The sequence below is a fragment of the Sceloporus occidentalis genome, unplaced genomic scaffold (genome assembly GCF_023333645.1).
Source record: "Sceloporus occidentalis isolate IW3139 unplaced genomic scaffold, rSceOcc1.0.p SCAF_37, whole genome shotgun sequence".
NCBI lineage: Eukaryota > Metazoa > Chordata > Lepidosauria > Squamata > Phrynosomatidae > Sceloporus > Sceloporus occidentalis.
In genome coordinates this window covers 2,816,841-2,888,929 of record NW_028317017.1, presented here as the reverse complement: position 1 = coordinate 2,888,929, position 72,089 = coordinate 2,816,841, and the positions used below count along the sequence as shown (strand labels likewise).

Genomic DNA, 72,089 nt, shown 5'->3' with positions numbered 1-72,089 from the left:
CCATGCAGTTCCGTATTCATGTCAACCTATAGTAATGGTATGAATACTGCAAACAATATTTACTCCCACATACTCTTTTATCCAAAAACACAAACAAACATTTTTTGCACCTTACTTCGAAACATCTAATGGATGATTGTTAAAGCTTTACCTGCGGCTACCATACAGTGCGTTATAGGCAATGTAAGCTCCATCTATTTGCCTTTATTTGCTTTTTTATGCATTTTGTGTCAGCCTTAATATGTATTACGTTCTTCCTTCATTGCTTTCTGAAAGATGTAAAGCTTGTGAGAAAATTGAACCTACTCAGCTACCATAGCAGGAGCTAATAGCATCGAATCCCATCCCCCATCACCCTTCTGCATTTATTGACATATAATGAATTTAGTAGAAGGCAGTCGCAGCTGGTTTCACTAGCTCATGCATGGTTGGGGCATAATTTTTGTCTCCCCTTTACACTTGTCATACATAAAAGCATTTCACAATGTGCATTTTCTGTCTCGGCAGCAGTGTGGATGCTGATTATAGAAGAGGGCTTATAACACAATGCTGGGTGTCTTAAGAAGCAATAAGAAACATAAAGAGTCAAAATCCACTTCTACATAATCAGGTTTTTTTTCTACGAAAGGATTTCTTTGGACGCTTCACAATGATTAGCAATGGGAAATGCCATGTTTGGCTGCTCTTCTATTTAAATCTTTTCCAAGAATGTCATGGTAAGTGGGCATATTTTCATTTGTTATGAGTACATCTGCCGAATGATACTGCATGGCATCATTATTTGTTAATTACAATATCTGTTTCATATATAACCTAGATTACAGTATATAAGGAGGATATAAGTAATACAGCAGCATATGACAGTTATCTGTTTATTGGGTCTTACAATATTATTATAGTACATGATACATTTTTCCATTGTGCATTTTCCACTTGCTTTTGGTTTCCGCAAACTGGAAACACACACATCCAGGATTTTGTAGCATGATTGATTTTTGCTGTGTTTTCCAAAACAAAGTGCTGATAGAGAACTTTATTGCTTTGTTGTTGGACTAAACGCTTTTAGGATTATGGCTGTTTTATACTATATGAAAAGACTGAATATCTCCAACCGTCTTTCTTAGTTTGTGCACCCACGCAAAATATAATATAATTGTTTTTTCTTTTTTTAGCACAAGTATTGCTTTCTTTTGAGAAAAACCTTACTTAGTATGTTTTTTTTTTTTTTTTTTTTTAAATGAAAACACTACTTCATAATTTGAAATGTAAATACATTGTACACACCAGTATTTAACTTGTACTGATTTGGAAACCACCTTATATGCCTAGAATGTTTATCTATTTTGGCACTGATAGGGCAGATATTACAAGATGAGGAACACTTTGTTCAATCTCCAGTTTTTGTGTTTTTTATTTGGTGTGTTGGAATTCTAACTTCCATAGTGGTCACAAATCTTTAAAGCACCCCATAAAAAGAAAACAACCCAACTCATGGTGGAACACTGAGGGTGTGTTTTCGTTGTTCAGCCCGAATACCGAACATACGAATATGGCTGCGGCAAAATGTGTACAAAGACGAAGACACACAACACTAAGAATCTTCGTGTTTGTATTCGTTTACTAATCTCCCTGGTCCCTTCCCCATCTAGCCTACCTTATGTACGCAGCATGGCAGGGGTTAGCAGGAGTGGAAATCCATAGGTTTGCCGTCAGGAGTTAAAGACCTTTAGCTCTTGGAACACGGAGACAGGCCAAGTTCCCCGTCAGGAGTTAAAGGGCCGTGGTCTCCTCCTGCCATGTTGCTGCACCAGGATGTTCAAAGTGTGTACGAGCGACTCTATTGGTCACCAGCAGGGGGCTCATCTGCCATCAACCACAGAAGTGCAGGTGCACTTCATTGGTTGATGGCAGAGGAGGCCCCTGCCAGCGACCAATAGAGTTGCTCGTACGGACCTTTTAAAATCCTGTCGCCAAATTTGCTTCCCCACGAAGACGGACACGAAGGTATACAGCAATGCCCCACATGTGTAAGTTTAAGTAGGGTGGATTATAGATGATGAGAAAGAGACCTTTTACATTTCTTTTAGCTATAGATCTGACTTTAGGAGGGGTTACTTTGAAGGTAATTTATGTCCCCAGGGGAACCCTTGTAATGCCCCTGAAGACCTCACTAATAGGGTTACCCTGTACAACAGTTCCACTGTAGGGTTCTTCTGTATAACAATAAGGGGAATCCTATGGTGAACGCTCTTAGTGCTGCATGTGTGTTATTGTATAGAGTTAGCATTAGTGTGTGAATGTTACTGTATGGCTTTGGAAATATAATTACTACTATTATTGAATGTCCAAATCTCCAACCGTTTATCTGCTTGATGTACTACTGAGTGTGATTATTTTTTTTATAAGTGGACTTTTAAGACCTAAATCTTACTAACTCGATAAAAACCTTCAGTTGATTGGGTGCTTAGTGTAGTTCTAATTACTAATTTGTTGCATATCATGAAACTTGAGGCTAAAATGTATAGCAAAGCCTAACATTGGTAAGTTAAAACCTTGCTGCAATATTTTTGGGTTTATTCTCTAAACTGGGAGTTTGCAAATCAGTTGAATGTGTATTATGGGGGACGTCCAGCTGCGTGAATGGGCTTGTACATTGTAAAAAAGTGAGCTCTGTATTATTCTTCTGAGTAGACAACAGATAAATGGATAAATCAGATGTTTATCAATTCCGTAAAATTGATTCTTGTGTGGAAAAATCAGAAAGATGACCTTATTATCAGACAATTGCAATTTATTGTATTATGTATTAATATTGATCTGTGAAATAGAAAAAATGTTTTCTGGCTGTAAAGACTCTTCAGTTTAAGTAAAAATAATGTAATAAGGTAATTTTATTTATTGTACCGTAATATTAAAATTACCTTATTACATTATTTTTACTTAATATTGATCTGTAAATCCAGTTTCTTTCTATTGATGTTTGTCAAATGATATAAGCTGCTAAAGTGAAAAGTACTTAGCTTAACAACGGCTGTTAAAGTGAAAAGCACTTAACCGATTTACTTTTTTATATCTAAAGGAGGTTGTAAAATCACACCTTTTTTGCAGCAAGATTGTAATCCTACACACTTTCTTTTCAACAGTAAATACCGTATTGGCCCGAATATAGGCCGCACTTCCCCCCCCCACACTTTAAGTCTTTAAAGTGGGGGTGCGGCCTATATTCGGGGTCTAGCGCCCGATGCCCGGGACATGCAGTTCCGGGCGCTGGGCAGGCAGCAGGGTTAGGATACAGATCCCCCGCAGCGGTGCAGGGGACCCGTATCCTACTCTCTGATACGCTCAGACAGCCTCCCCTGCCAGCACTTCCCACGGGGGGGTGCCAGCACGGGAGATTGTCTAAGCGCATCGCGCAGGCGTTCACCGGCTGCGGCGACGCGCGCGTAAACAACCTCCGCTGCCGGCACGTCTGCACGATGTGCTTTAACAATCTCCCTTGCCGGGAATTCCCACGAGGGGAGTCCCGGCAAGGGAGAGTGTTTAAAGCACATCGTGCATACGTGCCGGCAGCGGAGGTCGTTTATGCGCATCGCCGCAGCCGGTGAACGTCCGCACGATGGGTTTTACCTCTGCCCCCAAGACTTACCAGAGCGGACTCCCGGGTGTCTTGCGGGGCCGGCGGGGGACATCTACGCAATACACGTATACAACTTCCGGTGCTGGCACATCTGCTGAGTGCCGGCACCGGAAGTTGTATTGCGTAGATGGGCCCCGCGAGACACCCCGGAGTCTGCTCTGGTAAGTCGGGGGGGGGGGACGGGGACAGTGGCAGCATATCTCGGGGGGGGGGGGCGGGCAGTGGCAGCATATCTGGGGGGGACAGAGTGGCAGCATATCTATTAAAAAAACTTTTTCTTTAAAAAAGCACCAAACTTTTAGGGTGCGGCCTATAGTTACATAGTTACATAGGCTGAAAAAAGACATGCGTCCATCAAGTTCAGCCTTTCCTATATCTGTTAATTTGTTGCTGTTGATCCTAACCAGGGAAAAAAAATTCCTTCTTGACCCCAAAATCAGATTTCTCCTTGGATCAATAAACTGTTTCCCCATAATTAAAGATTATATCCCCGAATATTATGTTTTTCCAGGTATCCATCCAGTTGCTGTTTAAACGTCTGTACAGACTCCGATAAAACTACCTCTGCAGGCAGAGAATTCCACATCCTTATTGTCCTCATGGGCGTAGGAACCGGGGGGGACAGATCCCCCCCCCCCCCAGTAACTCATGCGGGGGGGCGATAATTAAGAAATCCCACCCCAATAGAAACGCTGCAAATGCGGCCCGCGAGACCTCGAGGTGCGGCCCGCGTAAGATCGGTTGCCAGGGCAACCGATCTTACGCGGTCCGCACCTCGAGCCCTGCTACTTACCTGTGGGAGGGTCTTCTGTACTGCACAGAGGAACCAGAACCCAGCAGAGTTCACGTGACATTACATCACATCCTGCTTCCTCTGTGCAGTACCAGAGAACGCAGAGGGAGGCCGCGCCCTCTGCTGAAGCCTGTGAGCGGCATCGAGGAGCTGCAGTGCAGGTAAGGGGGTGGGGAGGGTGTTTGAATGAGTATGTGTGATTGAGAGAATGAATCTGTGAATGAATGAGTAAGTGCTGGAACCTAGGCATGATGGGACTGTGATTGCTGTTAGCAATCACACTCCTATCATGCCAAGTCAGCCAGTACATGCTGAAACATAGCTAGCTGCCCCCCTTGTGTATTGATGCTGCCAGCAGTATGGGGTGTGCACATCAATTACAGCCACCCTGTACCAGCCTGTACTGGCTGACTTGGCATGATAGGAGTGTGATTGCTGTTAGCAATTTTCTCAGTGGTCCTATGTATATCCATTGCCATAGGTTCCTCCTTAATATATACTGAGGAAAAATAGTCATTTAACGTTTCTGCTTTTTCCTGGTCCTCCTTAACCAACACTCCCCTCTCTGTTTTTAATGAATTGATGTACTTAAAGAATTTTTGGGGGTTAGTTTTGCTCTCTTTGGCAATCACCATCTCATTTTCTAGTTTAGCCCACCTTTTTGCATGCTTTATTGGCTTCCTTATATCTTATATAGGATGCCTCTGATTCGTCTGATTTAAATGCTGTATAAGCCATTTTCTTATTTTTAATTTTCTGCTTAACATCCCCACTAAGCCACATCGGTTTCAATTTGTTTCTTTTATATTTGTTTCCTAGTGGTACATACTGAGAAGTGTACCCTGCTAATATTTGTTTGAAAATACTAAATTTTTCCTCAGTATTTTTATCCCTGAAGAGTTTTTGCCAGTCAATAAGTTGTAAAGCTGCCCTTATCTTATTGAAATTGGCCTTCTTAAAATTATACGTTTTAGTATTCCCCATGGGCAATTTCTTTTTGAGTTTATTTCAAAAGAGACCATATTGTGATCACTATTACCCAAGTGCTCCCCCACGTGATTGTTAGACACAAGATCAACATTGTTTGTTATCACCAGATCCAAACAAGTATCCTTTCTAGTTGGTGCTTGTATCAGTTGTGACATGAATGTGTCATTTAACAGGTTCAAAAACCTCAATCCCCTTGCAGAACTACTAGTCCCTCTATCCCAATTTATGTCCGGGTAATTAAAATCTCCAATAATTAACGTGCTACCCAGATGTGCAGCTTTCTCAATTTGCTCTAACAGCTGCTCTTCCTCATCATTATTAACATTAGGTGGTTTATAACATATCCCAACCAGTAGTTATTTTCCTTTTTTTTGCCCCAAGTTGATATCTACCCATAAAGCTTCCACAAATCCCTTGTCGCCTTCAAGATGCTTAATATTTGACTTTAGCTCGTTGTTAACATACAAGCATACGCCTCCTCCCTTCCTGCTTTTTCTGTCCTTCCTATATAACGTATAACCCTTTAAGTTAACTGCCCAGTAATGGGTCTCATCCCACCATGTTTCTGTTATGCCTATTATATCATACTGCTTAGTGAATGTTATTGCCTCTAGTTCTCCCATTTTGTTATTTAGGCTCCTTGCATTAGCAAGCATACATTTAATATTACCCTGAGTCTCTTGAATTTTTATTAATACATACCTCCTCTGTTCTGATCTTGCCCCTCCCCCATCTCCACCCCCCTTGTTCTGATATGAAGCCCCTCTCCTTTCTGCTCCTTTTTCTGCCCATCTCCATTTTCAAGATCTGTGTCCCCCCCCCCCCCCACCACTAGTTTAAAAACCCCTCCAGCCTTCTAGCCATCCTCTCCCCTAGCACAGCAGACCCTCTTCCGTTTGGGTGCAATCCATCACCGCTATAAAGATTGTACCCAAGCGCAAAATCAGCCAAGTGCTCTAGAAAGCCAAAACCCTCCTTCCTACACCATAACTTTAGCCACGCATTTACCTCCCTGATCTCCGGCTGCCTTTCTACTGTTGCGCGTGGCACAGGTAATATTTCTGAAAATACTACCTCGGAGGTCCTTTTCTTCAGTTTATCTCCTAATTCCCTGAAATCATTCTTTAGGACCTTCCATTTTCCACTGACTTTGTCATTGGTACCAATATGGACCATGACAGCCGGGTCTTCCCCAGCCCCTCCCAATAATCCATCCACTCTGTCAGCAACATGCTGGACCCGAGCACCCGGGAGACAGCCTATCAGAGCGGAAGATTACCCTATCTACTCTCTTAATAATAGAGTCCCCTACCACCACAACCTGTCTAGCCTTTCTTACGCTCTCAACCCCACTCATACTAGAGGGGCTGTTCCCTCGGCTGTTAGAAGGAACAGCTTCCTCCAGTATAGCTACTCCTGAGCTGATGCACCCAACATCTTCACTCAAGCGGGCAAATCTGTTAGGCTGCACAAGGTCAGGACTAGCTAAACCTTTCCTCTTTCCTCCACCCTATATTCGGGTGCAGCCTATATCCGAGCCAATACGGTACATTAAGTAACCGTGAGACGTTATTACTATATTTCGGCCAAAGCACCCAATACAAGATCATTTGTCACATCAAGGCACAGTATAGTGAATCTTAAGTGATATATGTGTGTGTAATGTATAGATCTTTTGAGTAGAAGATTAGGGTGCAGTTATAATAAATCTTGTGTCCCTACCTCTGAATTGGTAGAAATTGCTTGTTAAATTCACTCTTCTCCTTGGAGGAGACTTATGCTGCCCAAGTTAGATGCAAGTCAAGCTATGTAGTTGTAATTTTGTCCGAACTGACCTTGGAAAGAACTGATTTGCCAAGGGAGCCTGTCAGGAATTTAATTTAAGATGACCTAATTGAATCATAATTAATTTCTAGGGATAAACATCAGGATTATTATGACTCAGGTGGACTATTACTCTGTTCAATCATATTTTATTTTTTTCTTTATATATTAAAGTTTTATGAAGGCAATCTGTACTGCTGAAGCAACTTGGTTGATGTGCAGATATTGTACTGTTGTGTGTAGTTCTAAATACATTGCTACCCGTAAGTGAGACAGGTCCTTTAGCATTTCTCAGCTGTGCTCAAGTAGGCATAGTATTAAATAATGTCCTGTTGCCAGCCACTCTTTAAGTGAACACCATAACAATATAGAGGGGGGACAATCGATGAACATATGATCTACAAAGCTACCACCAAGCAGATATGTAGGCTGATATGGCGTAATTAACATTTGCAGCTAGTGCCTAATTTTTAGTTCATTTATTTGGATTTTTTTTCTAGGTCCATGCCAAAATGTGTCCATCTCACATATATTTATATTTTTTATTATATTATATAATCTGATTAAGTTAAACTAAAATATGTTAGCCCCTTTGACGCATGAGGAGAAGTGGATAATGATTTTTAAGAGTAGTATTATTATGTCCAGTGTAGTCATTATAATGATTGGGGTCAACACTAAGAAAATGTCAGCTCTGTTTGAGGAAACATATATTTACATATAAATTGCTGTAACAGGCTTATGTCCTTCAGCTTCTGTTTGATAAAATCCTAAAACAAGTTGTATACTAATTGATATTCTATTATAATACAATGTTAAAGTTTTAAAAAGATAAAGGCTTTTTTTTCTGCTATAGCTACAACTACTTGACAACAGTTACTACTGCTTCTTGCTTTTAACAAGGGCACTGTAAGGGCTACTTATATATTGTTTGTGTTCTTGTATATAATGAAGTATTGATTTGTAGAAAGAAACGCTTGACACAGCACATGTGGTATGACGAACTGAAATCTAGATATAAAGAAATTCAGGGGGCAAAGCACAATCAGAAAGAGGGGTGCTGTAACCTTGAGGGGTTGTCCTCTAAATAAACAATCCAATAATACATGCATAAAAAAGAAATGGCAGCGCACCAGTAATGTTATAAAGATTTGTAATTGTTTGTTTACAATTTCTAAAAAAAGTAGAAAGCTGAAGTGTTCTTCCACCCATATTTGTGCTATCCAGTTTCATATTTTTGTTTAAATTGTATTAGAATTGAAGAATGCAAAGGGATAAAACTGTTAATAACATGATTATAGTTTGATCCTATTTTGGAGTCATTTTGTTAGGATTCTTTCCCCTTATTGAAGCACAATTAGAAATTGTGAATCAAAAGCAGGGTTGAACTTGATAGACCTGTGTCTCTTTCAACCTTAATTACTATGTATGTTCTTGTATATCTACCGCTATCTTAAGGCACCTAAACGGATCCTTATAATGGTAAAAGTTTGGGAGTAATCAACAAGGGAAAGAATGTATCAACCTTTGCTTATGTGAGGGCAATCCTGGACAATGATGAATATGTGGCATCAAATCTGAGTGTGTATCTCAAATTAATGAGGACAGTCCTATTCACACTGGCCCTAAATATTTTTACGCCTGAGATGCCAAATAATCTCACACAACTTGGAAATTACATGTTGAAATAGCATTTAATACAGTACAGTAAACTAAGCAGAAATACATTTCCCCAATTATACATTAGTGCAAGGTGTGTAATTTTATATAGCTGAGTAAATAGGCGTTTTGATTTTACTTATCACAAACAGAAATTGATATTTGTTAACTGATGGAGGTTTTTTGTTTTTAAGGAACATCTGGACCATCGTTTATTGCAAAAAATGAAGATCGATTATTTAAATATTTATTTCAAGATCAAGACTACCAAAAGTGGGTTCGCCCTGTTGAACAGTTAAATGATACAGTAAAAGTGAAGTTTGGCCTCGCAATTACGCAACTTGTGGATGTAGTACGTACATTTTTTTTAATTTATTTTTTTTGTTTGTCAATAATGTATATATAATACTTAAGGAATCAATTTAACATAACCTGATATCCCTCCTACCCTCCTATCATACCTCTCATCAGCAAAGTAGCTTATTGAGCACACTGTTTTTATATTTGGAGGAATGGACTTTATTTAATTTGTTTTATTTTTTTTTCTTACAGGACGAGAAAAATCAACTAATGACTACAAATGTCTGGTTAAAGCAGGTAAGCAAAATATTCCCGAGTTTGTCTGAGCTATTTCTCTTAGAAATGATACACTTCAAACAGTAAACTGTAGATAACTCATACTGGTCCAATACGTGATTAATCAAAGGGTTTAACGTGAATCCCTTTAACAATGCGATTACTTTACACAAAAAAGTAAACTTGTGAAATTGTCTTCCAAAATAGTACTAAAACTGAGCCATTCTGTTTACCACTTGGCAGTATGATAAGGAATCAATGTGTTTAATAGGTGTAGAAGCATCCGAAAAGTGTTTTGGATTGTATAATTACAATACAATGTATAAATATTATGTTCTACAACATTCTATACTTAGCATTCTTTGTGTTCCAGGAATGGGTTGATGTCAAGTTAAGATGGGCCCCTAAAGAATTTGCTGGTATAACCTCAATTCGTGTCCCATCTGACTCTATATGGATTCCTGATATTGTTCTTTATGACAAGTAAGCTTATATATTCTTCACAATTCTTTGCTCCTAAAGAAATAAAGTTCAAATGCACTTTAAAGCACCTAAAAAAAATGTAAACGTTATACCAACAACTTTTATTTAGTTGGTGACAGTAGAAACACAGTGCCATCGTTTTAAGGTGATGAATGCTGTGAATGTAATCATGTTTTAGGTTTTCAAGTTCTCAAAACAAAGACAGGACTATTGTTCTCTCGAGCATGATAAAGTTAGTCTAAAAAATTGGGAACGTACATTCACATCAAATGTATGTACCCATATTGACCATTTAAACCATTGCATGTATTATTCATACTATAACTTATAACCCTGTGTGCCCTATTTGCTCAAAACAAAATAATTAGTTTCTGATGTGTCTCATCCGGGACTTGTACAGAGTACCTCATCAGAATTACTCATCAGGGCCTTTTCACAAAACAGAGCACACAGAGTTGAAAGCCTGGTTACAATGCTAATGGAATTGACTTAACTCCATTGCAGCAGATTCTGCATTTTTGTGACTTCTTATCCTTCCATTGTAACTAGCTGGTTAGTTTTTTTGGTAAAATGGGAAAATATAAATTTATGCAAACAGTTAGTTACATTACATATAATCTTTTTGCATTTACAGTGCTGATGGCCGCTTTGAAGGCTCTGTTACGAAGGCTGTGGTGAGATACGACGGAACTATTAACTGGACTCCACCAGCAAATTACAAAAGTTCATGTACCATTGATGTAACTTTTTTTCCTTTTGATCTTCAGAATTGTTCCATGAAGTTTGGTTCTTGGACTTACGATGGATCCCAAGTTGATATTATTATTGAAGACTTTGATGTCGACAAGCGTGATTTCTTTGATAATGGAGAATGGGAAATAGTAACTGCTACTGGAAACAAAGGAAACCGAACAGATGGATGTTGCTGGTATCCATCTATTACATACTCATTCATCATAAAGCGGTTGCCTCTTTTTTATACACTTTTTCTGATTATACCTTGCATAGGACTTTCGTTCTTAACAGTACTTGTTTTTTACCTCCCTTCTAACGAAGGTGAAAAAATTTCTTTATGTACCTCTGTCCTTGTATCTTTAACAGTTTTTCTCCTTGTGATTGAAGAAATAATACCATCCTCATCCAAGGTCATTCCTTTGATTGGAGAATATTTGGTTTTTACCATGATTTTTGTTACTCTATCGATTGTTATAACCGTTTTTGCCATAAACATTCACAACCGTTCTTCTTCAACGCACAATGCTATGGCACCTTGGGTGCGCAAAATTTTTCTTCACAAACTTCCAAAATTGTTATGTATGAGAAGCCATGTTGATCGATATTTTACTAGAAACGAAGCAACTGGAATAACTAATGGACCGGAATCATCCAGAAATACCTTAGAGGCAGCTTTAGATTCAATACGCTATATAACAAGGCATGTAGTAAAGGAACATGAGGTTCGAGAGGTATGTGTATACTTTATGGTTTGTTAGTTAAAACCGTATGCTATATTAAAGTGACATCACACCAATATGATGCACGTATACAACTATACTTTTGTCAATGATAAAATATGACTAATCATTGATTAAGTAGATTGTACCATGTCAGATGTGAATGGATTACATAACCTTGCTATTATACATGTGCATTCAGATTTGGTATTCAGTATGAATTTTAACTTTAATGCAATCTGCCAATTTTGTTAATTTGTACAATTGTTCGAAAATGATAAGGTACCCCAATGAACCAAACAAAAACAAAGCAGAAGGCTCCAAATTTTCATTTTCCATTTTGTTGCTTTTTCACTCAGTCTTACACTCAATGTCTACCTACCTTCTCTTTCGATCTCTTGAGTGTCTGTCTCCTTTGCCGCAGCTCTGCTTCTCCTTTTGCCTCTTCTTGTTCTTCTGTCTTCTTTCTTCTTAATGGTACCAGCTATGTTAACCAGGTCGGGAATGCTTCCGCCAAAGAACAGAGCCTCCATGCACACCATCATCTCCACGTGGAGGCTTTGCCCTTTTAGGAAAACGCTTCCAGAAGTCTGGTTAACTGAGCTGATACTAGGCAGAAGTGGATGATGAAAGACAGAAGAACAAAAAGAGTCAAGAGAAGAAGCAAAGCTGCGCACAAGGAGGCAGCAACAGGATAGCTGTCAGTGGAGAAGGTAAGTAGTCATTGACAGAAAGTATGAGTGACAACAAATTTTATTTCCGAATAGGGGGGCGGGCCCTTTAGAATTCGTAGATATCAGTTTGGCTGTCCAGATCCATTGCTTGTCATTTAACCTTATGCAATGGTGAGATTTTAGATTCTATTAATCCTTGAGGTTGGGGAGTGAATTGTTTTGTTTGTCTAGCACAAAAGGCGATAAAACTTATTGGCATGCCTTGTTCCTGAGTAGTATAATTAGTCTTGTTTGGCATTGCATGGATTCTAGACCTGGGAGATTATAAATACTTGATTGAAGTATTGAGATTTTGGGCAAATTGTCTGCAGAAGTGCAAAATCCGCAGTATTCCTTGGTGTGTTAGGTGATTGTGTGGACCCTGACTAGTAAAAAAAAATAAAATAAAAAAAATAAAATTAAATCTGATCTATTTTGTATGACTTTATGTAGACATACAATGTTATCATTGACATCTGTTTGAGGTTTTGCTCTGTTAGCTTAAGTATTATGTTGTTTTGTAAAAGCACTTATACTTTCACAATACATGGTTACTCAAACACCTCCTCCACACTGAAACTGTAATTTTAGTTTTGATTGGTATAGGATTCATAATGATGCCCCCCCCCCTTAGAGACAAAATGTAATAAAGCTATTTTCTTATTATTTCACAGGTTGTAGAAGACTGGAAATTTGTGGCTCGAGTACTAGATCGGATGTTTTTATGGACATTTCTTCTGGTTTCAATAGTTGGTTCAGTTTTCCTTTTCATTCCTGTCATATACAAGTGGGCTAACATCATTGTGCCTATACATGTTGGAAATATGTATGGAGACAGAACTACATAAGAAGGAATATTATATATATTATACAACCGAACATGAATGTAAAATGCATATAAATTATATCTGGTGCTTTATCTAATATTTTAAATCTGATGATTTTACAGAAATATGATTTTTAATTAAACAGCTTAAATTATTATGCCCCAATGGTATGAAAATTAGTTGGTTTTTTTTTTGTGTTTTGGGGGTTTTTTGTTGCTCAGTTCATTCTCTGAAGCTCTAAGTGTCCGTTTAGTCTTAAATTTAGGTTTGGCTGAATTTTGCTTCATTGCATTATTGAGGTGGAAAGCATGTAGCTTAAAATTATATGTATGAATACCATAAAATGAAAGTACCCATGTCTTCTCCATGTGTGTTTTGATCCATGTTTCTGTCTTCCGGTGATTCTGGTGATTGCCGCAGACTATGTGTAGGATTGATGGTGTGCGTAGTGTGACATAAATTCATTATCGCTATTTAGGCCTGAATTAAGGGTGTCAAACCTTCTCATGAGTTTGTATTCCCATATCTTCCGTTCTCTCAGTGACCCTTAGATCTTTGATACTGTGTCCATTTTGACAGAAGTGGTCTCCCACAGATGTGTCGTCTCCCTTTCTATGCACATTATGTCTGCGAATGTATATGCCTTCTTAGGCTCTGGTCTGTTTCATTTCCATATTATCAAGAATTGGGGAGACAAACACACATTGTGAGGTATAAAACACTGAATAATGGAATTGCGGTTTTATTGTATTGAGTACAAGTTGTAGTAGCTTTTGTGGAAACATACGAGCTAGTCTTCAACGGCTCTCCAGATGAATTTCTTCTATATAGTGGAGGTAGATCAGGGGTTTGGGATCACAGGTAGCCAGGAATAGGTTGACATAGTGGTGCTATCCGTGTTGCCATAGCTGTGGCCATAATTTGTAAGTAAAAATCCCGTCCAAATTTGAAATAGGTGTGTGTGTATGAACTCCATGAGTTTCAAGATTCCTACACTTCGTATGTTGTCTTGGTACAGGTGTTTCTGGCATGCTTCTAGTCCATAATTGTGGTGGATGTTTGTAGAGAGGGATTCTACATCTATAGTGGCTAGTATGGTATCTTTGGGGAGGGGCTACTTTATTTAGGATTTTAGTGGTGTCCTGGATATAACAAGAGGTTTCAGGATGTTTTTCCCAGTTTGTGATTGTTCCAACTCCTGATATTATAGACCTTCCAGGGCTACCATCCCTGTGGATCTTGGGGAGCATATAGAAGAAGCCTATTTTCGATTCCTCCTGGGATTGGTTAACTGTGGTGTTAAACCAAATATAAAAATATATCCCAAAGGTTCGTCTACTTTAACAGATATTTAATAAGAGACACAGTAACATACAATAGATGAGTGACAGCTCAATAAACAATGCAACACTTTCCAAGACTAACCTGCAACCATAAGGCTTAACATAACCCAGCACAATGCAGATTTCCCTATCCATGCAGGATGGTGGGTAGAGAGACTGAATTGATTTTGCATTAAACAGGCATTTTGAATTGCTTGTGAGATCACTGGAGGTGTGCCCTTATTGACAAGACACGTGATACAGGAAGACTTTTTATGCCACCACATTAAGCATGAAGTGTTGCTAGAAGAAATTTTTGTATGATTTTAGTAAGGCTGAAACAACTTATCGATAATTGATAATTCAAATCGTTGACAACGATTTTCATTATCGATTAGTTGAATCGATTTTTATTGATTTATAAAAAAAAAAAAATTCAGAGCAAATGCTCTGAAAAACTCCTCTCCTTATAATAATCCAACCTCAGAGATCGGATTATAACACTAGAATCCAGATCCCCCGCAACGCTGCAGGGGACCTATATTCCCCTCACTGTCGGCCGGTGGGTGTCCGTGTGATGCGCACAGACAACTTCCGTCTCTCCCCTCCACTTCCATACACCCCTCCGACTCCTCCCCCCTCCTATACACCACTCTGCCTCTCTCCCGACTCCCTGGTATTTTGTGAACCTCCGTTGCCGACTGGCACTTTCACTGCAGCTTCATAGAAGCCTCAGCGTAAGTGAAGGGCAGTAACGGAGGCTGTCTGTGCACATCGTGCAGACCGCCACCGGCTGACAGAGAATCGAGGTCTCCTGCAGAGGATCATCCTCTCTGTCAGCTGGTGGGGGTCTGCATCGCACAGACAGCCTCCGTTACTGCCCTTCACTTACGCTGAGGCTTCTATGAAGCTGCAGTGAAAGTGCCAGTCGGCAACGGAGGTTCACAAAATACCAGGGAGTGGGGAGAGAGGCAGAGTGGTGTATGGGAGGAGGGAGGAGTCAGAGGTGTGTATGGAAGCCACCCTCCCATACAGCACTCTGGCTCCTCCCCCTCCCATACGCCACTCTGCCTCTCTACCCGGCTCCCTGGTGTCTTGTGAACCTCCGTTGCTGACAGGAGGCAGAGTGGTGTATGGGAGGGGGAGGAGGCAGAGTGGTGTATGGGGGTGTAATGAATTTCAGGGAGGCAGAATGGCATATCTGGGGAAGTTAGTGGTGTATAGGGGGAGGTAGAGTGGTGTATCGGGGGCATAATGAATTTCAGAGTGGCATATCTAGTAACATAGTTCATAAGGTTGAAAAAATACCAAAGTCCATCAAGTTCAACCTATATACATATTGTGTCCCTACTGTGTTGATCCAGAGGAAGGCAAAAAACCCTTATGAAGCAGATGCCAATTGCCCCATACCAGGGGGAAAATTCCTTCCCGACTCCAAATATGGCAATCAGAATAAATCCCTGGATCAACGTTCTGTCCCTATTAATCTAATATCCATAACGTGTAATATTATTGCTTTCAAGAAACACGTCCAGGCTCCTTTTGAACTCTTTTATTGAGTTTACCATTACCACTTCCTCTGGCAGAGAGTTCCATAATCTCACCGCTCTTACTGTAAAGAACCCCCGTCTGTGCTGGTGTAGAAACCTTCTTTCCTCCAGCCGTAGAGGATGTCCTCTTGTTATAGATACAGTCCTGGGTATAAATAGGTCCTGGGAGTGATCTCTGTACTGTCCCCTTATATATTTATACATAGTTATTAAGTCCCCCCCTAAGCCGTCTTTTTTCCAAACTAAATAACCCCAATTCTGATAATCTTTCTGGGTACTGTAGTCCTCCCATTCCCCTTATTACTCTGGTTACCCTCTCCAGCTCCACTATATCTTTCTTGTACACTGGTGCCCAGTACTGTACACAGTATTCCATGTGTGGTCTGACTAGTGACTTGTACAGTGGTAGAATTATTTCCTTGTCGTGGGCATCTATGCCCCTTTTGATGCACCCCATGATTTTATTTGCCTTAGCAGCAGCTGCCTGACACTGGTCGCTACAGGTAAATTTACTGTTAGTCCTTTTCCATGTCAGTCGTCCCCAGTGTTTTCCCATTTAATACATATTCCCAGCCTGGATTTTTCTTCCCCATGTGCATAACCTTACATTTATCTGTGTTGAACCTCATCTGCCACATCCCAGCCCAAGCCTCCAACCTATGCAGATCCATTTGTAACCGTGCACAGTCCTCTATTGTGTTAACCACGTTACAGAGCTTAGTATCGTCTGCAAAGATTGATACTTTACTATACAATCCCTCTACAAGGTCATTAATAAATATATTAAAAAGAATAGGACCCAAAACTGACCCCTGTGGTACCCCACTAGCAACAGTAACCCACTCAGAGTATGTACCATTAATAACCACCCTCTGTTTCCTATCACTGAGCCAGTTACTTACCCACATACACACATTCTCCCCCAGCCCAAGCATTCTCATTTTACGTACCAGCCTATCAAATGCTTTAGAAAAATCAAGATCTACGACTCACCCCGATCTAGTCTTGAGCTCACCTCCTCATAAAAGCTGATCAGGTTAGTTTGACAGGACCGATCCCTTGTAAACCCATGCTGATATGGAGTCATACATTTATTTTTATTGAGATACTCCAAAATAGCATCTCTTAGGAAACCCTCAAACAGTTTACATACAACAGAGGTTAAACTAACAGGCCTATAATTCCCCTAGTCACTTTTTGTCCCCTTTTTGAATATTGGCACAACATTTGCTATGCGCCAGTCCTGGGGAACAGACCCTGTCACTATAGAGTCCTTGAATATTAGAAATAGGGGTCTGTCTATTACATTACTTAACTCCCTTAGAACGTGGGGGTGAATGCCATCTGGACCTGGTGATTTGTCTATTTTTATTTTTTTTTAGGCGGCACTGCACTTGTACTGGGGCATTTATCTCATCCTGCTGTATATTACCTGGCATTTCATTTTCCTCTGTGAATACAGCAGAGAAGAATATATTTAATAGACTAGCTTTTTCCTGATCCCCGTCTATAACTTCTCCCTCATTACTTTTTAAGGGGCCAACGCTTTCATTTTTAACCTTTTTTACTATTTATATAGGTAAAGAACATTTTGGGGTTTGTTTTACTCTCTTTGGCAATGAGTCTCCAATTTTGCTGCTTTTATCTGATTTTTACATATTTTATTTTCTTCCCGATAGCTTTTTAGTGCTTCCTCACTGCCTTCCTGTTTTAGTAGCTTAAATGCCTTTTTTTTGCCATTTATTGTCCCCTTTACATTTTTATTTATCCACATTGGTTTTCTCTTGTTCCTGACTCTTTTATTCCCATACGGTATGTACCTTTCACAGTGAGAATTTAAGATATTCTTAAAAATCTCCCATTGAGTGTCTGTACTCTTGTTTTTTTGGACATTTTCCCAATTTACAGTGTTAAGGGCTTCTCTTAGTTGATCAAACTTTGCCTTCCTAAAGTTCATAGTTCTTGTGGCTCCTCTAAGAGTTCCCTTATTGAAGGACAAGTTATAATGTATCATATTGTGATCACTATTTCCTAGATGCCCCCTGACCTGCACATTAGTTACTCTGTCAGGTCTGTTGGTTAATATTATGTCCAGTAGGGCGCCCCCTCTGGTCGGGTCCTGTACCATTTGGGACAGATAATTATCCTTACTTATAGTCAGAAACCGGTTTCCTTTATGAGATTCACAGGTCTCGGTTTCCCAGTTTATGTCGGGATAGTTAAAGTCCCCCATAATAACCACCTCATTGTGATTAGTTGCCTTGTTTATTTGCTTTAATAATTGATCTTCTGCTGCTTCCATTATATTTGGTGGCTTATAGCAAACCCCGATTAGTATTTTATTATTTTTCTTTCCATATATTCTCCCGCAGTGTGGCCTTTAGGCTGGACTTTACATAAAGGCAAACTCCTCCCCCTTTCCCCAGTCATAGCTATCATCCAACCATGTCTCTGTTATACCCACTATGTCATAATTTTCTTCAGACATTATTAACTCCAGTTTGTCAGTTTTATTGGTCAGACTTCTGGCATTAGTAAGCATACAATTTAGAGGTGTATGGTTTTTTTCCCCCTATGAAGCCTATCCCTATTAACTATTCTAACCCCTCCCTCCGCTCCACCCCCAGGTACATTTATAAGCCCCAGCTCTCTATCTACACTATCTTCCCCTTCTATATTGTAGTTTCCCTCCCCCCTTTCCCTAGTTTAAACACTCCTCCACCCTTCTGGCCATCTTCTCCCCAAGCACAGCTGCACCCTCCCCATTGAGGTGCAGCCCGTCCCTACCGTAGAGCCTGTATCCGACAGAAAAGTCAGCCCAGTTCTCCATGAACCCAAACCCCTCCTTCCTACACCAGCATCTGAGCCACTTGTTTAGCTCCCTAATCTCCCGCTGCCTCTCTGGTGTGGCACATGGTACAGGTAATATTTCAGAAAATACTACCTTGGAGGTCCTTGCCTTAAGCTTGCTACCTAAGTCCCTGAAATCATTTTTAAGGACACGCCGCCTACCTCTCACTTTGTCATTGGTGTCAATGTGCACTATGACTGCTGGGTCTTCTCCAGCCCCTCCCAGTAATCTGTCAACCCGATCCGCGATGTGCCGAACTCGAGCGCCAGGCAGACAACACACTGTTCGGCGATCCCGGTCTTTGTGACAGATCGCCTGTCTGTCCCCCTAATAATTGAGTCCCCCACTACCAGCACCTGTCTGGCCTGCCCTGCGCTCCTCCTTCCCTTCTTACTGGAGCAGACACCCCTCTGGTGGTCAGAGGCAGTGACTTGCTGCAGTACTGCTAACTGAACTAACATCCCCCTCATCTGCCAACCGGCAAACTTGTTGGGGTGTGCTAGATCAGGACTAGCCTCCCTGGCGCTTTTCCCCCTACCCCGCCTTCTAACTGTAACCCAGCTAGCTGCCCGACTGTCCTGTACCTCCATCCCACTATCCCCCCCCACCTCTACCTGCGAGAGAGCTTGCTCAGTGAGCAGCAGACTCCTCTCCAAGTTGTCAATAGATCTCAGTGTTGCCAGTTGCTCCTCTAGACTCAGGATTTGTGCTTCCAAATGAGCAACCCGCACACATCCCGCACAGCAATATGCACCCTCGAAGCGCTGATCAAGGATTGCATACATTGAGCAAGATGTACACCTGACCGCATTGTCAAACACGGAGGACATCTTGGCAATGGGGATAGCTCAAATAACTGGCAAAAACAGACAGTAAGACGCAAAATATATTATATGGAATCACAAGGATTTATACTTTACCCTCCTTCTTGCTTTTTAACTCCTTCTTTGCTTGTAACTCCTCACTTAGAGATGTCACTTAGGAGATTCGCCCCAGCTCAGGATTCGCTTGTGTGTCCAAGCTAAATGCAACTGCAAAAAACTGGGGGAGGCAGAGTGGGGAATCAGGGAGTATAATGAATTTCAGGGTGGTGCAGGGCATTTATGGGGGGGCGGAGTGGCATATCAGGGTGCACAGTGGCATATAGGGAGGTATAAGGCATAAATGGGGGCGAGTGGCATATTGGAAGTTATAAGGCATATCAGGGGGCACAGTGGCATATAGGGGGTATAAGGCATATCGATATTAGGCATATCAGGGTGGCATAAGACATATCTGGGGGTAAAAGGTATATCAGGGGGCTCAGTTGCATATCACTGGCATATAAGGAGTAAGGCATATCGGGGGCAGAGTGGAATCTCTGGCATATAGGAGGTGTAAGGCATATATGGGGGAAGAGTGGCAAGCTGAGGGTCAGATGTGCATAACTGGGGGCAGTTTGGTAAATAAAAGAAAATATAAACAAGGCTTTTTTTTCTCATAGTTTTTATTAAATATGAAAAATAGTTAACATATGAATTAATATTTACTAATAACTTTGTATTAAAACCTAGTTTGAGAAACACTGTGTTGGGTTCTTGTAGCTTTTATTATGTCAGTAAAATAAGAAGGTGAATAGAGAGAGAGAGAGAGAGAGAGAGAGAGAGAGAGAGAAGCCATTACAATAAAGAGATGAAAGTGTAAATTGTACGTTTTTTATTGCATTTTTTTTCGAAAGAATAATCGGCCAACTAATCGATTATTAAAATAATCGTTAGTTGCAGCCCTAGATTTTAGTGAGTTCTCTGTTGTAGGGTTCGGTGAGGTCCTCCTTCAGATGTTTGTACTTTGCTTCTGTTCTGGGGGTGGCAGGCTTTCTCTAATATACAAGTTAACTGTGGGTATACATTGAAGACAAGGGCATGCATGTTCATGCTCTTTCAATGTCTCCCTACTTTTTACGCCCATCGCTTTCATGCCCCTGTCTCCCAGTGCGAGAATGTGAGTGTGTGAGAACATGAATGTGAGAGGGTGAGTGACTGCGAATTTGATTTCCTAATGGAAAAAGACCTCTAAATTTATTCCAAACTAAAAAAAGGCAGGTCATGAAATTCGTTGTCCAAAAATGAAAAAAATGTCTGAATTGCTTTTGGTTCATTTGCAAAAGTCTAGGGAGGGGTGCTATATTCATTGATAGTAAACTGGGGGTTAAAAGCTAAAAAAAAAATACCCTTAGGGGTTCACAGAGCTCACCTGTTTCCACTGCCAATTGGGATGGGGGAGTTAAAGTGGCAACTTTTGCAGTAGCACGATGTCCACACTTAAAGAAGCACCATCCTAAAATATTAAAAATAAGCGTAGTGGTGGGGATTGAGCTTCACTAATGTCTTTTCAGTCATTCACCGTGAACATACAGATGTGTTTACACAACAGGGTTTATTTACCAAAGAAGGCGTTTGCAGCTCCAAGAACAGCTTTAATCATCCTATATAAAGCATATTTAATTCAGTAAGATTGAACTATGCTTTATGTAGGGTGAGTCTGGCCCTCTTTTAGAGAATAAACACCAACTTCTATCATTTCAGGTCAGTCTCTACTTGGGCTTGGGCTTTCTACGCATACCTGCACATTACAGTCTCCTTTATCTTGTGCATATTATTGTGATTCAGCATTTCCTAATACAGACCATGCCCCTTTTCTGGATACTTTTTAATTCAGTTATGTCCATATAGATGTTTAGATTGAGTCATGGAAACAGTATTATGCAGAGATATCTTAATTTGGTTGCCTGGAAAAGTCAGACAGTTAAGCAAAAGAAAGATATCCATAATAAATGAATGCCAGTGAAAAGCAAGAGGACTGCGCAATGATGCTGTCTGTTACCACAACCGTGAAATGTAATAGGGAGCTATGCCTTTTCAGTGTTTCATTTGAGCAGTTAACCATAATGTCAGGCCTCCGGTAAGCAGGTCAGGTAGGAGCACAGTTGCAGGGGATACCTGGGGCTCTGTTTGTACCCAACAATACATAATACTGGACAGGAAGGTACAGACAGGCTAAGAGAAAACACATACACAACTGGATATTTAAGAAACAGTCTATTTTGTGCTGGCTGATTAGGTAATCTAACAGGGCAAGGTTAATACCCAAGTAACATGGTTCAGCTCTCCAGAATAATTACTAACTGGTGCTCCTGAGAGGGAAGGGTGGCTGCTGGTAGGCATGATTGTAGGTATAGTTATTAGATAGTCCAGGTTGGCAGGGTGGAATCCAGACACATACACACATACCTTCCATGGCAACCACGAAAAGTTGTTTTGCAAGTCCCTTTTGTACCCCAGACGTTTTTATGCTCACATAGCCAGGCATATCCAGCAAGAAGCGGACCAAGAAGAGACTTTTTGGAGCAATGAATGAAGAAAACGAAGGTGCAAGATCAGAATCAGAACTGCGAAGCACGGAAACAGGTACACAGAAGCGGTCAGCAGAGAAGGTAGGGAGACAGTCTGAGAGAGTGAGAATGAAAGAACCAACTAAATATAAACAAAAATTTTGAGCTCTGCTTTTTTTCCCTTTTGTTAAGTTGGGGATCCAAACTTATTTTTGGGGATTGCCAAAATATGCTAATTTTATTAAAATTGCAATTTGTATGAATCTCAACGCACATAATGTAATAGATACATCTCCAAGGTAGGAAAAAGGGGCTGTGGAGCGGTGACTTGGTGGCTGTGAAGTTTTTAGTTATTATTATCTTTATTAAAATGTCATCATAAATTTAGTAGAGTATCGGTCATGGTACGTATGAAGCGGTGGGATTTTCAATTATTATTATTTATTTAATTTTTTTAAAGAAACAAAAAGCAAGATGTAAACAAAGGCACATTCATTTGTACCTTTGACACAAAAAAGGGACACACTGAAATGGTGGAAACCAGTGTGGTAAACAAAAAAAAAAAAAAAGTCAAACATTATTTAATAAAAATATATAATTCCTAATTTAGAACTTCAAAATCAACTGTACTGCAAATAATTTTATCAAGATTAAATGCCAAGATTTCAACTTTCTGCTTTACTGTGGATAATAGGGTTGGATGTTGGCCTAAATATAATATATTGAATGTAAATGTACATATGTTATTGACCTAACTAAATGTATTTAATAATCTCTATTTTATTTTTCTTTGCATGTTGCAATCTATGTTCACAATACTCTAGGGAGGAATTTCCCACGGTAGAATTTTCTTATAAAAACCCAGCACAATGCAACCTTGTACATCCAGTGTAATGGGACAGGTCTGTTTCTTTGCACATTGTTCAGGTAATATTTTGTAATTATATCTAAATTGTAAGCAATTACATTGCTTTATGATGTATAAAATACTTTTTGTTAAAACAAGTGTATTCAGTAATTAAATACTATTTTTTAAAATTGTTTTTACAAATTACTGATATTATAACAATCTGTACAGTAGATTATATTTCCAAATAACATCTCCATGATAAGGCCATTTAGAAGTTCTGTAGCTACAATGATTTTTTTTTTCTTTCCAGCTGTAATAATGTTTCACCAATGTAAACATATGGTGTATATATATTTATTTAAATTTTAAATTTGATTACAGCACATTAAAACAAAGAAATAATACAAAGCAATCAACTACAGTTCTTGCAACAATGTGTTCACCAAGTAAATAATGGGAGTTTAAAAAAAAAAATAAAAAAAAAATGGGAAACTGGGTAAAAGAACAGTGTTACATTTTAACAATTTTGGCATTAGCAGAGGCAGACTATTGGTGTTGAAGCCTTTTTTAAGAAAGCCTATAATAAAACAAGAGGTACACTAACATTGCGTAATATGTGTGTGGTGAGGTAGATAATGTTCATGGAGGGATTGTATTTAAATTTACCCCTTATTATAACACATTGCTAGAAATCCAGAAAATAAGCAGCAAGGTCTTCTATTAATCGGATAGAAAAATAAATCTGTGCTTGTTTGTTTTTCAATCCAATGTAAACAATCTTTCCTGGCAAATATGATTAAATATCTGGGAAGAGATTGGATATTTAATTGTACTTGGGATGATATTTTGAATGCTTTATTAAAAAATCAATAGAATAGGGGGAACAGCACCCTTAAAGCAATATTAGTAGGATATTCCTTTTAATTCAACAACAGGCTCTTGGCATCTATAACTCTAGATATTAAGAGGAAGCTTCCGGTGCAGCTTTTCCTAAACATTTTTTTTTAGCTTTAGTATATGCATATTATACATTCTCTGTCGAGTATCCTGGCTGATATTTTGCTGGCAAAATGGACAAATAGTTTTTATATTGATTTATTAAGGCATGCTTTTTTATGCCTTTACACCAGTAACTGTCACCAGTTTACTAGATCCCAGTAATATGAACCTACTCCCATCCTTGTGGTCACACAAATAATACCAACCTTTCTACTATTTCCTTTTTACAGATGATTGGATGACTACTCCATGGAGAGGACCAATGAAACATCAGTTAAAGAATTCATTTTGTCAGGATTAATTGATAACCCCAATTTCAACATTCTTTTTTTTGTGGTCTTTCTATTAATGTATTTAGTAACCTTTTTCGGCAATACATGTATGATCATTTTGATTTGTTGCTCTGCTGCTCTTGAAAACCCAATGTATTTTTTTCTTTGCCATCTGTCACTTTCAGATCTATGCTATTCTTCAGTTATTACCCCTAAAATTTTAATTAATATGCTGTCAGACAGGATGGTGATATCTTTTACAGGCTGTGCTGCTCAATTATTCTTTTTTGCCTTATTTGTGGGTGCAGAATGTTTCATTGTCACCGTGATGGCCTATGATCGATATATGGCGATTTGTTACCCTTTACTTTATATAATCATTATGAACAAAAGTCTTAGAATAAAATTGGTTGTTTCAGCGTATGGTGGAGGATTGTTAACATCAATTATACATACCAGTTGTACATTCCGGTTGTCCTTTTGTGGTCCCAATATAGTGAACCATTTCTTTTGTGACATTCCTCCACTACTTAAACTCTCCTGCACTGATACTTTCATAAGTGAACTAATGATGTTTCTCTTATCCAGTGTTCTTGGAGCACTCTCTGCCGCCATTATCCTGGCTTCCTATGCAAACATTATTTCTACCATGCTGAAAATGCATTCATCCGAAGGTAGAAAAAAAGCCTTTTCAACATGTTCTTCACATCTAATGGTAGTGGCATTATTTTTTGGGACAGCCATATTTGTATATGCAAGACCAATATCCAGTTACTCAATCCAGAAGGACAAAGTAATTTCATCAATATACACTGTAGTAATTCCTATGCTGAACCCAATTATTTATAGTCTCCGAAATAAACAGGTCAAAGTTGCTTTCACAAATGTTATCAATAAAATAATTATGTAATACATTCAAAATAAACCTTTTATAATAATTTCAATACCTTATGTTAATGTGTTGTGAAAAACAAAATATCAGATTCAGGACATCATTTATATTTCCAATGAAATCTTACAATAGGTGTTTTCAGTTTACACATTAATTAAATGTCCATTTCTGAAATGTGGCTCTGAGATGTTCTTAGCACCAGTTGTTCTGACAAACAACAATGGAATATGCAATATAAGGAAATGTAGTATTATTAGTAGCAGTAGTATATAATTTACAGCAGGTGTTGCACGTCACACTTTGTTTCAACATTAAGTATCCTCTGCATCGTTTAAACATTTAAACTTCCATTGTGTTTCAATAGAAATAGGAAACAAATATATGGAAAATATTTGTTCATCTATATCTTCTGATTTCTCTTGCTGGCTACATTGTCTTAAACTTTCCAAAAACTCATGCAAGGTATTAAAGTAATGCCAGTCGACAGCTTTGTACTTGCAAAGTGCAAATGTCTGATTGTAACGTCCACTCCAACTTCAGGCAGTATCCAGTTTCTCCAGGTTTTCCTTCTTCCTGTGTTCCTGGCCTTTGCATTGTTTGGTTTTGAATCCTGTCCGAGCCGTGTGGCCTGCCATGTGCCCTATAGATGGTGCCCAAGAGAAGGACTAAGGCTAAAGTCGAGCGCAGCCCAGAACTGGATACATCATCAGCCTGTCTACGGCCATGCTCTGAATCCGACTCCTACCTGATCCGACACACAGTGTCCTTACACTGATTGATCTCTATTGTTCTTAAAGTTCCAAATTGTATAAACAATTTATTTACTTACTTATTAACTTATGCTGAAAAAGGGACATGTGTGATGCCAAAACCTTGGTTTGTCACATGGTTTTTGGGGTTAAATTAAGTTCTGTAATTGCCCAGTCATTAGTTTTTTGTTTTATATAATATTTTAAAACATTTATAAAAATTTAATTTTTTTCTTAGGATAACATTAATTGGATCAGCCTAGATCATTATAATTGTCTTTCTGGAATTCAAATGTAGCGAGGCATTCTTATTTGGGGGGAGAAAGTGATAAGGGAGGGAGAGGGGGTACATAGTGAGAAAGAGGGTAGTAAGAATATTGAATATTGAACTTTATCGGCAGCAGGGACTAATATATATATTAGTCACTGCTGCCCATACATATTAATATTAGCCCCAGTTGCCGATATATATTAATATTAGTCCCTGCTGCCGATAAATATATATATATACACATATTAGACCCTGCTGCCGGCAGCAGGTATAGATCAACACATTAACACACAAACCCAGCTGTGCATGTATAGATCAATTGAAATTCATTTGTGATCTCATCACTGAAGGTATATATCAAATAAACAGAATCAGACATACAAATCATGTATTTACAGGTATACAATAATAATATATGAAACGTAGCATTGCAGGTATAGATTAAATAAATACATGGAAACAGCATTGCAGGTATTAATCAACTGAACAAGACATACAAACCCTGTATTTGCAGGTATACATAAATAATGTATGGAAACAAAGCATAGCACATATGGATCTACAGAATAACACGCAAACCCAGCTTTGCAGGTGTCAGGGACCACTTTTTCACTGCCTGAACCATCGCTTTTTCATACCTGTTGTATAGAACTCTGCTACCACTAGTGGCCGCCCTCTGGAGCACTCAGAACTCAATTACTGGGATCAGGTGTGCCTTGTTACCTGGGTTGAGCCCTAGTCCATACATCCAGCTGGGCCTTCTTACCTGGATTACCCTGCCTTTATGAACCTGCCCTGCCCTTCAGTCAGGGCCTTTGTATTGAAGTCTATGGACCTATGGTGTGGCTCTGCACCAGTACTGTTCCTGGTTCCCTGCTTTGTGTCCTTCAAAGTGGACTCCCTGCTTTGTATCCTTCCAAGCGGGCTCCGTGCCTTTTGTACCCTTCCAAGCGGGCTCCCTGCCAAAAGACTTATTACCGGTATTTTATTTTGCCATACGTTTCTTGCTTAGACTGTATTACCCTTATTTGCTGGTCCTGTTATATACATAAAATACACTGCATTACCTGGATTTCTGCTTGTGGTGTCTTTGTTTGCATAATCATGCACCGTAGGTTACAGACTGAACCCCAAGTATCCCCTACGCATGGGCTCCTACCCAACCTGATCACCCGAGTCCTGACAGCAGGTACAGATCAGTTGAAATTCACATAAAAACACGGCATTAAAGGTATATTTAAAACCCCTAAATTACAGGCATAGATCACAGGTTGCACACCCCAAAGTCAGCCCTGGCGTCCTCACTGCCCACATAGAACCTGACCAGCACTTAGATAACACACATAAGATTTGCCATCTTTGTCCCCAAATAGCCCAGCACAAGTCAACTTTGTCCCCAAACAGCCTGGCCTGTGCTATCTTTGTCCCCAAGGCTCAAACATCCTGCTAGTGCCATCTTTGCCCTCCACGGTTATACATCTATGATGCACACATACTCATTAACTTATGGTCTCCCTCGTTCAGACAATTCATCCACATATTAACTCATGCTCTCCCTCATTCAGACAATTCATCCACATATTAACTCATGCTCTCCTTTATTCAGACAATTCATCCACACATTAACTCATGCTCTCCCTCATTCAGACAATTCATCCACATATTAACTCATGCTCTCCTTTATTCAGACAATTCATCCACATATTAACTCATGCTCTCCCTCATTCAGACAATTCATCCACATATTAACTCATGCTCTCCCTCATTCAGACAATGCATCTCACTCATTCACACTTTACTTTAATTCAATATTCTTACTACCCTCTTTCTCACTATGTACCCCCTCTCCCTCCCTTATCACTTTCTCCCCCACTTCCTCCCTTATCACTTTCTACCCCTTCTCCCTCCCTTATCTCTTTCTACCCCCTCTCCCTCCCTTATCACTTTCTACCCCTTCTCCCTCCCTTATCACTTTCTACCCCTTCTGCCTCCCTTATAAATTTCTAACCCCTCTCACTCCTCTTTCCCTACTCACTATCTACCCTCTCCCCCTTTGTAGTTCACTCACCTTTAAGTCCTGCGGCCGGAGAACGTGGCTTCCGTCTTCCTGCTCTGCCGCGTCGCGCGGCTTCACTGCTGGGCGCCGGATATGACGTCATATACCGGCGCTCAGCATGAAACGCCGGCACCCCGACGGAGGTAGAGGCCTCGTGGAGGAGACTGAGGGAGGGCCGAGCGGTTGCTAGGCGCCCCTCTCTCCTCCACGTCAAAAAAAAAAAAAAAAAAAAGTTTGAGGCTGCCCGGGACTTAAAGTCCCATTGCGGGACTGTCCTGGGCAAGGGGGGGCAGTGGCGTCGCTACAGGGGGGCCCCCCCTTGCCCCCCTGTAGCGACGCCACTGCTCTGCAATACAATATATTTTGACATCGTGTCTACTGGACTAATACGGCTTCACCCATTTACATATATATATATATATATATATACACACACACACACATTTGTATTTTCAACATATGTGTTATCACTATGATTTGTGGTATTTATTATTTCTTTTATATTCATAGGTTAAAAGAAAAGCTTTATAAGAATAATAAAAGCCACCCAGGCAGGAGAAGGGAATATATGATGTCTACCACATTTTGTGCATGAAGCATTCGAATGAAAACATGAAAAATACTGGTTACCCAACTCAGCTATGGATGACTTGCTCAAGTCAAGGAAGGCAAGTTGGTGAGATGACTTTACACAATTTAATGAAGACAACCTGCTCTGATTTAATTAGAGCTCACTTATGGTAGGATTGATACAGGTCATTTCACAAACAAATTAAATTGCATTTTAGACTATGGATAACTGCCCCCAATACAAGACTAAAAAGTTTGTAGGTTTTAAATAGAAAACATGAAAGCAATAAAAGTAAATAGCAATGTAAAGTGATAACAAAGGCAAGCCCACAATGTATATCTAAGCTGTGAAATTTAGACTCAACTTCATTTTAACAGTTCAAGTTTAGCTGTCGACTAGCTTACTGTATTCTGACTTTTTTCAGTGCCTCTTTTACATCTTTATTCCGCAGGCTATAGATGATAGGGTTCAGCATGGGTATAATTACTGTATAAAATATAGATACCACCCAGTCCTCGTTCATAGAGTATGAAGAAGTCGGTCTCAGGTATGTGAATAGAACAGGGAAATAGAACAAAGCAACACAAGTAAAGTGAGAAGCACAGGTGGAGAGACACTTATACCCACATTTTACAGAATGGGTTTTAAATAAGGTAAATAGAATGCATGTATAAGATATTACTATACATAACAATGAGCCAACTTCAATGGAACCAGCCACGATAAACAAGAAGAGTTCATTTAGAAATGTGTCTTGGCATGATAATTTTAAGATGGGAATGAGATCACAATAGAAGTGGTTTACCTGTCTTGCACAAAAAAGTGGTACTCTGAAGGCACAATATGTATGTATTAGTGAGTTGATAAATCCTAGGGTATACACAGTGCAAACGAATTTTAGGCATTTTTTATTGTTCATAATGAGAGAATAATTCAGTGGTTGGCATATGGCTATGTATCTGTCATAAGCCATAACCGCAAGTAACATGGCTTCCGAACTAGCCAGCTCAATGAAGAAAAACATTTGTGTAGCACAACCAGTGATGGAGATTGTTTTACCCACATAGATAATATTAGCCAGACTATTGGGTGTAATAGTGGAGGAGTATAGAATATCTACAAATGATAGGTTAACTAGAAAAAAGTACATAGGTGTTTGTAGACCAGGAGTCATTCTAATCAAGGTAATAATAATGGTATTACCCAGGAATGTTACAACATACACCAATAAATACAGCAGAAAGAACGGAATCTGAAGTTTTGCGTGAGTAGTGAGTCCAGAAAGAATAAATTCAGTGATACAGGTTTCGTTACTGCGGTCCAGTTTTTCAAACATTGTCCCTTTTAAAGAAAAAATACTGTACATAAAAAAGCATAAGGAGATTAATTATATATATACTTTTAAAAGATAAAATGTCAATTTTTAAATTATTTACATTGGGTGTATTGCCACATGTTTGGATCTTAGTCATTAAAATGATCCATCTTGGTTTTCTGGGAGATTGCAACCTATAGTAGTCACTAGTAAGAGATTGGATAACGTTTGTTAGAAATAAAGCATGGTTGTTAACACAGATGCAGTTTTACTTATTAAAAAAGAAAAACCATGATTAAAAAATGAAATAATTTAACTTATTTTAAAAAATTACTTAGTTAATTTCTTTGTATAATTTTGTTTAATGTATATGGGATATGTCACATAAAATATATATAAATATCTGGGGATTTCCTAAGCAAAAACATTAATTTGTGTAAAAAAAAAAAATCCACAAAAGATACCATAAAATTCTTAATTTTATGAGGCTCGTCTCTTCTTATTTGATTTGTAGAAATGTATATTTTATTAAGTTTTGAAATTACACAATTATAGCGTAGAATAATGAACTTTATGAACTTTAGAATCGGCTGCCATTTTTTTTTTTTCCCTCACAAATAAAACATTTTAATAGTTTAAATATAATATATGATCAATGGAACATACAGCTAGCACCACTCTTTATAAAAAATGCTTAGTGATTGTGGAGCATAAAAAGAAACAAAATGTAATTTAGTAAACCAATAATGTTTTAAGCCAATTAAGTATTTGTTAAATACTAGAAAAACACTTTTGAAAAATTAGACATTTTAAGACTATTTCAGAGAAGTTAGTTGAAACAACAGAAGTCGTTATAATTTATCATTTATTTATTAGGATGTCTGGTATCCCAGATAAACTGGTTTATGTGCATTTACCATGTCACCTTATTGTAAATAAGGAAACTGAATCAAAACATTTTTGTTAAAGAATCCTAGTTTTTACTTACTAACTTGTCTGATAATATGACATTTTTTTTAAATTAATCTCATACTAAAGACACTTAACATAGAAAAGTAATGTGTATGTAATAAAATCAACCAAAAATATTCTATTTCTAATATTTTAGCAGTTTATCTTATAATTAGATCAGTATACCTGAACTTAAACACTCTGTTAAACACTCTGTTTGAAGTCTGTGTTGCTTGCAGCTATTGAGATGCAATAAGTGTCTGTAGTTTATATATATATATATTATTTGTAAATTAATTTATATATTTCTACAATCCTTTGAGATTATGCTGTTTTGTCCATAAGGATTACAGCTACAGAATGGTTTGTTTTTGAATAATCTAATGATTCATTTGTGAGCATTAATCTTCCTTTAACATGCTCACCTATTCATAAGGTTATGAATCTAAGAGACAACTAATTACATGTTTTATATATATGGTACAAATATTTATCGATACAACTACCATTCAATTGAGGATGAGGTTTGAGGATGAGGTTTGGGCCAAATTGACTATTTTTTTTACTGAACAAATCTATTTTTTAAAGAAGAGAGAATAAATTACTTAACAGGTTTATATATCCTATAAAATGCAACAAAAAATAAGCCTTTCTAAATTATACTTCCCTGATAGGATATGTAACCAGGGCCGGCCCTTGCATGGGTCCCGGTGGGTCCATGGGACCCAGTCGGCACTTTGATCTCTTTTTGGGGCACCATACCCAGCTATGGCAGCAGCAGTCTGCGCTGCCACTGTGGACATCATTCCCTCACCTCAGATGGCCTCCCGATCAAAGATCTCCTCCTCTTCAGTTTTTGCCCCGCAATTAGAGATTAGCTCTTGCATGAGATTGAGGTGTCTCAGTGGAGCACAGTGATGTCAGGCATTGGCGTAGGAACCCCTAAAAATCTGGGGGGATAGCATCTTTCCCTGTCAGATATCCCCTTCTTACTCCCCATCAGATATCTCTTTCCTCCCTATCCACTATCCCACGTTCTCCCCATCTCTTTTTTTGCAAACAAGTACAATAATATATAACTTAAAGACTGGTAAAAATAATGTACAATTAATACAGTAAATGTAGGGAAAAACCACTAATCTTTGTAAAGAAACAATTTTTTTTTAAATATTGAAAAATTGGACCCTGGGCAAGCATTTCCTTGGGCTCCCCTCCACGCTCCCTAGCATGCAATCACTCCCTCCACTCTGACACCAAAAAAAAGTCAGTGCAGTCCTTCCTCATTCTGACCGTGACTTCTCCCCCATAATAAGTCCCTTGTCCTCTCATTTACACCTCTCTTTTACTTACTCCCTGTAGTTCAGGTATAGATAAAATAAACAACACTTGCATGTATAGATCAACTGAATAAGACATACAAACTAGGGTTGCACCAATATATTAGTGGTCGAAATATATAGTCCGAAAGGAGCATTATCTGCGAAATTCCGAAAAAAAACCAGACGAAAATAATCATCCGCAGGGGCCAGGCTGCTTACCTGTGCATTGCTCTCACATTGTACGAGCAGCGTCTCTTGTACCGGCCATGGGAAGCAAGAACCCAGCTAAGTCACGTGAATTTATGTCACGTGACATGATTCTGCTCAGTTCCTGCTTCCCCTGGGCAGGACAAGAGAAGTTGTTTGCACAGAGTGGGAGCAACACAGAGGGAACTAGCAGGGCCCCTGCGCAAGTCTGCGAGCAAGAGATATGCAGTTCAGGTAAGGGGGTGGGGGAGGTTTTACGAATGAGTATCACGTGATTGAGGAAATTACTGAATTAATGCTTGTGAATGAGTAAATGAATGAGTGTGTGTGATAGCATGGATGTGTAAGTGGGGGGGCATGGCATAGAGCGGCTGTAAGTGATGTGCAGACCCCATACTGCTGGCAGCATCAATACACAAAGGGGGCAGCTAGCCAGGTATTGGCTGCTTGTGCATGATAGGCGTGTGATTGCTGTTAGCAATCATATATATTTAATATAGCAATCACACTTCTATCATGCACAAGCAGCCAATACATGCCGAAACCTGGCTAGCTGCCCCCTTGTGTATTGATGCTATATGTGATATATATATATATATATCATTTTTTTGGCCAATTTTGCTGTGAACCACACTTTTATTACAAGCAAGTAACACACCAAAATTGGACAGAAAGATTCAATAACAATATTGATATATATATGATTGTTAACAGCAATCACACTCCTATCATGCCCAGCCAACCAGTACATGCTAAAACCTGGGCATGATAGGAGTGTGAATAACTCCTATCATGCTAAATCAGCCAGTAAATGCTGGAATCTGGGTATGCCTGGGCATCATAGGAGTGTGATTGCTGTTAACAATTATATATATATATATATATATATATATATATATATATATATATTACACTGCTCAAAATAATAAAGGGAACACTTAAACAACACAATGTAACTCAAAGTCAATCACACATCTGTGAAATCACACTGTCCCCTCAGGAAGCAACACTGATGGACAATCAATTTCACACGCTGTTATGCAAATGGTACAGACAACGGGTGGAAATTATAGGCAATTAGCAAGACACCCCCAATAAAGGAGTGGTTCTGCAGGTGGTGACCACAGACCACTTCTCAGTTCCTATGCTTCCTGGCTGATGTTTTGGTCACTTTTGAATGTTGGTGGTGCTTTCACTCTAGTGGTAGCATGGGACGGAGTCTACAACCCACACAAGTGGCTCAGGTAGTGCAACTCATCCAGGATGGCACATCAATGCGAGCTGTGGCAAGAAGGTTTGCTGTGTCTGTCAGCGTAGTGTCCAGAGCATGGCGGCACTACCAGGAGACAGGCCAGTACATCATGAGACCTGGAGGAGGCCGTAGGAGGGCAACAACCCAGCAACAGGACCGCTACCTCTGCCTTTGTGCAAGGAGGAGCAGGAGGAGCACTGCAAAATGACCTCCAGCAGGCCACAAATGTGCATGTGTCCACTCAACCGGTCAGAAACAGAGGGTTGTATGAGGGCCCGACGTCCACAGGTGGGGGTTGTGCTTACAGCCCAACACCGTGCAGGACGTTTGGTATTTGCCAGAGAACACCAGGATTGGCATATTCGCCACTGGCGCCCTGTGCTCTTCACAGATGAAAGCATGTTCACACTGAGCACGTGACAGACGTGACAGAGTCTGGAGACGCCGCGGAGAACGTTCTGCTGCCTGCAACATTCTCCAGCATGACCGGTTTGGCGGTGGGTCAGTAGTGGTGTGGGGGGGGCATTTCTTTGGGGGGCCGCACAGCCCTCCATGTGCTTGCCAGAGGTAGCCTGACTGCCATTAGGTACCGAGATGAGATCTTCAGACCCCTTGTGAGACCATATGCTGGTGCGGTAGGCCCTGGGTTCCTCCTAATGCAGGACAACGCTAGACCTCATGTGGCTGGGGTGTGTCAGCAGTTCCTGCAAGAGGAAGGCATTGATGCTATGGACTGGCCCGCCCGTTCCCCAGACCTGAATCCGATTGAGCACATCTGGGACATCATGTTTCGCTCCATCCACCAACGCCACGTTGCACCACAGACTGTCCAGGAGTTGGCGGATGCTTTAGTCCAGGTCTGGGAGGACATCCCTCAGGAGACCATCAGCAACCTCATCAGGAGCATGCCCAGGCGTTGTAGGGAGGTCATACGGGCACGTGGAGGCCACACACACTACTGAGCCTCATTGTGACTTGTTTTAAGGACATTACATCAACGTTGGATCAGCCTGTAGTGTGGTTTTCCATTTTGAATTTGAGTGTGACTCCATATCCAGACCTCCATGGGTTGATAAATTTGATTTCCATTGAGAATTTTTGTGTGATTTTGTTGTCAGCACATTCAACTATGTAAAGACGGAAGTATGTCATACGATTAGCTCATTCATTCAGATCTAGGATGTGTAATCTTAGTGTTCCCTTTATTTTTTGGAGCAGTGTATATATATATATATATATATATATTGTTATTGATTTTTTTTTGTTCAATGCTGGTGTGTTACTTTTAATAAAAGTGTGGTTTTTTGTTTTTTTTAAATGAAGGGGGCGTCAGTTTCGGCTTCGGCCAAGTGAATCCTAAATTTTTGCATTTCAATTGGGCCTCTCTTCTTCTTGCACTGGGTTCATTATCGGTCCCCCATGCATGATTTCCTGAGGGGATCCGCCCCCCCAGGTTCCTATGCCCATTTTGTCAGGTGCTTTGTGAACCACACTGTTAATCCAGCCAGACCAGCCAAATCACTGTGATGGTAAGAGCCATATTTGAAGTCCTTACAGTACCACTCATACTCATCATGTAGCATTATTTTACATATAAAGGATCATTACACCAACAGGGACTTCTATGACATCGCATTCTAAAGACAGACATTTATATATAGTTGGTCCCCCCTTCCACTCCACTGGGAAGGTTTTCCACAAAATGTTGGAGTGTTTCTGTGGGAATGTTTGCACATTCATCCAGTAAAGTATTTGCGAAGTCAGGCGAGAACCCAAAAGAACCCAAAGGGGTTGAGGTCAGGGCTCTGTGAAGGCCAATCAAGTTCTTCCATACCAAACTCATCCAACCATGTCTTTATGGACCTTCCTTTGTGCACTGGGGCACAGTCATGCTGGAATAAATAAAGGCCTTCCCCAAACTGTTCCCACAAAGTTGGAAGCATAGCATTGTCCAAAATGTCTTGGTATGTCCCTTTCAGATGCATATATGTATATATTAACATATGTAGTGTCGGAAATGGGATATATTTGGGAAAAGGGGATTCCAGGTGCCGACACACCTTTGTCTAGGGGTAAATACCTTAAATCCACGTAGCTCGAATAATCACAAAAAAATGCTTCTTTGATAAGAAAATGGAGGGTTTAACCCCTTCATTCCCCTATAGACGTACCGGGACGTCCAAAAAACGCCTATTAAGAACCAACAGGGACTTTTATGACATCGCATTCTAAAGACAGACATTTATATATAGTTGGTCCCCCCTTCCACTCCACTGGGAAGGTTTTCCACAAAATGTTGGAGTGTTTCTGTGGGAATGTTTGCACAACGACAGCCTGGACTCCCCACTGACAGCAGAAGCCTGCATTGCCGGCTTTCTGCTGTCCGATCTCCTGTAACAGCTTCCGGCATGAAAGCCGGTAAGCTGTAAACTGCCCTTCCGGGTTGCGTCACTGCTGACATAACCCGGAAGGTCATCGGAGGACAGGATATCCCCGCAGGCACAGAGACGCTGCGATCTCTATGCAGGTCTGTGAGGACCTGCATAGGGATCACAGTGTGATCGGTGCAGGGGGATCGCGGGGAGGGGAGTGAGAAACCATCTCTCTCACTCCCCCTCCCGTCCTGTAACAGAAAAGCAGGAAAAAAAAGTAAATTCATTAAAAAAATATTAAATAAATCATTAAAATAAAATAAATAATACTAAAAAAATTTATAATGTGAGCTGTGATGTCATTGTGACATCACTGGCATGTTCAGGAGGTCCCTAAGAGGACCTCTAACCATTTCTGTGTTAAAAAAAAATATAAAAAATACAAATAAAATGTAAAAAAATTAAAATTAAAAAAAGAATTTAAAAATATATATAAAAAAAGATAATAAAAAAAATATAAAAAAACCTTACTTTCCATTGCCCTAGCATAACATCTAGCCAGTTTAACCCTCCTGCCCCCGTTCACAACCCCCAAACCCGTTAAGCCATAGGCATAAAAAGTATACAAAATTGTACACCTTATAGTATGCTCCCTGGTGCTGGGAAAGTCTGGAAAATCTATATAAATTATGTATTTCTGAAATCAGGACACCTGAATTGATAAACTTGGAGGGGATTTTCCATCACTTTACCTAATTTTGTGAGGATTCAGAGGGAAAATGTAAAAAAAATTTATTTTTTTTTCTAATCTTCGCTAGTTTTTACTAAATTTCTCATTCTAAATTTTCAGCTAATCATCCAACTATGGTATCAAACGAAAGCTCAATCTCTCCTTGAAAAAACAATATATAGTTTACATGGGTACACTATTCACAGGAAAAGAAGAATAATCGCTAAACCGACATACCCCAAAAATGGAAAAATTGCTCCGGGCTTTGAGGTACCAAAAACCCCTGGGATTGAAGGGGTTAATACTGTGATGAAGCCTATGAAGGCTAACGCACACAGGGTTACATTGGTAATGAATATGTATGGTAACAAGGATGCAACAGAGATTTCAGTAACTGCAACAAGAATGTAAAGATTGTAACAAGCAGGGCCGGCCCGACAATGGAGCCAAGTGGGGCAACCGCTCCAGGCGGCACTTTGCCGCCCCAAGCCCTTATTTTTATTTTTTTTTAAAGCAAAAGAGAGAGAAAGGGGCGCCGAGTGGTTTTCGCTTACCAAGCTGTCAGTACCCGCTCGGTGCCCCTCTCTCTCTCCTCTGCGGCGAGTCTTCCTGTTCGGTCTCGGTGCCGGCTTGTAATGCTGAGCGCCGGAAGATTTCCGGCGCTCAGCATTACAAGCCGGCACCGAGACCGAACAGGGAGACTCGCCGCAGGACTGCTGAAAGGTTAAGTACAAAGGGGGGGGGGGGGCGGCAGGGACGGAGGGAGAGGAAGGGTAGATAATGGGGGGGGCGGCAGGGACGGAGGGAGAGGAAGGGTAGATAAGGGGGGGGCGGCATTTTAAAATTCGCCCCAGGTGGCATTTTGCCTTGGGCTGGCCCTGGTAACAAGGTAACAAGTTCTTATAGGGACAATGACATCATGTTTACAATGTAATATCAAAAGCCTAAACAAAACCAAACACACTAAACAAAAGCTTCAGGTTTCTTTTACAGATCTTATCACACATTATTTACAAACAGACAATGCAATATATGATTTACAGTTGCCCTTTGATGTGGGCTTCAGGGGGCTACATTTGCACTTAAATACGTCTCCACCTGTCATCTCTGTGAGCATGTGAATTCAACTGGCCAAATGTTGTTTAGTTAGGTCACTTTAACTCCTTTTACACCTATAATGCCTGTAATACACATTTTAAATATAAATATATTATAATGCTCCCTAAGGTGTCTGTATGCATGCTACCTCCACATGTAGCTCTGCTGGGCTACTAAAAAAAACCACTGAAAGTAATAAACCCTAACAGTAAAGAAACTTGTCTTTTATACAAGAGAGCAGGTAGTTATGCAATATTTTGGATGTTAGAGTGTGAGCTTTATTGGTGAGCTAAATTACATGAGATTGTGAGCTTTATTGGCAAAATGAATTATATTACAGTGTGAGCCTTATTGGAGAACTGAATTACGTTACACTGCAAGCTTTCTTGGTGAAATGAATTACATTACAGTGCAAGTTTTATTGACAAACTGAATTACATTAGGAGCGTGCTTTTTTGGAAACCTGGGCTGATGTGCATACCTGAGAACTTGTGGGCTCCAGCTATCCACCCTTGGGTGGTCCTGCTGATGTCGATGGGCGGTCCAGCTGATGTCAGAAGCATTCGGACCGCTGATGTCGGGGGCAGTCCTGCTGATGTCAGTCGGTGTTCTTGTTGACATTGCAGGAAACACCCCCATTTGAAGGGAAAATGGGTGGGGAGTGGGGTGAGACGCGGAGGATTCAAGATGTTCCCAGGTATGCTGATGTGGGAGTGGTTTTGGTTTGGGAGGGCAGCATTTAATCTTTTAATGAGTGAAACATCTATATTTTCCTTCTTATGAGATAATCATAATATAATACCCATTTTTGTTTATATCCATCAACTCCCTGCAACAACTGCTGCGAAGAAGGGGGAGACTCCAACAAGCAGCCACTAAGAAGGGCTCCTTCCACTTCCCAGCAGCCACTGCCCCGCAGGAGAGGAAGACCCTGCTCCATCAACGAGGCTGTGTCTTTACGCCCTCTAGTGGTGCCAGCGGAAATTACGTGCTCAGTCACACTCAAGATGGTCGAAAAAAAACCAGACGAAAATAATCGTCCGCAGGGGCCAGGCTGCTTACCTGTGCATTGCTCTCACATTGTACGAGCAGCGTCTCTTGTACCGGCCATGGGAAGCAAGAACCCAGCTAAGTCACGTGAATTTATGTCACGTGACATGATTCTGCTCAGTTCCTGCTTCCCTTGGGCAGGACAAGAGACGTTGTTTGCACAGAGTGGGAGCAACACAGAGGGAACTAGCAGGGCCCCTGCGCAAGTCTGCGAGCAAGAGATATGCAGTTCAGGTAAGGGGGTGGGGGAGGTTTTACGAATGAGTATCACGTGATTGAGGAAATTACTGAATTAATGCTTGTGAATGAGTAAATGAATGAGTGTGTGTGATAGCATGGATGTGTAAGTGGGGGGGCATGGCATAGAGCGGCTGTAAGTGATGTGCAGACCCCATACTGCTGGCAGCATCAATACACAAAGGGGGCAGCTAGCCAGGTATTGGCTGCTTGTGCATGATAGGCGTGTGATTGCTGTTAGCAATCATATATATTTAATATAGCAATCACACTTCTATCATGCACAAGCAGCCAATACATGCCGAAACCTGGCTAGCTGCCCCCTTGTGTATTGATGCTATATGTGATATATATATATATCATTTTTTTGGCCAATTTTGCTGTGAACCACACTTTTATTACAAGCAAGTAACACACCAAAATTGGACAGAAAGATTCAATAACAATATTGATATATATATGATTGTTAACAGCAATCACACTCCTATCATGCCCAGCCAACCAGTACATGCTAAAACCTGGGCATGATAGGAGTGTGAATAACTCCTATCATGCTAAATCAGCCAGTAAATGCTGGAATCTGGGTATGCCTGGGCATCATAGGAGTGTGATTGCTGTTAACAATTATATATATATATATATATATATATATATATATATTACACTGCTCAAAATAATAAAGGGAACACTTAAACAACACAATGTAACTCAAAGTCAATCACACATCTGTGAAATCACACTGTCCCCTCAGGAAGCAACACTGATGGACAATCAATTTCACACGCTGTTATGCAAATGGTACAGACAACGGGTGGAAATTATAGGCAATTAGCAAGACACCCCCAATAAAGGAGTGGTTCTGCAGTTGGTGACCACAGACCACTTCTCAGTTCCTATGCTTCCTGGCTGATGTTTTGGTCACTTTTGAATGTTGGTGGTGCTTTCACTCTAGTGGTAGCATGGGACGGAGTCTACAACCCACACAAGTGGCTCAGGTAGTGCAACTCATCCAGGATGGCACATCAATGCGAGCTGTGGCAAGAAGGTTTGCTGTGTCTGTCAGCGTAGTGTCCAGAGCATGGAGGCACTACCAGGAGACAGGCCAGTACATCATGAGACCTGGAGGAGGCCGTAGGAGGGCAACAACCCAGCAACAGGACCGCTACCTCTGCCTTTGTGCAAGGAGGAGCAGGAGGAGCCCTGCAAAATGACCTCCAGCAGGCCACAAATGTGCATGTGTCCACTCAACCGGTCAGAAACAGAGGGTTGTATGAGGGCCCGACGTCCACAGGTGGGGGTTGTGCTTACAGCCCAACACCGTGCAGGACGTTTGGTATTTACCAGAGAACACCAGGATTGGCATATTCGCCACTGGCGCCCTGTGCTCTTCACAGATGAAAGCATGTTCACACTGAGCACATGTGACAGACGTGACAGAGTCTGGAGACGCCGCGGAGAATGTTCTGCTGCCTGCAACATTCTCCAGCATGACCGGTTTGGCGGTGGGTCAGTAGTGGTGTGGGGGGGGCATTTCTTTGGGGGGCCGCACAGCCCTCCATGTGCTTGCCAGAGGTAGCCTGACTGCCATTAGGTACCGAGATGAGATCTTCAGACCCCTTGTGAGACCATATGCTGGTGCGGTAGGCCCTGGGTTCCTCCTAATGCAGGACAACGCTAGACCTCATGTGGCTGGGGTGTGTCAGCAGTTCCTGCAAGAGGAAGGCATTGATGCTATGGACTGGCCCGCCCGTTCCCCAGACCTGAATCCGATTGAGCACATCTGGGACATCATGTTTCGCTCCATCCACCAACGCCACGTTGCACCACAGACTGTCCAGGAGTTGGCGGATGCTTTAGTCCAGGTCTGGGAGGACATCCCTCAGGAGACCATCAGCAACCTCATCAGGAGCATGCCCAGGCATTGTAGGGAGGTCATACGGGCACGTGGAGGCCACACACACTACTGAGCCTCATTGTGACTTGTTTTAAGGACATTACATCAACGTTGGATCAGCCTGTAGTGTGGTTTTCCATTTTGATTGTGAGTGTGACTCCATATCCAGACCTCCATGGGTTGATAAATTTGATTTCCATTGAGAATTTTTGTGTGATTTTGTTGTCAGCACATTCAACTATGTAAAGACGGAAGTATGTCATACGATTAGCTCATTCATTCAGATCTAGGATGTGTAATCTTAGTGTTCCCTTTATTTTTTGGAGCAGTGTATATATATATATATATATATATATATATATATATTGTTATTGATTTTTTTTTGTTCAATGCTGGTGTGTTACTTTTAATAAAAGTGTGGTTTTTTGTTTTTTTTAAATGAAGGGGGCGTCAGTTTCGGCTTCGGCCAAGTGAATCCTAAATTTTTGCATTTCAATTGGGCCTCTCTTCTTCTTGCACTGGGTTCATTATCGGTCCCCCATGCATGATTTCCTGAGGGGATCCGCCCCCCCAGGTTCCTATGCCCATTTTGTCAGGTGCTTTGTGAACCACACTGTTAATCCAGCCAGACCAGCCAAATCACTGTGATGGTAAGAGCCATATTTGAAGTCCTTACAGTACTACTCATACTCATCATGTAGCATTATTTTACATATAAAGGATCATTACACCAACAGGGACTTCTATGACATCGCATTCTAAAGACAGACATTTATATATAGTTGGTCCCCCCTTCCACTCCACTGGGAAGGTTTTCCACAAAATGTTGGAGTGTTTCTGTGGGAATGTTTGCACATTCATCCAGTAAAGTATTTGCGAAGTCAGGCGAGAACCCAAAAGAACCCAAAGGGGTTGAGGTCAGGGCTCTGTGAAGGCCAATCAAGTTCTTCCATACCAAACTCATCCAACCATGTCTTTATGGACCTTCCTTTGTGCACTGGGGCACAGTCATGCTGGAATAGATAAAGGCCTTCCCCAAACTGTTCCCACAAAGTTGGAAGCATAGCATTGTCCAAAATGTCTTGGTATGTCCCTTTCAGATGCATATATGTATATATTAACATATGTAGTGTCGGAAATGGGATATATTTGGGAAAAGGGGATTCCAGGTGCCGACACACCTTTGTCTAGGGGTAAATACCTTAAATCCACGTAGCTCGAATAATCACAAAAAAATGCTTCTTTGATAAGAAAATGGAGGGTTTAACCCCTTCATTCCCCTATAGACGTACCGGGACGTCCAAAAAACGCCTATTAAGAACCAACAGGGACTTTTATGACATCGCATTCTAAAGACAGACATTTATATATAGTTGGTCCCCCCTTCCACTCCACTGGGAAGGTTTTCCACAAAATGTTGGAGTGTTTCTGTGGGAATGTTTGCACAACGACAGCCTGGACTCCCCACTGACAGCAGAAGCCTGCATTGCCGGCTTTCTGCTGTCCGATCTCCTGTAACAGCTTCCGGCATGAAAGCCGGTAAGCTGTTACACTGTAAACTGCCCGATCGCGCAGTTTCAAACGCGCGATTGGGCATTCCCTTCCGGGTTGCGTCACTGCTGACATAACCCGGAAGGTCATCGGAGGACAGGATATCCCCGCAGGCACAGAGACGCTGCGATCTCTATGCAGGTCTGTGAGGACCTGCATAGAGATGACAGTGTGATCGGTGCAGGGGGATCGCGGGGAGGGGAGTGAGAAACCATCTCTCTCACTCCCCCTCCCGTCCTGTAACAGAAAAGCAGGGAAAAAAAAGTAAATTCATTAAAAAAATATTAAATAAATCATTAAAATAAAATAAATAATACTAAAAAAATTTATAATGTGAGCTGTGATGTCATTGTGACATCACTGGCATGTTCAGGAGGTCCCTAAGAGGACCTCTAACCATTTCTGTGTTAAAAAAAAATATAAAAAATACAAATAAAATGTAAAAAAATTAAAATTAAAAAAAGAATTTAAAAATATATATAAAAAAAGATAATAAAAAAAATATAAAAAAACCTTACTTTCCATTGCCCTAGCATAACATCTAGCCAGTTTAACCCTCCTGCCCCCGTTCACAACCCCCAAACCCGTTAAGCCATAGGCATAAAAAGTATACAAAATTGTACACCTTATAGTATGCTCCCTGGTGCTGGGAAAGTCTGGAAAATCTATATAAATTATGTATTTCTGAAATCAGGACACCTGAATTGATAAACTTGGAGGGGATTTTCCATCACTTTACCTAATTTTGTGAGGATTCAGAGGGAAAATGTAAAAAAAATGTATTTTTTTTTCTAATCTTCGCTAGTTTTTACTAAATTTCTCATTCTAAATTTTCAGCTAATCATCCAACTATGGTATCAAACGAAAGCTCAATCTCTCCTTGAAAAAGGAGGGAGAGGAAGGGTAGATAAGGGGGGGGGCGGCATTTTAAAATTCGCCCCAGGTGGCATTTTGCCTTGGGCTGGCCCTGGTAACAAGGTAACAAGTTCTTATAGGGACAATGACATCATGTTTACAATGTAATATCAAAAGCCTAAACAAAACCAAACACACTAAACAAAAGCTTCAGGTTTCTTTTACAGATCTTATCACACATTATTTACAAACAGACAATGCAATATATGATTTACAGTTGCCCTTTGATGTGGGCTTCAGGGGGCTACATTTGCACTTAAATACGTCTCCACCTGTCATCTCTGTGAGCATGTGAATTCAACTGGCCAAATGTTGTTTAGTTAGGTCACTTTAACTCCTTTTACACCTATAATGCCTGTAATACACATTTTAAATATAAATATATTATAATGCTCCCTAAGGTGTCTGTATGCATGCTACCTCCACATGTAGCTCTGCTGGGCTACTAAAAAAAACCACTGAAAGTAATAAACCCTAACAGTAAAGAAACTTGTCTTTTATACAAGAGAGCAGGTAGTTATGCAATATTTTGGATGTTAGAGTGTGAGCTTTATTGGTGAGCTAAATTACATGAGATTGTGAGCTTTATTGGCAAAATGAATTATATTACAGTGTGAGCCTTATTGGAGAACTGAATTACGTTACACTGCAAGCTTTCTTGGTGAAATGAATTACATTACAGTGCAAGTTTTATTGACAAACTGAATTACATTAGGAGCGTGCTTTTTTGGAAACCTGGGCTGATGTGCATACCTGAGAACTTGTGGGCTCCAGCTATCCACCCTTGGGTGGTCCTGCTGATGTCGATGGGCGGTCCAGCTGATGTCAGAAGCATTCGGACCGCTGATGTCGGGGGCAGTCCTGCTGATGTCAGTCGGTGTTCTTGTTGACATTGCGGGAAACACCCCCATTTGAAGGGAAAATGGGTGGGGAGTGGGGTGAGACGCGGAGGATTCAAGATGTTCCCAGGTATGCTGATGTGGGAGTGGTTTTGGTTTGGGAGGGCAGCATTTAATCTTTTAATGAGTGAAACATCTATACTTTCCTTCTTATGAGATAATCATAATATAATACCCATTTTTGTTTATATCCATCAACTCCCTGCAACAACTGCTGCGAAGAAGGGGGAGACTCCAACAAGCAGCCACTAAGAAGGGCTCCTTCCACTTCCCAGCAGCCACTGCCCCGCAGGAGAGGAAGACCCTGCTCCATCAACGAGGCTGTGTCTTTACGCCCTCTAGTGGTGCCAGCGGAAATTACGTGCTCAGTCACACTCAAGATGGTCGGGAGATATACTGACTTTTGAAATTTGGTGCCAAAATATTCCACTTCCTATTTAAACCCCTAGAAACCTTTGGACTTTGCCTTCTGATGGTCGTGCCTATCCATAGTACACATTGTGTTTTTCTCTCCCGTTGCTGAACCTGGCTTCATTCATGTCATTGACTCCTGGTACCCTCACTTTGGCTAGTTTCACTACATTCCTGTTTCATGAAATTGAGAAAGAAAAGCAAAATCCACATGTGTTTTTTGTTCTCCTAGAGGTTTTTTACTTCAACCAAGGGATCATAATTTTTATCTGTAGAATATCTCATTAACAGATGAGATTAGATTGGATATGATCTTTAAAGTCAATACAAATGTATTTTTATTCTTGTAAACTAGCTTTTAGATATACCTTGTAGCCAACTTGATGATGGTTACTACTTTGTTCAATATATCGATTTATATCTATAGGTTTGAAGAAAGTTTTACAGGCTATGTTCTTGCCCTTATCATTATACAGAGTCAAATAAAAAACAGTATCTTCACCATAAAAAGGCACAACATTTTAATGTTATTTTAATCATTGTTATAAATATGATAACAATGATTTTAATCAATGATTTTTTTAATCAATGATTTTAATCATTGTTATAAATATACTCTAATGTAATGAAAAGTGTAAAAATTCACCACTGGAACTCTGCCCTCTAATTAGAATATCATTTATATCTCTCTGTCACAGGACAAGGTTCACCTTCCAGCCATGCTACCCCCACACATACAGTGATTCCCAAAAATGCATGTAGATGTTAGCATAGCTGTCACGAACCGAGGACACAGGTTGATAAGGAGCCCAGGTGCAGGGGATACGAGGGGCTCTGTCTGTACCCCACGATGCATTATGGTCTGGGGTTGTTACAGACAGGCGCAGGAATAAACCACAGACAACAGATCTGGATTAAGAGTTGTATTGAATGTGATGGTACATCAAGATAAACAAAGAAAGTCACTCGACTTGGCAGGAAGCCCACTTGCGGGGCACACGGCAGATAAGCCCTCTTGCGGGGCACACGGCAGGAAGCCCACTTGCGGGGCACACGGCAGATAAGCCCACTTGCGGGGCACACGGCAGATAAGCCCACTTGCGGGGCACACGGCTTGAAGCCCTCTTCCAGGGCACACGGCTTGAAGCCCTCTTCCAGGGCACACGGCAGGTTGCCCACTTGCAGGGCACACGGCAGGTTGCCCACTTGCAGGGCACTCAACCAGGGTAGTCCGCTAGTGGGCAGTCATCCTGGGAGTCGCGATGCAGGGCACTCCTATTGGGAGTCCACTTAGTGGGGCGCTGGCCACAACTCAGGAACACGGCAGGTACTGGAACAAGGCAGGTACTGGAACAAGGCAGGTACTGGAACAAGGCAGGTACTGGAACAAGGCAGGTACTGACAGGTACCGGAACAAGGCAGGTTCCGGAACAAGGCAGGTTCCGGAACAAGGCAGGTTCCGGAACAAATCAGGAACCAAACAGGTAGTCCTCAAACATTAGGTACAGGAACAAGGCAGGTACAGGAACAAGGCAGGTACAGGAACAAGGCAGGTACAGGAACAAGGCAGGTACAGGAACAAGGCAGGTACAGGAACAAGGCAGGTACAGGAACAAGGCAGGTACAGGAACAAGGCAGGTACAGGAACAAGGCAGGTACAGGAACAAGGCAGGTACAGGAACAAGGCAGGTACAGGAACAAGGCAGGTACAGGAACAAGGCAGGAACCAAACAGGTAGTCCTCCAACTTCAATGTCAAGGCCCAGACTGCAGGGCTGGGCAGGTTTATCAAGGCTGACTTGATCAGGTAAGCCACTGCAGCTGGGCCTGATAATTGGTCTGAGAGGTCCTGAATGGTCAGGGCGGCCACTAGTGGTCGGCAAATGAAAATGGAAAAACAAAGTTTGAACAAGTCCAGCTAGCGCATGGTGAAACGTGACATACCCCCACTGCAAGGAGCAGCCTCCGGATGCTTGCGGACCTGTGGTCTCTTTGTGTCTGGGTCTTCGTGTTCACCACGGATTCCCGTACTGCAGGTATCCCCGCGAACTCCTTGTATTGGCCTTGACATTCTGTCACGAACCGAGGACACAGGTTGATAAGGAGCCCAGGTGCAGGGGATACGAGGGGCTCTGTCTGTACCCCACGATGCATTATGGTCTGGGGTTGTTACAGACAGGCGCAGGAATAAACCACAGACAACAGATCTGGATTAAGAGTTGTATTGAATGTGATGGTACATCAAGATAAACAAAGAAAGTCACTCGACTTGGCAGGAAGCCCACTTGCGGGGCACACGGCAGATAAGCCCTCTTGCGGGGCACACGGCAGGAAGCCCACTTGCGGGGCACACGGCAGATAAGCCCACTTGCGGGGCACACGGCAGATAAGCCCACTTGCGGGGCACACGGCTTGAAGCCCTCTTCCAGGGCACACGGCTTGAAGCCCTCTTCCAGGGCACACGGCAGGTTGCCCACTTGCAGGGCACACGGCAGGTTGCCCACTTGCAGGGCACTCAACCAGGGTAGTCCGCTAGTGGGCAGTCATCCTGGGAGTCGCGATGCAGGGCACTCCTATTGGGAGTCCACTTAGTGGGGCGCTGGCCACAACTCAGGAACACGGCAGGTACTGGAACAAGGCAGGTACTGGAACAAGGCAGGTACTGGAACAAGGCAGGTACTGGAACAAGGCAGGTACTGGAACAAGGCAGGTACTGACAGGTACCGGAACAAGGCAGGTTCCGGAACAAGGCAGGTTCCGGAACAAGGCAGGTTCCGGAACAAATCAGGAACCAAACAGGTAGTCCTCAAACATTAGGTACAGGAACAAGGCAGGTACAGGAACAAGGCAGGTACAGGAACAAGGCAGGTACAGGAACAAGGCAGGTACAGGAACAAGGCAGGTACAGGAACAAGGCAGGTACAGGAACAAGGCAGGTACAGGAACAAGGCAGGAACCAAACAGGTAGTCCTCCAACTTCAATGTCAAGGCCCAGACTGCAGGGCTGGGCAGGTTTATCAAGGCTGACTTGATCAGGTAAGCCACTGCAGCTGGGCCTGATAATTGGTCTGAGAGGTCCTGAATGGTCAGGGCGGCCACTAGTGGTCGGCAAATGAAAATGGAAAAACAAAGTTTGAACAAGTCCAGCTAGCGCATGGTGAAACGTGACAATAGCTGGGGCGAACCTGGTTCAATCTGTTGTAAATAAAATTGTGCTGAAGAATAAAAAATACACTCTGTGACAAAAAAATTTCTGAAATGGAAATATACTTGCGGATCTTCCACATCTACAGCCTGATATAATATTTGATAACAGTATACAGGGATGACACTTTATAGAATGGCAACAAGGGTATCGCAGGGCCCCTTGCCCACCGATACCCTTGTTGCCGTTCTATAGAATGTGCCTTGTGTATTTAATATAAGAATGAGCTAATTGTGCATATTTTTGTAAATGAAAATATATAAAGGCAGATAAACTGGCAGTGACTGAATCAATTTCACTTGCAATGGGTCTTCCCGGTGGTTTTGTTTTATGTTTTTGGATTTTAGGGGGAAAATAGTAAAAATTGCAATTTTCGAGTATAGAATGTATAAAAATTATAGTTTGATTTAGCAACAACTTCTTTTTCTAAACAGGAATAATAAAGACTTAAATCTCCCAGTAGGATTTCTTTTCATATTTGTTTGTTTTGCTGTGACCTAAAATTCTAGCAGATTATTCTAAATAATATGAACAGCTCATTATCATAAGAATAACAATAACAATACCCCTCCACCGCCTGTATCAGCCTTCTTTACAATTATGTCCTCTCTATCCTGTAAGGTTTTTAAAGCTTGTGCCTCTTCCATATTAAGATTGTTTATTTGTATTCAGTTTATCTATATCCTTAAATAATATTTTTTGAAAAACATCAATATTCTGTCCCTTTTCAAACATTGGGAAAAAACTAGGTCTATATTCTTATTTTCTGTTAGATTCTCACTAGCCTTATTCAGATATAAGTCAAATGGATTTAAACCTTTACACGGAACAAACACTTGGTTGTGGTCAGCAATATGTAAATATTAGATGTGCTGATGTGGCAATTTGTTAAGTTAAACTGGAATCTCACAGTCTAATATTTTTTCTGCTTTTTACTATTCTAGGATTAACAGAATACAATTTTTAAATATAGACAGGGACCCAAATTTACACCCGTGATGACAATTGATTTGCCAGACACGTCACGGAAAAACATCACGTTGACAACAATTGACGTAGCATGTCAAAGTGTAGAAAGTGATCTACGGTCGATCTCTTCTCCCAAACGGTGTTGCTGTAATGCCTCAATAAAAATACTGGTGTTTTAAATACCCATGACGTGTGTAGTTTAGAAAAATGTATGATTTCATTGAGTAAATCGACCTGTTACAAAGATGAACCAAAAAGCACATGGGCACAGACTGATCAGATGTCGGAATAAAAAAAATAAAAAAAATGCACAACTTCCAAATGTGGCCTTTACCCCCCTCCCCAACAACCCAAGAAAGCCATGCGTGAGTGGTATCAATGTACTCAGGAGATGCTGTAAATTTATACCTGAAATAAAATGTGTTTAAAAGTTATTACCACAAGGTTTGACAAAGGCTGGCAGCAGAATTAGTGCATGGAAAGAGTTAAAATACTAGCATTTGAAATACTTTGTGGTGTCTAGGTTTCAAACATGTATGGTTTGATGGGGGTAAATTTAACAGACCAGCTTCAAAGATGTTTCAAAATGGTTTTTAAACTTTTTGCCATATAACTTGCAAAAAAGCATAACATTGGTTATTTATAAGCTTAGGACAAAAATTAGAATTTATTTAGCAGTTTATTATTATTATTAGTATAAATAAAGTGATACAATCAAATTAATGGTATTTAAAGAAAGCATACTTTTTCATTCACATATTTCTACCATTTATTTTCAACAGTCTAACCAAGTACCCACTATGAAGTTAATTTATTGTGTCTGTGAAAAGCCTATCAAATATCAAACACTAGAAAGAAACTGAATGTTATTATTCACAAATATTCTTTAATATTCTTAAAACTGAGTCAATGGCTCCTATGGGCCTGACAAAAAGGAAATATCATCCATATATCAGCACCAACGCAGGCATTTTTTGTAATTTACATCCATAAATTAATGTACCTTTAATATTGGCTATTAAAGGATTTGCTATATACCTCTGTTTCAATGTTTATGTTATTACTGTTCTAACCTAATATAGAGGTTACACTCCTTTTTCAAGAAACGTTTAAAGTTATACTGTCTTATTGTTGTGTTCTGTGTGATATATGTGTCCTAACACACTATACTGTATTATTATACTGGATTATTACTAGGTGAGGGCACTGCCAGACTAATGTATAATAACCCTTAACTCTCACCTAGGTGGAGGCCAGGATCTCCTGTAGGTGCCAGCCGGCATGTACACACCCTTCGGGATTTCAGGCCCAATGATAAAGGTATTACACAGAAAAAAATGTTTAATGACTCCGACCACAAAATATTTGGGAATGGTTTTAAAAGAAAACCTTAGCTGTAATGAAAGAAGAAAATTCTTGCATTATCAAGCCTAAAGCAGCATGGGTTCTTAAAGCATTAAAAAAATCACTGAAAATGCAACAAATGCCTGTTGATTACAAACAGGGTTGTGAATGCCCAAGGTCAACAGATGACAGACATCTTAACATAATTTCTGTATCTGAACCTATTTGTATCTGTCTCTATATATTATACAACTAGGTCACAATTATAGACAAACACAACATGTTTAAGCTAAGAACACACAAACAATCAATCTTTCATGCTTTATTTAACACAACCATTAAGAATTCAACTTAAATTTAATAACTGTTCGAACCTCCTTTGGCAGCAATAACCGCAAACGTTGAGGAATTTTTGACCATTCTTTCTCACAGTACTAAATTGTCTCCATTTAAAAATAATTTGTCTAACGCTGGACTGATGAATATAGAAGCTCATTGAGATTACTTTGTAACCTTTTCCAGCTTTATGCAAATCAAACATTCTTGATTGTAGGTCTTTTGAGGTTTCTTTTTTGTGAGATATGGTTCACATCAGCAGGTTCTGTTTTAGAATAGCAAACTCAAAACGTTTGAGTGTTTTTTATGTCAAAGTAGTTCTAAAATACACCTCAAATCTTGTTTCATTTATTGGACTACTGGTTTGCTGACTTCAAGTGAAGTGATTAGCCTAGTGGTTCACATATCTTTCCCAATCCGCTGTGAATGTTTTAATGGTGTATTCAATATGAACAAGAACAATGGAAAACATTGTGTATTATTAGTTAAAACAGATTGTGTTAGTTATATAGATGTTGGTAGTTTGCTTACTCTTGTCATATGCATATTACATTTCTTGCTGTGCTAACATAATTGCACAATATATTCACTTTGAGGGAGAAAAGCAGTATTTTTAGGATAAGGATAGTCTGCTCTGTTGTAATTAGTGTGTTTTTAAGACATGATAGGGAAATACACTAGAATTATCAAACTTGAGATGAGAATAAAAAAATACTTACTAGCCTACCGAGAGCCTACACTCCAAAGTGGCAAGTGTCACTCAAAATCCGCAGACTACAAAGCCAGTCAATATCAGACTAGCATTTGTGAGTGAACAGAGAGCCTACATAAAGAGAAAATAGAAAATAATTGCAGTAAACAACAATGTAAACTTATAAGAAAACCCTATCCAGAATTCCATATAAGTTTTTGAATTTAAGGGGATACTCCTGCCATCATATACACTTTGATGATATGCATGTGAGGCATGTAATAGGCATGAGTGTGCCCTTTACATTTTCATTTGTGTACCCTTGCAAATTCAAAAGGGGACCATGGTGGAAGTTCAGCTCTGGAGTTGCGGCTTCTCCTAAAGGGAAGTGGCTTATTTTTCATAGTGGATGTTTAAAGAATGCATATGAACATATTTACAAAGCACTATAATATGTATTCTTTATTGGGGCAATATGAGGCATTGTCCCTTTAACATCAATTTACAGTTTAATTGCTGACTAGCTTATTACATCCTGGCTTTTTTCAGAGCATCTTTTACATCTTTATTTCGCAAGCTGTAGATGATAGGGTTCAGCATTGGTATAATTACTGTATAAAATATAGATACTACCCAGTCCTCGTTCATAGAGTATGAAGAAGTCGGTCTCAGGTATGTGAATAGAACAGGGAAATAAAATACAGCAACACAAGTAAAGTGAGAAGCACAGGTGGAGAGACACTTATACCTACGTTTTACAGAACTGATCTTAAATAAGTTAAATAGAATGCATGTATAAGATATAACTATACATAATAATGAGCCAACTTCAATAGAACCAGCCACTATAAACATCAAGACTTCACTGAGAAACGTGTCTTGGCATGATAATTTCAAGATGGGAATGAGATCACAATAGAAGTGGTTTACCTGTCTTGAACAAAAAAGTGGTACTCTGAAGGCACAATATGTATGTATTAGCGAGTTAATAAATCCTGCAGTGTACACAGTGCAAACAAATTTAAGGCATTGTAGATTGTTCATTATTAGTGAATAATTCAGTGGCTTACATATGGCTATAAACCTGTCATATGCCATAACAGCAAGTAGCATGCCTTCCGAACTAGCCAGCGCAATGAAGAAAAACATTTGTGTAGCACAACCAGTGATGGAGATTGTTTTATCCACAGAGATAATGTTAGCCAGACTATTGGGTGTAATTGTTGATGAATACAAAATATCTACAAATGATAGATTAATAAGGAAAAAGTACATTGGCGTTTGCAGACCTGGTGTCATTCTAATCAAGGCAATGATAGTGGTGTTACCCAGGAATGTTACAACATACACCAATAAATACAGCAGAAAGAAAGGAATCTGAAGTTTTGCATGAGTAGTGAGTCCAGAAAGAATAAATTCAGTGATATAGGTTTTGTTACTGCGGTCCAGGTTTTCAAACATTGCTTACAGAAAAACAGAATATAGAGAGTTTTAATGGAACTTTAAAGAAGTTGTGAATGTATATAAAAGGTCTGGCAATTTTTTACCTTAAAAAGTACAATGTTTTGGATGTCCTCATTTATTTAGATATGCTTTGTTGAAATAATCAATCTTGGTTTTCTAGCACAACTCTACCTATAATAACTAGTGAGACATCAGTCAGTAATTGATATTTGTATTTTAAAACCTGTACTACATACACAAATACTACATACACAAATATGTATGAAACTTATCCTTATTAGCAACTCTGAATGCTAAGCAAGAACCTAGATAAGTTTGCTATGCAGTAAGGGAGGTTAACATAAAGAATGTTATCTGGCTTTTTCTGGCTTATCAAAACTTATGCTTACTTACTTAGTCTCACACTTTTATATAACACCACAGAATGAAATATACCTATATATTGCACACTACAAACCTATTTATCACAATAATGAAATGAAACAGTGTGACCCTAATACTTCACCTCTAATTGGGAACAGTATTCCATCCAGATTAAGCAGAAACCTTACCATAGCTCAAATTGATAGTTGCAAACAGCATTGTCGTACAATGTTTTGTTTAAAGAAATTTTACCGGTTACACTCAGAGTAAACATTATCAGAGGCAATTAAATATTTAAAAACATTTAAGTGCATTATTTTAATATATATTTTTCAAAGCTTACAACTGTTCTGCAAAAATAAGCAAAAAGAATAGTATTTTATAAAAAGTATTGTATAAAAGTACAATATTATGACAATTTGTATATGTTTATCTCAGAATAATTACATCTAACATAAATTAATAATGTAATGAACTAAAGTAATCTAAATAATAACTGTTTTCCCCCATCATTAGATCAGTGCATGTGAAGTAATGCAAAAATAAATCAAAAGAAATCCATGTTGCTCACAGATGCAAGTCTCTGATTGTCTTGGCTGTAGCTCATATATATATTTATATATATGGTTTTTTTTAAATGAAATTGTTTGTTTTCACAATCCCCTGAGATTACATTAGTATTATTCATTTAGATAATGTCTAAAAAGGATTTTTAAATAGCCTTTTGTGATTAATTTGTGAGCATTAATTACTACAAATTATTTTCATACAAATGTACAGAAATGTATAAAAATTCAACTAGCATTCCATTGTTAAACAGGAGCCTTATAGTCTCATGCTTCTATTGGAGTCATAGTCTGTTCTAGACTTGTGCATTTGGATTTGTACTAATGGCAAATTTAACAAGATGTGCCAATTTTATCAATTCATATAAATCTCAGAAAATTAGGCAAGACCCAGATCTTTACAGTCACCAGAAGCTACACCATTTTACCCTAAGATAAACCTATTTGAACTTCCGCCAAAATGACAGAGCTTCTGGTGACTTCCTCTTCCCCAATTAGAGAATTGGGGAAACAATGTCTCTGAAGCCGCCACAGAGCCGCCATTTTATGTTACGTAACTTTGTGTGAACTTCTGCCCAAATGGTGGAGCTTCTGGTGATGTCCTCAAACGCGTATGAAGGGGCATGGTATAGAACATCACTGGAATTTTTCACAGACGTTTGCCAGGAGGTTTTGTCTGCAGAGATGGGGAATATAGAAAAGATAACATAGAAGATAGGAAAAGGAGAAGAAGATGCTGGACAAAAGCAGAAGCGGAATTGGTCGGCAGAAAAGGTAGGGAGAGAGCATGAAGAGCATGAGAGAGAGTGCTGGACATTAATTTTAAATGACCCCCAATTTTTGTGTGCAAGGAACAGACAGGACATGGAATTTGTTGTCCGAAAATGAATGGGCCAAAAACTAATGCAAATGTCTAGTAAGATGAGACATATGTGGACAGGCAATACACAATTGCCACTAAACCAATAACCCTTTAATCTTTAATTGGGAGTTCAAACCAAAAAGAGGGAGCTAGTTTTTTCTCCTCCAACCTCTGTCTTCAATAAATGCAAATAGTTTGAAGCCGCAAACAATTTGATGAGATTTTTTTTTTTGCAGAATTACGACTTCAATATGAATAGAAATTCCCTTGGGAGTCGCTCTTGGGGCTTGTGGATATCCCTATAACTTTTTTATTTGTTATTGCATGTGCATGTCACAGCTGTGACAGGGCCCGTACCTCTAGGGGGCCCAGGGTGACCTCTGGGACCCCTTTTTCTTGTCTCCTAATACCAATTCAAAATAGTTTGGAAAGGGCCCTTCTTATGGATGTGTAATATTGTGTGTGTGTGTGTGAGCATGGATGTATAATATTGTATGTGTGTGTGAGCATGGATGTGTAATATTGTGTATGTGTGTGTGTGTGAGCATGAATGTGTAATATTGTGTGTGTGTGTGTGTGAGCATGGATTTGTAATATTGTGTATGTGTGAGCATGGATGTGTAATATTGTGTGTGTGTGTGTGAGGATGAATATGTAATATTGCATGTGTGTGTGAGCATGAATATGTAATATTGTGTGTGTGAGCATGAATATGTAGTATTGTGTGTGTGTGAGCATATGTAATATTGTGTGTGTGATTATGAATATGTAATATTGTGTGTGTGTGAGCATGAATATGTAATATTGTGTGTGAGCATGAAAATGTAATATTGCTGTCACGGACCGGGTGATCAGGTCTGATAGGAGCCCAGGTGCAGGGGATACGAGGGGCTCTGTCTGTACCCCATGATGCATGATGGGACACACGGCAGGAAGCCCTCTGGATGGGGCACACACGGCAGGAAGCCCTCTGGATGGGGCACACACGGCAGGAAGCCCTCTGGATGGGGCACACACGGCAGGAAGCCCTCTGGATGGGGCACACACGGCAGGAAGCCCTCTGGATGGGGCACACACGGCAGGAAGCCCTCTGGATGGGACACACACGGCAGGAAGCCCTCTGGATGGGACACACACGGCAGGAAGCCCTCTGGATGGGGCACACACGGCAGGAAGCCCTCTGGATGGGACACACACGGCAGGAAGCCCTCTGGATGGGGCACACACGGCAGGAAGCCCTCTGGATGGGGAACACACGGCAGGAAGCCCTCTGGATGGGGCACACACGACTAGAAGCCCTCTGGATGGAGCACACATGACTAGAAGCCCTCTGGATGGGGCACACACGACTAGAAGCCCTCTGGATGGGGCACACACGACTAGAAACCCTCTGGATGGGGCACACACGACAGGTAAGCCCACTTGCACAGGGCAGATATCCCACTTGTGGGTCGCTGGCCGTAACTCATGAGCAGATCAGGAACCAAACAGGAGCAGATCAGGAACCAAACAGGAGCAGATCAGGAACCAAACTGGAGCAGATCAGGAACCAAACTGGAGGAGATCAGGAACCAAACTGGAGGAGATCAGGAACCAAACTGGAGGAGATCAGGAACCAAACTGGAGGAGATCAGGAACCAAACTGGAGGAGATCAGGAACCAAACTGGAGGAGATCAGGAACCAAACTGGAGGAGATCTGGAACCAAACTGGAGGAGATCTGGAACCAAACTGGAGGAGATCAGGAACCCAACAGGCGGTCCTAAAATGTCAATGTCAAGGCCCAGACTGAAGGGCTGGGCAGGTTTATATAGGCTGGCTAAATCAGGTAATAAGGTGCAGCTGGACCTGATAATCAGTCTGAGCGGTTCAGAGTGACAAGGGCGGCCACTAGTGGTTGGAAATGAAAATCAGCAGCTCAGAGTTCAAACAATTCCAGACAGCGAAGGGTGAAACGTTACAATTGCGTGTGTGTAAGAGCATGAATATGTAATATTGCGTGTGTGTGAGAGCATGAATGTGTAATTGTGTGTGAGCAGAATGTGTAATTGTATAAGTGTGTATGAACATGGATGGGTATTTGTCTGTGGGTAAGTATGGATGTGTGCTTGTGTGTGTGTGAGCATGTATCGGTAATTGTGTGTGTGTGAGCATGGATCAGTAATTGTGGGTAAGCATGGATGTGTAATTGTGTGTGAGAGAGCATGGATGTGTAAGTGGGGTGAGATGGCGTGTGTATTAGAATGAATGTGTACTTGTGTGTTAGTATGTGCACTTGTGTGTCAGAGTGTATATTGGAAGGGGGGCAAAGAAGGCACAGAAAAGTTGTTTGGGGGCAATGATGGCACAGACTAGCTGTTGAAGTTGGGCAGCCCCGGGGGCAATTCTGTGGTTTCTAGTTATGTCCCTGGCTGGACATACTATTAGATCCAAGGGGTCATCTTGATGCCTTTTTGTCCATGTAGTATTACATCCATAGCAATGTTAAGGGTTAACATGTGTGAATGAATGATTTTGGACAGGCGAGGTAGATGTAACCACTCACAGCAGACAAAGCAGAGTAGAGAGAACCACAACAAAGTTCAGGGAAAGCTGAGGTCATGTTTCAAACCATAGTCTTGGAACATCAGGTTATTTGAAACAGACCTTCGGTATTTATGTTATTAAGCTAAATCATCCTTCCTTAGCTCCCACACCTGCAGCCTGTTGGCTCATTACACCAGTCAATATATAAACCTCTAACACCTGACCCAAAGGGCTTAGCTGTTTGTGTTCCATATGCAACCAAGCAGTCTGTGTGTCCAAGTGTTGTCCAGGTCCCTGCCCTGCCCTGCCCTGCCCTTATCTTATCTGACCTTATCCAGCTTATTCCTGGCTTATTCTTCTTTTGCAAAGTTGCTGATTCGTGGTTGCTGGCTTCTGGCTATGTCTGACCCTGATGCTGCTGCCAATGCAGATTACCTGCCTGCCTCCTTGGGACCCAATGTGCAGTGTTTGGGGGCCCCACACAATATGTTTAGTCTCCGGCCTAACAAGGAGTCTGTGGCAAATGCCGGCACTTGAATGGGAGGTCAAGGCAGAGTAGGAGCCTATGGCACATCAAGCAGTACCAAGCAGCAGACAAACTCATTGTCCAAACACAACCATTGTTTATGGAAAACACTTTACAGGTACCAATGGACAAAACATATGCATGTAACAGTGCCCAGACACCAGATCCACAAGTTCTCGATTCAGTGTTCATGACAAACACTCCTAATTATCCTTTAAAGAGGATACTTTTCAAAATATAGTATAAGGCATTTCCTAGAGAGTTTTGAGGTTACCACTGTAAAAACATTTTAAACTTTAGTTTATGTTCCATTTCTCAAATACCATGCAGTGCATTTTATTTTATTACCATAGCAATTAATTTACATATTCTCAGCCTATCAAGGGATTATGTCCATGGAGCTTTGCTGAATGTACTTAAAGCTATGCTGCTGTCAAATACCATCCATCTCCTTTGGTACCTACCATCAAGCAAGCTAAGGTTAGTGTTTATTTGTATACCATAGCTTTCTAATATTAGTATTGTATAAAATCTTTACAATATTGGAATAAAATAATTAATATAACAGTTTATTTTGCTGCTATTGTTAGTATTACTAGTAGTATAAAATGTCATCCATGTGGAATATGTGAGAGAGTGAGAGATGTGTGAGAGAAAATTGATTTATACTTAAATTGAATTTGACTTATACTGAGCTAAAATCTGTGTCAATCCACAAGTACTTGCAGTTGTGGATGCTTTTGCATCGCATATTTCAAACCCAGGGATGTAGCAGGTCTCTGCAACTCTTGTGATGCCGTCTGAATGATTTATCTGCCACGCACAAGGTATTTGCTTTAATATCCCTGTTGTGCAAAACTCACACTTTCCAATTTGTTCCATAATTTAACAAATAAGTGATAACCGAATTGTCACATGTGCAATGATCCAAAAGAGGATACATACATACATGTATACATGGGCATAGGGGTCACCATATATTTGCCATGGGGGAGGACAGAATTCTGCATGTATCCACTGTTTAGGCCTCGTCTAATTAAAAATCCAATTACGTTAATAAACAGAAAAACTGCTCTGATGGAGTTACTTTCAGACCAAGGTTGAGAAAAATTTGCTATTCTCAGAAGCAACCTGCTAAAAGCGAGCATAATGCATTCAACACCCACCCACATTTCTTTCCCATTCATACCCAAAACAAAGTCATGACCAAAGACTATTATTGTGTATTATTTTCATCAGACCAATTTTTGTAAAATTAACTCAGAGACAGGTATTGGGGAGCGAAACATAAGAACAACAAATTAGAACTAATAAAATACAGAGTCAAAGAAATATACTGTATATCCAAACATTTGTATTATCTTACATAGATAGACAGTTGTCTATTATAAATGCTATATACTCTTTCTTCAGATTTTACCACTAAGAAAAATCTAGAATATCTCAGTTTCGTTATCACAAAAACACGGATATGCATTTTTTTGCTTTAATAATAATCTTGGGTGTATTGTGTATCATTACAGTTACTGATGCATTACAATGGTAGTCACATTTTTAAGACACTATTTCTAGGAATACCCAATATTCTTTAATTTCAAAAACTCATTGGAAATCATGGATCTCTAATTTGGGCATTGACAATATCCACAGTGAAGAAGACACTTGAAGACAGGAAGGAAAATGCAACAGTACTCAAAAATATTATGGAAGAAAGACAAGAACGTCTGTCACTTAAAAGCTCTTTATGTGTAAGTATTCCTATATGAAACAATTGACAGTTGGTGTGTGTATCTTTTAAATAGTATAATGTAAATTAAAACACAGATTGCAACATTTGCATGGGAGGAACATTTGAAGCATAGCTCATTTCTATCTGTCAATATTGCACTTTGAGAGTAAAAAAAGTAATTGATGTAAAATTTTTAATACTTTAAGCCACTTGTAAAACCTGTAAAACTAAATATTAACCAACTTATAACAAAGCTTTTTTAAAACTGATATGATCTGTGACTGAAATGATATTAATGTTCTTATAGATAACTAATTATTTAATACATCATTAACTGAACTGAAACCACCTAATATATTCTTTACTTTTTTAATGACATTAACATAGAGAGTATTGCTGTTTTTCAGTTAGAAGCACTAATTCCTCAATACATTCTACTGATGTGCTGCAATGTGAAATGGCTGTTGGCAAGCGATACATAAAATATTAATGTTTTATTTTGTAGCTGAAAGAGCAACCCTTAGCAGAGAACTTTGGAAATCAATCAAGAACATCTGTGTTTATATTGTTAGGACTTACACAAGATCCAGACCTAAAAATCTTGCTTTTTTGTGCATTTTTCTTTATGTACCTTATAACTGTTATTGGAAATGTTGGAATATTTGTTATCATCAAACACTCTTCCCATCTCCACACACCCATGTACTTTTTCCTTAGTCATTTAGCTTTCATTGATTTTTGCTATGCCTCTTCAGTGGTTCCAAACACAATGGTACATTTCCTAAAACATGATAGGTATATTACTAGTTTTGGCTGCGCCACACAACTTTTCATGTTTTCTTCCTTGGGCTCAACAGAATGTCTCCTTTTTGGTGTGATGGCATATGATCGTTATGCAGCCATATGTAAGCCTCTACATTACAGTGTGATTATGACAAAACAAAAATGCTACATACTAATAATCACTTCGTATTTTGCTGCAGTTCTTCAAGCAATTATCCAGATTTCCAGCATCTTTACTTTAAACTTTTGTGGGTCTAATGTTATCAATCATTTTATATGTGATGCTCTGCCTTTGATAAGAATTTCTTGCTCAAACACTTCTCTGAATAAGATACTGATTACTGTGTGTGCTACGATCATAGGCGGAGGGTCACTGTTTATTATACTTACATCTTATACTTACATTGTGTCAACTGTTGTCAAAATACCATCATCACATGGCAAGAGAAGAGCTTTCTCCACATGTGCATCCCATATAACATGTGTTACGTTGTTCTATGGTACTGTTTTATTCAACTACATGCATCCATCTGGCACATCATCATCAGTGAACAATGAAATAGTAGCATCTATATTTTACATAGTAGTTATACCAATGTTAAATCCTCTCATTTACAGTTTAAGGAACAAGGAAGTGAGGCTTATTTTGGATAGATTCTACAGTCAAAGAACTGTATTCCACTGTTCCAACTAACTGTAAAAAAGGATTTATTGAGAGCATGCATTAAATTATGTAATTTAGAATTGTATGCAATTATTACATTAGAACTTTTCAAGACAATTTAATGTACTGGTGGGTCATATTATGATTATATTTGATTGTTAGAATGGATGCAAAAAGAACAGCAAACCCAATTGTGAATGATGTTCATTAATTGCAACCACTATCTCTAATAAAAAGAGAATAAGACAGTCAGATGGGATCTAACCATACCTATAAAGTTTGCAGTAGACCTGGGCACCGGCCAACTCTTTGTGTTCGTCTTCATGGGGGAAAAAATCTAAGTATTCCACGAATATTCGCCCGTTCCTATGTTCGGTTCGGGTGAATATTCGTGTACATTCTTCGTGTTTGTTTTTTTTCTTCGTTTTTGTAGAAGGGGCTAATACGGGGCTAACGCGGTACACAGTACACAGCAGCTTTGGTGTCAGGATTTTAAATGTCCGTATGAGCAACTCTATTGGTCGCTGGCAGGGCCCTCCTCTGCCATCAACCAATGAAGTGCACCTGCACGGGTAACTTGGCCTGTCTCCCCGCTCCAAGAGCTAAAGGGCCCTTTCTGAACGATTTTGAAACAGTACGAGGAGACAGAAACAAGCTGTCGCATCGGACCCCTAGAGGCATTGGCTGCAACCACTGCAGTTAGCCCATTGCATGATATAGCATTATATAAGCCACAATATTAACAAGCACACAAGAATACATAATAAAATATTCAAGAGCCATGTCTGGATATTTAAGCACTGAATATAATAATAATAATTGTAATAAAAAATTAAAATATTTTTATAGTAACTTGACCATTGATGCAGGTACCTGATTTGTTACTAGAGGACATAGCACAACAGTATTACATCCAGCATTTGAGCTACAAATAAGATAATACACAATTATCAAGTTCTTACAGTCTGATCAATTTACCCTCAACAATGCCAAATGTATAGATGAACAACAAAAATAAAGTCAAAATGCAGGAGCCATGTGTGAAAAACTAAGTACACCCTTACTGTTTGCATTGGAATTAAGATGCTAAGTAGCCCACATGTGCTACTAATCTAATGCCCTTGATTAATTGATCACTAAAAGCCGAAGTTTTAGCAGTTTGCTGGTCTGGAACATTCAGGTGTGTGTTAACACAATGCCAAGGAGGAAAGACCATAAATCTGGGGAGGGTTATAAGTAGACTTGGGCACCAGGGGGCTCTTCGTGTTCGTCTTCGTGCTCGTCTTCGGCAAAAAAAAGAACTTCGTATTCCGCGAATATTCGCCTGGTCCTGTCTTCTCTTCGGGCGAATATTCGCGGACATTCTTCGTGCTCGGGTTTTCTTCGTTTTCCCCGGTTAAGGGGTTAAAACGGGGTTAAAGCCGCTCTGGCGCCAGGAGTTTAAATGTCCGTATGAGCAACTCTATTGGTCGTCAGCAGGGGGCTCGTCTGCCATTGGTTGATGGCAGACGAGCCCCCTGCTGGCGACCAATAGGGTCGCTCGTACAGACTGTTATACTCCTGGTGCCGTAATTGTCCGGCAGATCCCGCTGGTCTCCCTGTTCTATAATTTATTAACTGATAGAACAGGGAGACCAGTGGGATCTGCCGGGTAAGTTACAGCATTGGGGTTTTAAAAGTCTGCACGAGCGACTCTGTTGGTCGCTCGTGCAGACTTTTAAAACCCCAATGCTACAACTTACCCGGCACATCCCACTGGTCTCCCTCCCTGTTCAATTAATTAAATGTCCGTACGAGCGAACAATAAAGTCGCTCGTACGGACATTTAACTCTGTACAGGGAGGGAGACCAGTGGCATCGGCAGGGTAAGTTGCAGCATTGGGGTTTGAAAACCCCAATGCTGCAACTTGCCCTGCCGATGCCACTGGTCTTTAACTAATTGAACAGGGAGGGAGACCGATGCCACTGGTCTCCCTCCCTGTTCAATTAGTTAGTCCGTGCCGGGTTAAATGTCCGTACGAGCGACCAATAAAGTCGCTCGTACGGACATTTAACTCTGTACAGGGAGGGAGACCAGTGGCATCGGCAGGGTAAGTTGCAGCATTGGGGTTTTAAAACCCCAATGCTGCAACTTGCCCTGCCGATGCCACTGGTCTTTAACTAATTGAACAGGGAGGGAGACCGATGCCACTGGTCTCCCTCCCTGTTCAATTAGTTAGTCCGTGCCGGGTTAAATGTCCGTACGAGCGACCAATAAAGTCGCTCGTACGGACATTTAACTCTGTACAGGGAGGGAGACCAGTGGCATCGGCAGGGTAAGTTGCAGCATTGGGGTTTTAAAACCCCAATGCTGCAACTTGCCCTGCCGATGCCACTGGTCTTTAACTAATTGAACAGGGAGGGAGACCGATGCCACTGGTCTCCCTCCCTGTTCAATTAGTTAGTCTGTGCCGGGTTAAATGTCCGTACGAGCGACCAATAAAGTCGCTCGTACGGACATTTAACTAATTGAACAGGGAGGGAGACCAGTGGCATCGGCACTGCCGATGCCACTGGTCTCCCTCCCTGTTCAATTAGTTAGGGGTTAACCTTTTTTTAAAGGGTTAAGGGGCCGTGCAAGTGAGCCTATTGGTCGCTTGCACGGCCCTTTAACCTATGGATTTCTGCTCCCGTTAACCCCTTCGATGCTGTGTTAACGCAGCATCGAAGGGGTTAACGGGAGCGGAAATCCATAGGTTCGCTGTCAGGGGCTACAAAGACCGTGCGAGTGAGCCTATTGGTCACCTGCAGGGTCTTTCTCTGGCATCAACCAATTGGTTGATGCCAGAGGAGGTCCCTGTAGGCGACCAATAGGCTCATTCGCACTGCCCTGTAACCCGTGACGGCGAACCTGCGGATTTCCACTTCCGGGAACTGCCGCGATGCCGCGAAGCCGCGAAGACAAGACAAGGTAAGATGAAGGGGGGGAATGGTAGACGAAGACGAAGACAATCACGAAGATCTTCGTGGTGTGTGTCTTCGTCTTCGCCTACGTTTTACCGCCGCCGTCTTCTCTTCGGCGTGTCTTCGGAACGAACACGAAAACGCACTCTTCGTGTTCGTTTCCATGTTCGCCCGAAGACGAATGCACAAGTCTAGTTATAAGACCACTTCCAAACAATTTAATTTAGTCCATCATTCTACAGTGAGATTATTCAAAAGTGGAAAACATTCAAGACAGTTGCCAAGATCCCAGGAGTGGACTTTCAAGCAAAGTCTCCACAAGGTTTGACTGTGTAATGCTCAGAGAAATTGCAAAAACCCAAGAGTTACGTATCAGACTCTACAGGCCTCAGCAGGTTAAATGTTAAAAGTTTATGGCAGTACAATTTGAAAAAAACTGAACAAGTATGGTTTAATTGGAAGGGTTGCTAGGAGTTTCTCTCTAAAAAGAACATGGCAGCACAGCTTAGTTTTGTAAAGTTGCATCTGAACAAACCAAAAGACTTCTGGAGCAATGCCCTTTGGATAGACGAGACCAAAGTGGAGAATTCTGGCCATAATGCACAGTGCCATGTTTAACGAAAATCGAAATCGCTATGTGTGATTTGGGATCACACAACCATCTGTTGGTGATGATCTAATCCAGAGCCCCCACCCGGGCTCTGGTGTGGATAATGCTGTGCTGACTGAGGACAGCACTTCCCCTTTAACACCAGCGTAAATATAGATAGCAGCAGGAAAAAATAATGGATCCAGTAGGGGATGGCAGTATGTGCCAGTAATGCCAAATGTGCAAAATATGCAAACTGCGGTATTTATTTTAAATACAATATAACAAATAAAAACACATAATCCAAATGCAATACTCAAGTGAAAAATAGTCCCCCCCTGTGATCCTCCAATAACGCGTTTCGCCTTGGGGCTTTCTGAAATTTGACCTCATTGTTTTGTTTTGGGGGCAAAGATGCCACAGGCAGGCTGTTTTGGGGGGCAAAGATGGCAAGTCCTATTCTTCCAATTTGGTTCCTAGGCAGGTCTGGGTGCCAGATCTGATTTGATACTAAAGGGGGGTGGCTGGCATAAATACACAATGTGGGGCTGGCTGGGGGCAATACGCAAGGGTGTGGGGGTATTATTTCACAAGCGGGTGCTGGCTGGGGCATCACATAAATCAATACTAAAGTGGGGCTGTCTGGTGGGATAAATATACAATGTGGGGCTGGCTGGGACATAAATACACAATGGGGGGCTCTCTGGAGTGCACAAATACACGTGGGGGCTGGCGGCATCAATCCACAAGAGGGCCAGGTGCAGCCATCACATAAATCAATACCAAAGGGAAACCGTCCGTGGAAACCCTCCGGATGCAGGTGTCAGTGTGGCAGAGCCTGTCCTGTTGTGTGTGTGTTTGGGTGTCGGTGTGGCAGGGCCTGTCCTGGTGTGTGTGTTTTGGGTGTCGGTGTGGCAGAGCCTGTCCTGGTGTGTGTGTTTGGGTGTCGGTGTGGCAGAGCCTTTCCTGGTGTGTGTTTGGGTGTCGGTGTGGCAGAGCCTGTCCTGTTGTGTGTGTCTGGGTGGCAGAGCCTGTCCTGGTGTGTATTTAGTCATCTGTTTTCTGGCCCTTTACTTTCTGTAGGAATAAATTGAACTATTTCATTTTTACTTATCCAGAGATAAAACGGCCTGCTGAATTTGTCTCCTGACAGACTCACTCGTCGTGAGGGAGATCTGACCAGCCAAGGCCCAAGAAGTACCAACTAAATGGTCAAAGATTAGTTACTGTTTTGAATCTTTCATTAAAGATATAGCACTTTATAAATTGCATGACGTTATCATTCATTTATTATATATTTATGTAATGCTAATTGATTACCGTGACAAAAGCAAGCTGAAATATAACTAATAGACAACAAGAAATGGTATATTAAATTTGTCAGAATTTGGTTTAACAAAAAATAGATAAATAAATAAAAATGGGCTGCTCAGTCTTAAATGCCCGGGCCTATTTTTTGTCCCAGTCCGAGTCTGGGAGCAGCTCTTTCACAATGTCAAAGTGGTAGACATCCCATTGCCTGTTATTCTAGAAAACATAAAAAAAAAAAGTAGAATTTTGATACTTGAAGGAGCACACCGACTTCAATAATCTAGAATATTTACACTCTGCACGATGACAAGCCATTATTTTGTGCCCCGTTTCAACTCCACATTACTTATCTGCTTGGCGCTAGGAACACAAGGGTAGACACCTTATCCTGTATAACTATGGATGACCAACAACCTAAACCAAAGATATTTGACATTTTTCCGTCTGGATGTTTTATGGTCATTTCTGATTCACTTTATTAGAACACATTCCATGAACTTGGCTCAATCTCCTGAAATTCATGGTCTGCTTTTATCCCAAGGTCTGCCAAGGCCATTTCTTTAGACAGAGGCATGCAGTTCACATCCCATTTTTGGAAAGCATTCCGTGTCTTGGAACACAGCGCAACCATTCCACAGCCTTCCATCCACAGACCAATGGCCAGAGAGAACACTGATCTCCAAGATGACTGGTTGCTTTACCCTATGCTATAAACTTCTCTCTGTTTTTCCCTCCTATGGCATTTACCCTGTTACACTTCCAGAGCAAACACGGATCTGATGTTTCCTGTAGATTACATGTCCTAACTCAGCACTTTATCTCTCAACAAAAGACCCTGGAACAAGCACGACTTTGTTCCAAGAGACAAGCTGACCACCAGAGACATCTAGCACTACAATACTAAGTTGGAGATAAAGTCTGGCTGTCCACTGCCAATTTATGTTTGAATGTTCCCGTAAAGAGGTTTGTCCCCAGGTTAGTTGGTCCATTTCCCATTGTGACTCTGGTTGGTCCTGTTACAGTACGTCTTTCTCCCCAATGTTGAGGGTCCAGCGAGTGACCCGAAACTGATGTGCGAGTCGTGACCAGGGCTGCCCTTCTTCTTTCTGTTTAGCAAAAAACTTGCCTGTCCCTAAAAGTGACTAAATAAGGGGTGATAGGGTGGGTATTCCCATGCTGTAATGCTGTTACAAATGAAACAACCCTGTCCAGCCGTGGTTCTCCTAAATAAGGTAACCAGAGCCCTGTCTCTGGCCTTGGGTTTTCATTTACTCTGTCACCATTAGCCCTGCTGGCCCAGCCTGTCATGAGCCACTCCATTGCTCAACCCACCATGGGTCTAGTCATGTTCTTACTCACACTTGAGCTGGTCCAGGGCACTTTATTCCCACTCCTGTATGTCAGCATGTTTGTATAGATGTGTGCTTGTACGTGTGTGTGAGCACGGATGTGTGAGCATGGATGTGTGTATGAGCATGGATGTGTATATGTGTATGAGCGCGGATGTGTATATGTGTGTGAGCACAGATGTATATGTGTGTGAGTACAGATGTGTATGTGTGTGTGAGCACAGATGTGTAAGCATGGATATGTATGTGTGTGTGAGCACAGATGTGTATTTGTGAGAATGAATCTGCATGTGTGTTTGTGTGTGAGCATGTATGTGTATGTGTGTGTATGTGCAGTATGAGCATCTGTAAGTGTGTTAGCATCTGGTGTTTGTGTAATTCTGTGTGAGCATGCATTTCTATATGTAAGTGTGTGTTAATGTGTGCATGTGTGTTGGCATAAGTCTGTGCAAATGTGAGACTGTGTGTAAAAAAAAAAGACGAGAGAGAGAGAGAGATGGGCAGAAAGTGGATAATGAGATGGGAGAAGAAAGGGAAAAAAGAGTGTGTTTTAAAACTGTTTGTATGTTAGGGCAAGTAAGTGTGTGGATGTAAGGGCAGGTGTAAGCTAGGATGTCTATGTGCAAGGGCAAGTGTGAATTTGCGTGTTTATGTATGTAAGGGCAGGTGTGTATGTTTATTGGCAGGCGTTTGTAAGAGTAGTGTACATGTGTGTATTGTGACAGTCTTTCCATTACTGTTCCTGTTTTGGGCCTAAAGGATATAGAACAAATAAAGGATGACCGTGAGTCAGACTGCGAGGAGACCTACAGTAGGTGCAGGGCAAGTCCGGTGGATGGCGGGCAAGTAAGGTGACCACATTGGCTATGTTTTCCTGGACACGTATAACATTTTCACATTGCTGACCAGCACAGGTAAAGCGCTGCCCTGCAGTATGTGGAATGTATAGAGTCATGCAAGGAAACCCATTAATCAGTTATATATCCTCCATACCACAGGGCACCACTTTATCTGGGCTGGTCAACAATATGTGGGCTGATGTGGTCACTGCAGGCAAATACTATGAGTGTAATCTGGGTGCCAGGACTGGCCTCTGGCGTGTGCAACCTGTGATCTATGCCTGCGGTTTAAGGTTTCCATACATTATTTATTTGATCTATACCTTCAGTACTGAGTTTGCTTGTGATTTTTCAGTTGATCTACACCTGCAATGGTGTGATTTCATGTGGTGTTTATTTGTAGGGGGTAAGAGAAGTCAAGCACAGTGGAAGAAAGGACAAAGGGCACGGTCTTCGCAGGCTGAGCAAGTCATGTGTATGATGTGCTCATGTGACTCCTTCCCGCAGGGCAGGGAACAAAGCAGTGGGGCATAAAGTATAGGGACAAGGGGGAGGCAAAACAAGGTTTTGCTTAAGCTGGCAAACTGATGAAATACAGTTAAAACAATATTTTTTCGGATACATTTATTTTGTCTCCAATTTTGTGATTGTCTTGTTTAAGGTCCCTTATTGATAGTTAAGTATTGCCCGCATGCTTGGGCTAGGGCCACCTGCACCGTTTATAGAAAAGGCAATCGTTGTTATTCAAATAAGAAACCAGCACATTAGTTATAAGGCCTTAACATTCCAGTATATTAATTGCATACATACATGTGAAAATTCATAAAATGCAGGGTTTTTAACTGAATGGCTGTTATAGTGTATTTATTTTTAACTCGGGTAACTCAGGCAAAAGAAATCCATTGAGATGTACTCAATTAGTGTTATGTAAATTGTTTTGACATATACTCACGAAGGTCCTCAGAACATCTCTCTGCGGAAAGCACTTGTGGTGTTTACAAATGTATACTAATTTGTCACTGAGAGACCTATTAAATTAAATTAAATATTCTAAAACGGGATCAGGAAACACAATGGAAAAGTAACAATTTCATCACCATTTATCAATCTATAAGCAGGGAATAAACACCTAGTATACCAAAATTAATTGGATGATTTTTGAAAGACACAATTACGGGTAAAGAGCACTGGGCTATTGTGTTGTTGCTTCATCAATATGTTTATAATTGTTCTCATCCTAAAATAGTTGTAATAACATATTGATCAAATAACTGCATGGTTGTAAATAACTTCTAAACCTAGATGCACATACATGGTTTGCAGAACATTCTAATAGCAGGATTCCAATGCAATCTTCACTAGAGCATTATGAAAAATATGCAAGACATACCCTGGCTATGCCTTTGGTACCAGCAGATAATAATAATAATAATTATAATAATTATTATAGTTTTAGTGAATTCTAAATATAGTGAATTCTAATATACCTTAAACCCCTAATATGCAAAATGATAGATGCAAGATGAACAAAGGAGGCCAACCACATATCCCTGATTGCTAAAAGTCACCTCTGAAATAATTCTATGTGTAGTAGGACTGATGGGTAGCCATTTCTATCACCACAAGGAGAAATTTACACGCAAGACTTGCATTATAGATCAGTTTATCAGTATTGAGGAACAATTATCTCATGCCTGTTAAGCACATAAAGGATCATAAATTGAGGATTATTTACTAAAGCAGGCTCTGGCAACAAATTACCAAATAGTTGTGGTTCCAGCTCCGTAAATTCAATATTCATTAAAAAGGCTATTGCTAGTAAATTTATGTGGATAAAGGTCATAACTAGCCCTGCATAATATATTGCTCAAAGGAAGAATAAAAGTTATTCTTGGAGCAAAATGTCACTGGGATTGGCCCTTTATAAAGTAAAGTGAAGTCAGAAGGGAGAAAACTGCAACTCTCCTTCCAACTCCCTCTTTAGTAAATAAACATCATTAAAATGACAAGCACAACCCTCTCTCTTTTTATTCTGTACATCTTTTATTTCTTTTATTCTTTTATCTGACAGTTGTGCAGCCCCACACACACATAATGCTGTCCAGCAGCCCTTCACAATCATAATGCTGTCCAGCAGCCCCTCACAATCTACACAACACTTTCTGGAAGAACCCAGCTTGTCTTGACTACGATTTACCCGTTTAATCGTTGCTGAACCCGGCTTGTCCTGACTTTGATTCTGCCTGAGCATCCAGGTACCTGCTTTTGGATCCACTTGGTGCATCAGATCCCTTTGGAGTGACAATGGGTTTAGAGTGGCTGTGTGTATGTAGGTGTTGGTGTCGAGCTGCCACAGACCATCATTATTCCCCAGAAATCCTAATTTATTCCAATATCCAAACACAAGTATTACCCAATCACCATATTCATACCCCATCATCATATTCCCCCCCCCATAATTTCCATCACATACCATCATCACGTTATATTGCACCATAATCATCTTCATGCTCCCTAGCATAACTTTTCATCATCTCTATACCCATCCCTTATTTCCCCATCCCCTTAATACCTTTCCCTTAGCATACCCCCTTCATATTCATATAATATTCAACAATGTGTTTCATTCATTACCATATTTTCTTGATTATAAGACGACTCCACCAAAATTTTAATATTAATTTAGAAAAAAAGAAAGCCTTATAAGACTACCCTATAAGAACAAAAGTTATTAGTAAATATTCACATGTAAACTATTTTTTAAATATTTAATAAAAACCATGATTAAGAAAATCATTTTTTGTTTTTATTTCATTTTATATGCCAACCTGCCCCCAGTTATGCACATCTGCCCTCTTTATGCCACTCTGCCTCCCTGATATGCCACTTTCCACCCTAAATGCCACTCTGCCTCCCTGATATGCCACTTTGCCCCCCCTGATATTCCTTATACCCCCTATTTACCACTCTGCCCCCCGAATATGCCTTATACCCCTCTATATGCTCCCCATGACTTACCGATGCATCCCTAGACTTCTCCCCTGTGCTCCAGACTTCTTGGTGTCAAGTGGGGGCAGGCAGTGGACACGTGCGCGATGCGCATAGACAACCTCTGCTGCAACCTGGGGCTTCCGCCGGGGCTTCTATGACTGAGCCCCGGAAGCTCACTGGATCTTAGTCATATAGTCAGACTTCTATTTGACAAGGGGTATTTTACAGAGCATTTGATTTGAAAAACCTCATCTTATAATCAAGCAAATATGGTAATACTTTACATAGAGTTGTAACTAGAAACCACAGGGCCCTGGTGTTACAATTGCCCCCCAAACCTCACAACCAATATGTCCCACAGTTCCATATTTTTCCTCAAACAGTTGTGAGTGCCATCTTTGCCCCAAAACAGCTTGTCTGTGCCATATTTGCCCCAAAAAAGCTTGTCTCGGTCATCTTTCCCCAAAACAGCATCCTTGTGTCATATTTGCCCGAAATAGCTTGCCTGTGCCATCATTGCCTCAAACAGCTTGCCCATCCCATCTTTGCAACCAAACAACCCGCCTGTGCCCCCATAGCCCCAAACACCTCTGTGCCATTGTTGCCTCCAAAAAGCTTTGTTAGTGCCTGTGGTGTTTAAACACCACAGTGCCCCCAAACAGCTTGTCTATGCCACATGTTTTCCCAAACATCTTATTAGTGCCAGAAACAAATTGTTTTGCCATCTTTGCCACTAAATAGCTTGTAAGTGCCCCCAAACAGCCTACCTGTTCTATCTTTGCCAAACAGCTTGTTAGTCCCCCCTAAACAGCTTGTCTGTGCCATCTTTGCCCCCAGTTAGACACCCATGCTCACACACAAATGCCTACACAAGTGCACATATACATCCATGCTGGCATACACTCATTCTAACATACATTCATACATACTTCCTCCCTTGCCAACCTATTCACTCAGTAGCTCCCTCCCTCTCACACCCCCTTGCCTCATCCACAGCTCTTCTCTGGTGCTCACAGACTGTGCAATCAGCTTTGCTTTTATCATGGGGTCACATCTGCCAGTGTGAGGCTGGAACAACGGTGGAGTCCGATATGCAGGGGCGTAACCTCAGGAAGCGATAGACAGCTAAAT

The 72,089-nt window shown here is 40.7% G+C and overlaps 5 protein-coding genes across 5 annotated transcripts; 3 read left to right on the top strand and 2 right to left on the bottom strand.

Moving 5' to 3' along the window:
- The first annotated feature begins 9,102 nt into the window (after positions 1-9,102).
- On the top strand, positions 9,103-12,977 carry LOC149297733 (neuronal acetylcholine receptor subunit alpha-5-like). The gene is made up of 5 exons (XM_089488140.1): positions 9,103-9,255; positions 9,456-9,500; positions 9,853-9,962; positions 10,597-11,428; positions 12,804-12,977. Exons 2-5 carry the CDS (start codon positions 9,474-9,476, stop codon positions 12,975-12,977), a joined length of 1,143 nt encoding a protein of 380 aa, XP_089344266.1. The 5' UTR covers positions 9,103-9,255; positions 9,456-9,473.
- Positions 12,978-24,147: 11,170 nt separating this feature from the next.
- LOC149297732 (olfactory receptor 5AR1-like) lies at positions 24,148-25,080 on the top strand. The gene has a single exon (XM_089488247.1). The coding sequence runs from the start codon at positions 24,148-24,150 to the stop codon at positions 25,078-25,080; it is 933 nt and encodes a 310-aa protein (XP_089344373.1).
- Positions 25,081-29,109: 4,029 nt separating this feature from the next.
- On the bottom strand, positions 29,110-30,045 carry LOC149297731 (olfactory receptor 5F1-like). Its single transcript, XM_089488193.1, has one exon. It carries the CDS (start codon positions 30,043-30,045, stop codon positions 29,110-29,112), a length of 936 nt encoding a protein of 311 aa, XP_089344319.1.
- A 21,937-nt stretch (positions 30,046-51,982) lies between these two features.
- On the bottom strand, positions 51,983-52,915 carry LOC149297730 (olfactory receptor 5AR1-like). The gene has a single exon (XM_089488191.1). The coding sequence runs from the start codon at positions 52,913-52,915 to the stop codon at positions 51,983-51,985; it is 933 nt and encodes a 310-aa protein (XP_089344317.1).
- Positions 52,916-60,114: 7,199 nt separating this feature from the next.
- On the top strand, positions 60,115-60,966 carry LOC149297729 (olfactory receptor 8U3-like). The gene has a single exon (XM_089488190.1). The coding sequence runs from the start codon at positions 60,115-60,117 to the stop codon at positions 60,964-60,966; it is 852 nt and encodes a 283-aa protein (XP_089344316.1).
- The last annotated feature ends 11,123 nt before the right edge of the window (positions 60,967-72,089 follow it).

Bases quoted from the DNA above. Each gene is read 5' to 3' on its own strand.
- LOC149297733 (XM_089488140.1), top strand. From the start codon at position 9,474: ATGACTACAAATGTCTGGTTAAAGCAG. The intron at 9,501-9,852 runs GTAAGCAAAATA...TTTGTGTTCCAG, and splicing joins CAAATGTCTGGTTAAAGCAG to GAATGGGTTGATGTCAAGTT. The intron at 11,429-12,803 runs GTATGTGTATAC...ATTATTTCACAG, and splicing joins AGGAACATGAGGTTCGAGAG to GTTGTAGAAGACTGGAAATT.
- LOC149297732 (XM_089488247.1), top strand. From the start codon at position 24,148: ATGGAGAGGACCAATGAAACATCAGTTAAAGAATTCATTTTGTCAGGA.
- LOC149297731 (XM_089488193.1), bottom strand. From the start codon at position 30,045: ATGTTTGAAAAACTGGACCGCAGTAACGAAACCTGTATCACTGAATTT.
- LOC149297730 (XM_089488191.1), bottom strand. From the start codon at position 52,915: ATGTTTGAAAACCTGGACCGCAGTAACAAAACCTATATCACTGAATTT.
- LOC149297729 (XM_089488190.1), top strand. From the start codon at position 60,115: ATGTACCTTATAACTGTTATTGGAAATGTTGGAATATTTGTTATCATC.